General features: G+C 43.2%; 3 protein-coding genes across 3 annotated transcripts; 1 reads left to right on the top strand and 2 right to left on the bottom strand.

The window, feature by feature from the left end:
• Positions 1 to 11,940: 11,940 nt before the first annotated feature.
• Positions 11,941 to 16,978, bottom strand: MRI1 (methylthioribose-1-phosphate isomerase 1). Its single transcript, XM_081006967.1, has 6 exons — positions 16,819 to 16,978; positions 15,429 to 15,670; positions 15,175 to 15,344; positions 14,526 to 14,702; positions 13,407 to 13,631; positions 11,941 to 12,866 (listed from the first exon to the last, which is right to left on the bottom strand). The coding sequence occupies exons 1-6, from the start codon at positions 16,948 to 16,950 to the stop codon at positions 12,733 to 12,735; spliced, it is 1,080 nt and encodes a 359-aa protein (XP_080863093.1). The 5' UTR covers positions 16,951 to 16,978; the 3' UTR covers positions 11,941 to 12,732.
• A 14,476-nt stretch (positions 16,979 to 31,454) lies between these two features.
• On the top strand, positions 31,455 to 51,091 carry COPB2 (COPI coat complex subunit beta 2). The gene is made up of 22 exons (XM_081006885.1): positions 31,455 to 31,578; positions 34,306 to 34,443; positions 34,854 to 34,940; positions 35,714 to 35,840; positions 37,081 to 37,229; positions 37,691 to 37,837; positions 38,173 to 38,272; positions 39,697 to 39,839; positions 40,075 to 40,274; positions 40,459 to 40,569; positions 41,000 to 41,088; positions 41,182 to 41,288; positions 41,482 to 41,625; positions 42,543 to 42,673; positions 43,840 to 44,047; positions 44,316 to 44,426; positions 45,347 to 45,561; positions 47,149 to 47,241; positions 47,328 to 47,508; positions 47,621 to 47,689; positions 48,833 to 48,922; positions 50,764 to 51,091. The coding sequence occupies exons 1-22, from the start codon at positions 31,576 to 31,578 to the stop codon at positions 50,854 to 50,856; spliced, it is 2,736 nt and encodes a 911-aa protein (XP_080863011.1). The 5' UTR covers positions 31,455 to 31,575; the 3' UTR covers positions 50,857 to 51,091.
• Positions 51,092 to 51,227: 136 nt separating this feature from the next.
• Positions 51,228 to 58,710, bottom strand: MRPS22 (mitochondrial ribosomal protein S22). The gene is made up of 8 exons (XM_081006974.1): positions 58,554 to 58,710; positions 56,981 to 57,144; positions 55,981 to 56,145; positions 54,579 to 54,722; positions 53,570 to 53,653; positions 52,973 to 53,118; positions 51,779 to 51,887; positions 51,228 to 51,411 (listed from the first exon to the last, which is right to left on the bottom strand). Exons 1-8 carry the CDS (start codon positions 58,684 to 58,686, stop codon positions 51,319 to 51,321), a joined length of 1,038 nt encoding a protein of 345 aa, XP_080863100.1. The 5' UTR covers positions 58,687 to 58,710; the 3' UTR covers positions 51,228 to 51,318.
• Positions 58,711 to 71,311: the final 12,601 nt, after the last annotated feature.

Here is a 71,311-nt window from a genome sequence, read left to right on the forward strand (position 1 = left end):
TATATTATTTTCCCTGGAGAAGCAATGGGGATAAAGATTATCCGGCAATAAAATGTGACTAGAGGGCCTCTCTGATATAGGATTTCCTCTCCAGGGCTTTCAATGCAGTATTCATTTCGCCTATCTGGATAATACATTAAACATATCTCTCCAGCGCATGGTCACAGGAGGAAAAGTACTTGGTAGCATGCTTTTTTCCCTTGTGTCAGGAAATACAAGTTCCTTGGCTGGACTTAAGAAAGACTATGGTGCCTAGAAACCTGAGAAACTTTAGTTGCATCCAGTTGATCCATTAGTATGACAACAACATGCCAGGATCAGTGGTTCCCACTGCCACCCCCCCCCCCAAAAAAACCCATGCCATTTCTTGGTTGCTTGCACAAAACCCAATGTCAATCTTTAACAGCTATAATCAGCTTTTGTTTGCATAGCCAGCCCTTTGCTTATAGTAATTGGAAACACTGTAAGATTTAGGACAGCCTTTGCCAACTTCATGGACTAGATGGAAGGATGAACATAAAAGGAGTCTGTTGGCTGATCCTTCCAGCTGTTCATCCTTCCAGCTATTTTGGCCTACATCTCCCATCAGCCCCAGCAAGCATGGCTATGCTGATGGGAGTTGATGAGAATTGTAATCAAAATCAGTTACAGCCCTGGGGTTGATGGAGGTTGTAGCCCTAACCATCTGGGGGGCATCAGATTGGTGACTACTGGTTTTGCATATATATTTGGTGTCTTCTACTTACACTGCTGTCTTGTGGACTTTGGTCCTCATCTTACACTGGCCTTGTTTCAATTCACCTCTCATTTTTTCCTTCATTGACCAAAGGTCTATATAATTAATTTGGTCCACTGTTCATTCATTTGTTCATTTATGTAACCCTGTCCTTAAACTGAGATCCGAACTCATGATCACCTGCTATTGAAGTAAGTTAGGTTGGCATAAATGCTAAGAGAATAAAGTTGCTCATTTTGGAAGTGAAAACATTCGCCTTCATGAGTTTGCTGCTCCTGTTGTGGGTCAACAATATCACCTTTGCTTCTCAAACCTCAGGGTCATCTTTGATCTCTTCAAGGATATTCCTGACAGGTGGCTTTCACTGGGTGACAGACACTCTGCTTGATAAGCATGTAAGAGTAGTTTGCTTGATCAGGCTTAAAGCCAATCTAGTTCAGCATCCTATTCTCACAACCAGATGTCTAGGTAAAGTCCACAAGCAGGAGTACAGCAGCACTCTTCCCACTTGTAATTCCTAGCAAGTTGTGTTCAGAGGCATAGCCACTGGGGCTAGTAACCACTAATGAGTCACAGCAAAATATTTCTTTCATTACTAGTCCAAGATATCCAGGCATTTAACTTACATGTGTTGGTTTTTTTAATATACAATAAAATAAATGGCAAGCCATTTTACTCCTGTAAGTTCCCTGACCTCTTTGAGAAGCAAATGCTGGTAAAATATTCAGCAAACACACCTGGAAAATGAATTTCTGCTGTTAGAGGATAAAAATGGCACAGACAGCCTCCGCTCTCTAAAATAACAGCTTCCCTTCCTTTAAAACACAGATTGCTGTTTGTCACTAATGGGTTCCCTAAAAGCATTAGCAATTTGCTTTTCCTGATGGCTGAACTGAATCTATGGAAAACATGAATATTTAGTTAAAATGTGAGCAAATCAGAAGTCGCTAAACAACATAACAGTTTTCTGCAGAAGAGCCTTGTGGGGTATAGGTCTCTCCACTGCTTTGCATACAGATAATATACACTATTATAAATCCCCAAATGTGAGTACCAAGGAAGACTATGATGTGCATAAAACCTGATGGGCCAGTCACACAGGCATTTTTCCTTCCTTCCTTCCCCTTCCCAAGTGTACTGTTATTCCATACTTTTCCTCATTTTGCCCCTCTGGCCATGCATTTAATGCTTATTGATCTTCCCCTCCAGAGTTCCATCTTCCTTTCTTCAGACTCTCCTGTTCTTTGTTTCAGGGACCTCTGAAGTCAACGTGCCCATTGCCTTTCAGCTTTGCTCCACATCCACCACCCATGTAGGTCTCTATTTTGTCTTCTCAAATATGGCTGTCACCCAACTTCACCAGTGAAATTGCCGCTACCAAGATCTTGTCACTCACTGTGCCTTTTCTCCAGCACTGTTGTGTTTGTTTGTTTTTAACTGATCTGAGTACAGCTGATTGTTTTGTCTTTATTCCCTTCTGTTCCTGGCTTCTGTAATGCTCCTGCTCCTCCTCCTGTTGCTGCTGCTCCAACATCTCCTGCTTCTTGTAACCCCTATGTAGGTGTTACAAATGCTGGGAAATAAACATGGGAAGGGAAGCAGTGGGGGCAAGTATGCTCACTGTACTCTCTAGGCATGCTTTTATCACCTTTCAGCTTGTGGAAGGTGACTCTCTGCAGTGGGGAGCCTCTTGCGCCCATGGAGCTCAGGGGAAGAGCATCCGTCTTGCATGCAAAAGGTCCCCAGTTTCAACCCCTGGTATCTCCAGATTGGGCTGGGACAGACTCCTGCCTGAAAACCTGGAGAAAACCAGTCAGTGTAGGTAACACTGAACTAGATGAGCTGTTGGGTTAAGGCAGTTGTGATAAGGTCTTGGGATAAAGCAGTTTTCGATGCTGCTTTGTACCTGTGCATTTTGGAACCCTAATTTTTCCAGTGCTCAAAAATGTGTCAGGAGCTTCCATGGATTGGGGGAAAAAGCTCTCTGGTTCAGACAGTCACATTCCACAAGTTGGAAGCTCAAAGGGTATAGAAACACACACACACACACACACACACACACACACACACACGTGTTCACCTCCCAGGGTTTGTAATGGCTGCAATTTCTTCCTGATTTTGTCTTTCCCCCATAAATCTGCCTGCATCTCTTGTCCCCCTCAAGTAACACACACACACACACACACACAAAATCAGGTTTCTGCCTATGACAAGGACTTCTGTTTATTCTGTTCTGTTTGGAACTTGATGTATAAAAGATAGAAATTTTTGCCATTCAAACTGGAAGAAGAACAATTTTATGAACTCTGGCTCCTTCCATTTTTGATTGCAGTATAGACTGTAGTTAACCTCTAAGCACTGATTGCAGGTACATCTAATGTGCAGAGAATGTTTTTTTCTTAATTATTTGAAATTCGCCCCTCTTATTAATCAGGTTCTATTTAGAACAAATGAAGACAAGATAATTCAGCATGCTCCTATGCTGCCCAGGAGATGAGGGTGACAAAGAAAAGAAAAGAAAGACTAGTTGCACTTTTATTATTGTTAATATAATATAATATAATATAATAGCTGCACTTTTATTATTATTATTATTATTATTGAAGAAATGCTAAATTCTAAAGGGTGTGCGAAATAGTCACTGGCTAAAAATCCCTGCTAAAACGAGCACACAGGGAAGTTGTCATCTGCACAATAAATGCCAGTAAATGCAAAGGTCAGCTAATTCAAGGGTGCTATAACAGACAAGAGTCTGGAAGTTGTACAGGAAATTATTGAACCAAGCTAATACCCAAATGTCTCAAAGTAGTTTGGGTTAACAAGCCTTACTTTGGGGGAATATTATATGTCAAATGTAGCTTACATAAAAGAACATTCAGCTAGGAATTATTGCTTCAGACTCAAACTGACTTTTCACCCTTTTCAGAGGCTCCCATTTAAGGGTGTTCAGTTGGGGGGGGGGGAGAGATTAATCTGGCTGGCAGGTAGGCCAAATCCGTATGTCCCCAACTCTCCTGTAGACCAACTTTGACAAGTAGATGGGACCATCCAGATGTCAATCACAATATGCCGTGTATGGGGTCTTGCTAAGGTCCCGAGATTCTCAGGGAATTTTTTTTTAAAATGAAGACAGTATCTTTATAAATATATAAAAGACTTAAGGCTTTGTCCAACCTCCCACCTCCACTAATGCAACAGACATGTGTGCAATGGAACCACCTCTTCCTTACCTTTTCCCTCTATGCTTTAAAATCAGCTCCAGATAGATTGGGGGGGGGGGCGTAGGGGAAGGAGGAGAGATGTGGGTGGCGCTGTGGTCTGTGTCTGATCAGAAGGTCGGTGGTTCAAATCCCCACAACTGGGTGAGCTCCCGTTGCTCGGTTTCAGCTCCTGCCAACCTAGCAGTTTGAAAGCACACCAGTGCAAGTAGATAAATAGGTACCGCTCTGGTGGGAAGGTAAACGGCTGCTCTGGTTTCGGTGTTCTGTTGTGCCAGAAGCGGCTTAGTCATGCTGGCCACATGACCTGGAAAAACTGTGGATCAACGCCGGCTCCCTTGGCCTGTAAAGCGAGATGAGCGCTGCAACCCCAGAGTCGTCTGTGACTGGACTTAATTGTCAGGGTTCCTTTACCCTTACCTTTTTTAGGGGAAGGAGAGGAAATGGACATCATGTTGTGTGGGCAGAGTTATGCTGAATACAAGCTTTATGGTGGCAGAAGCTTGGGGTGCAGTTTGCAGAGCTTCATCTCTCCTTCTGGTTAAGGTGCTGAAAGTGGAGTTATGTGCCTAGTTCTTATTCTCATTAGGAATGTGACATACATTTTTCCAACTTTGTATTTTGATTGTGGAATGCAATTGCCATACATGGATTCATCTCTCAACTTTGTTGAAGAGTCGTTTCTACATAGACATCTGGGCACTGGGTAACCAAAGGATGCAATGTTGTTTGGTATCACACATATGAGGAAGGGTGTGCGAAAGTTTCTGAAAGATGAGGCTTAGGAAGTATTAATTCTACTTTAACTACCGGTATATCAAAATACATCTATTAACAGTGTATGTAGCCACTGATGAAGTTTCTTTTAAAAAGAAAAGAACTGTATTGAATTCTGTCCATACAGTATTAAAACTCCATTTTTTATGTTTAAAGAAGGCTTTTATAGAGCAAGTAAAATGACAAGAAACATGAATGGTGTAAGTGGACTTACTGAACTAATCTGAATGACTTAAAAGTGAATCCAATAAAAGAAAGTTTCCTGATGAGATCATTTTAGAACAGTTTACAGAGTCTATATGCCACCTAGTGGCAGAATATATGTACTTTTAGTGTGTGGGCAAATCATATGAAACAGGTCCTGTAGCTCTAAAATGCTACCTTGATAAAACAAATGCATATGGCATTTGTGGCCCCAAACTGTATCAGAAATTAAGGAGGCTACATGGAAAAACTGTGGTGCTTAATCACGGTGCAGGGGACAGACATTTAAATTTACTCTGTTTGTGTGCGCAGAAACACACCACTCACTGAGACTTTAAATGTTTTCAGAAATGCTCGACAAATCTACGGTAGATAAATGCAAAAGTATTTGGACCAATACAAGTGACGACCGGGGTTAAGGTTTGGGTGTACAAATTATGTCCACCATTCAATTGATCCACAGTGGTTATATATCAAAGCAAGAAGAACATTACAAATAAAAGACTGAAGACCAAGGCTATAATAAGAGGACATTGAATCCTTAATTCAAGGATGGGGAACCCATAGCTGTGGCTCTGCAGAGGTTGTTGTACTACAGCCCCATCAACTCTGATCATTGACCATAATGGCTGGGGCTGATAATAATTATTATTATTTATACCCCGCCCATCTGGCAGGATTTCCCCAGCCCATCTGGGTGTCTCCCAATCAAATATTAAAAACACAATACAGCATTAAACATTAAAAACTTCCCTAAACAGGGCTGCCTCCAGATGTCTTTTAAAAGTAGGATAGTTGTTTATTTCCTTGACATCTAATGGGAAGGCGTTCCACAGGGCGGGCACTTCTACTGAGAAGCCGCTCTGCCTGGTTCCCTGTAACCTCATTACTCACAGTGAGGGAACCGCCAGAGGATTCTCAACACTGGATCTCAGTGTCCGGGCAGAAGAATGGGGGTGGAGACACTCCTTCAGGTATACAGGATCAAGGCCGTTTAGGGCTTTAAAGGTCAGCACCAGCACTGTGAACTGTGCTCAGAAATGTACTGGGAGCCAATGTAGGTCTTTCAGGACTGGTGTTATGTGGTCTCGGCAGCCAATCCCAGTCGCCAGTCTAGCTGCCACATTCTGGATTAGTTGTAGTTTTTGGGTCCCCTTCAAAGGTACTCCCACGTTCAGCACATTGCAGTAGTCCAAGCGGGAGATAACTAGAGCATGCACCACTCTGGCGAGACAGTCCACGGGCAGGTGGGGCCTCAGCCTGCATACCAGATGGGGCTGGTAGACAGCTGCCCTGGACACAGAATTGACTTGCGCCTCCACGGACAGCTGTGAGTCCAAAATGACTCCCAGGCTGTGCACCTGCTCCTTCAGGGGCACTATTACCCCATTCAGGACCAGGGAGTCCCCCACCGCCCCCTGTCCCCCCAAAACAGTACTTCTGTCTTGTCAGGATTCAGCCTCAATCTGTTAGCCGCCATCCATCCTCCAACCGCCTCCAGACACTCACACAGGACCTTCACTGCCTTCACTGGTTCTGAAAGAGAGCTAGTGCTGGGTATCATCTGCATACTGATGAACACCCAGCCCAAACCCTGTGATGATAAGTGCACTTACACCCTAATAAGTGTAATATTTGTACTTATGATGGCAGCTAAATCTACCCACACAAAAAAGACTGCCAAGAGCTTAGGATATTCATTGTCCATGCCCCCAGTTCCCATTCTGTCTCCAGGTTACATGTGAACACAGTACCGTTTGTCGGAGTCCACCTGCTCCTATAATCATTTTCATGACCACCAACAAGCAGTAAATTCTGGAGATGAGACTTTCATTATTTTTATTTATTTATTAGTATTGATAACCTGATCTTCATTGAGTATTTTATTTAGTCATTCATTTCATAAAATTCACATACTGCATGATTGCAGAAAAAACCCTCAAAGCGGTTTACAGAAAAGATAAAACAAAAAATGCTCACTAAAAAATTAGTCATAATTTAAAACACACAGAAAGCTAAAACTGCAATAGAATTGAAACAAATGGAAACTCCTCATACAAACTTTCCAAACGTTTAATCCTAAAGCAGGGAATAGTGAAATAAAATAAAAATCCATAAAAACAAGGAGAATAAATAACATTTTTTTAAAAAAATAAATCACAATTCCAATGTAAAACAAGCCTATACTGCAGCAGGGACAAAAAGTAGAATTTCCAATTCATCATCATCATCATCATTTTATTTGTATGCCGCCTTTCCATAGCTGAAACTATGCTCAAGGCGGTTTACAACATGACAAGATTTACATAATTACAAACATTAACAAAAGTCATAAACAATAAATAAAACACATCAAAAAGTACACAACCAAATGGAAACAATTTCCACATAAATCATAAGATCTAAAACTAAAGATACAACAATAATATCAGTAACAGCAACAGTTCTCTCAACCCCTCGTAAACAGTACCCCAGCCCAAGAATCTGTTCAACAATTTAACCAAATGCATAGGGAGGGGGGAAAGGGGGACTTTAACCAACTGAAACAAATGGCCTTAGCAAGAGCTCCCACACTCCCTCTCTCACCTGGGGCAGCCCACAACCTCCCTCGGGCTCTACTCTGTGCTGTCAGACTCTTGATCTTCGGCTTTTGAGCAACTTAACACCTTCCACCCTCATTCTCCAACTCACCAAAGCTCTCACCCCAATCATTGCCCACAAGCAAAACCCCGACTCACCAGGGGGTTTCTTGGTCACTTCTGCAGTCTCCTTGTTTGAAATCGCTCCATGGTAAAGCCTAACCCCTCCCACTAATTTTGCATGTGGATCAGCAGTCAAAACAACCCATGTGGTGTTTTTCTGTTGAAAAGAAAAAAATTGAGATCTGCAAGCAACAGTGGGAATAAAATACTATTATTTCTTTTTAAAGTATTTGTTTGTGAACTGGAAGCTGTACATATGGCACCTTGCATGCAACAAAACAAGAGCAATAGCCTGTACATAGGCTGTGCCATCACTCATTGTAGTGAGTAAATTATTGGTTAACCTGGTCTTGGCAAAGTCTCAGGTGGTTATACCAACATCTGCACTGTGTAATGAATATATTCTGCGATTGCTGGGTGATTGCTAATTGTTTGACCCACAATACAGTTGAAATGCCAGGTGTTTTTTGATTTATTTTTTTTAAGGAACAATCACTGGTTTTACCCTTTCCAACAAGACCATTAAATAGGCATTACAACTTCTGGAGAAAGAAATTATTTTTAAAACACCTACTATTACCCCACACTGCTGACAGAGCTGTTTTCCCCTTGAAGGAACGGTGCCAAAATCAATGCTTAATATAAGGCATGCCTTATGAGAAATCTTGTGGATTATAGTCACACACTGGGTTTTCTAAAAGCTTCTCTTGACAGACTATTTAAATTACCCTGACCTTAAAGCAAATTTTCACATTAGGACTTTTCATGAACACAGTGCATCAAGAGCCCATCTGTGAGTTGGTGAAACAAAAATCATTAGACTCAGTCGAATGCAACTTAGCTGTGCAGATCAGGCTGCTATTGCAAATTTGATCACTAGCTGTGTAACAGTCATAACACACTGGTAAAGCTTCAAATCCAGTTCATTTAACTGATGAAACAAATTTTAAAGCGTAAGGTCAGATCTGCAGCTGCTGCAAATGATGGTCAATCAAGCCAACTTAACCTACCGGAGGCAATTTCCCCCTGTACGATAAACGGAGATTCCTTTGACCTCTATTTTCCTCCTTCGTTTTGTTATGAATTTGAAATCCCTTATGTATCATAAAGCCCTGCCTGGCCAAGTTAAACATTTTAAATGAATGGTTTATGCCCAGATGATAGGAAAAGACTCGGGGCCAAACTAGATGCGATGACATTCTCAGAAATTAACAATTATACGAATGGCTTTTTGAAACATTAATTGCTTGGGTCCTTATAAAGATCATGGTGCTGGCATGAAGAGTTGGGGGAATTAACCCCTTGCTCCCTCCAAGCTCCTGATTTGGATTGGGGTCCGATCCCTGCTATTTGCATTGAGAGCTCCAGTGGAAACTTTTTTTCTCAGTGCAGATAGTAGGCACCCACTTCAACAGGACTGCAGAAGGGGTTGAAATAATTAAATCCCCACCCCCAATGATGTCAGGGTCTCTACCCAAACTGAGCCCCATCGTGTCTGCAATTTTAAAAATTCGTTGCCAATTGCATAAGATGCATCATGTCTAATTTGGCCCTAAAATGGGGCTGACATCCGTGCAGAAATCCTTCTTTTCTATCTGAAGTTTGCATATCTTTTTCTGGCATAGCTTCTGTGGTTTTAACAGCTGCAAGATTGCTGAGTTTCTGCTAAGACGACTCAGCATTTTCATAGCATATGTTAAATGTTAGTAGCATTTCCTATACACTATCACAGTGGTTTCTACAATTGCCTTTCAAAAGTTTTATTATGCCCACGTTGGAATGGGTGCTAAAGCTGAGAGATGGCAGCTTGAATAAAGCAATACGGCATGGCAGAGGTGAGATCTGGACCACTCTTAGGAGGCAACGCTATGGCAAGATGAGCTTAGGATGCACCAGATCTCTGGCTCAGCTGGTGGTAAATCCCCAATCCCAACTCAGCCAGAGTATAATATAGTGGTACCTCGGGTTAAGAACTTAATTCATTCTGGAGGTCCGTTCTTAACCTGAAACTGTTCTTAACCTGAAGCACCACTTTAGCTAATGGGGCCTCCTGCTGCCACCGCGTGATTTCTGTCCTCATCCTGAAGCAAAGTTCTTAACCCGAGGTACGATTTCTGGGTTAGCGGAGTCTGTAACCTGAAGCATCTGTAACCCGAGGTACCACTGTATGCTGGAGTAGCTAAGGGTGGTGTAAATCTCCCAAAACAGGCATGGAAGGTGCAACCATTGAGCTAGCTTACATGACCTAACACAGAACACTGTTTTAAAGATGTGTTTTTCCTTTGCCAGGCTTCAGACAGAGCAGCCTCACTTCTGCACAGGATTTGGACCTGGTGTGACTTTACAATGGCTTAACTCATACTGGTGCGCTTTATTCCAGCTTCTCATGCCGAGGGTTATTTCCTTAGATGGCTCCCAGTACGTTTCTGAGCACAATTCAAAGTGTTGGTGCGGACCTTTACAGCCTTAAATGGCCTTGGCCCAGTATACCTGAAGGAGCATCTCCACCCCCATCGTTCTGCCTGGACACTGAGGTCCAGCGCCGAGGGGCTTCTGGCGGTTCCCTCACTGCGAGACGTGAGGTTATAGGGAACCAGGCAAAGCGCCTTCTCAGTAGTGGTGCCTGCCCTGTGAAATGGCCTCCCATCAGATATCAAAGAAATAAACAACTATCTGATGTTTAGAAGACATCTGAAGGCAGCCCTGTTTAGGGAAGCTTTTAAGGACTGTTTTAATGTATTTTTAATCTTTTGTTGGAAGCCGCCCAGAGTTGCTGGGGAAACCCAGCCAGACGGGTGGGGTATAAATAATAAATTATTATTATTATTATTATTATTATTATTTACTGCACTATCCTAGCAAAGAACTTCATAAATTTATTTATGCTGTTCATATCTCCATATTCATCAATATTGAGGTTTACTGAAGAGCCTTCTCTAAAATTCATGGAAAATCTTTTGAGTAAGAAGAGCTAGCAGCTGGAACAGCTATTAGATAGCTTTTTAGGAACTCAGTAGAAATGTTACAAAACTCTCCATTTTATGGCATTTCCCAGCTCTCCTGCATCATGTGTATTGATCATACATGAAAGTAAGTCCTGCTGAAAGTAGCTCAAGAAAATCCTACAGCCAAATCTGAACTTGGCAATGAAACCACCAGAGGACTTGAGTCAAGCCACTTTCTTTCAAGCTTGCCATCTCCTCTGCAATAAACAGCTAATCAATGTGACTTTTCAGCCATGCAAATGTACTCAAGATGGGAGTACAGGAAACAGGGGTATTGTACAGATTTCCTGAGTCAAAACCAGTAGGGTACAGAACAGTTGTGCAGAGAATCACAGCTTCTTGGCTAACTAAATAGTGAGACTTTAGGGAAACAATTGTTAAATTAAGATGATGAAGAAACGATTAAACAAGGCCATCTGAAGTCTTAGCAAACCTATTCATATTAGTGAAACTTTGAAGGGGAGAATGATGTTTTGACATTGCATAGTATTACTTAAAAAAATTCAAAAAACAAAACCGTGTGCCCTACAAGGGAAACAAAACATAGAACCATAGAACCATAGAGTTGGAAGAGACCACAAGGGCCATCGAGTCCAACCCCCTGCCAAGCAGGAAACACCATCTGAGCACATACATAAATATGGTTGTCAAGCCTCTGCATAAAGACCTCCAAAGAAGGAGACTCCACCACACTCCTTGGCAGCAAATTCCACTGTCGAACAGCTCTTACTGTCAGGAACTTCTTCCTAATGTTTAGGTGGAATCTTCTTTCTTGTAGTTTGGATCCATTGCTCCGTGTCCGCTTCTCTGGAGCAGCAGAAAACAACCTTTCTCCCTCCTCTAGGTGACATCCTGTTATATATTTGAACATGGCTATCATATCACCCCTTAACCTCCTCTTCTCCAGGCTAGAAAAGCTCCAGAAAAGCTCTTTTAAACAAATAATTCATGTTCCCTATACGAACTCCGCAACAATTTCACTCTAATTAGCAGACAACCAAACAAGGGTAGATTGCTACTCTCCTGTTGCCCTGCTTGCAAGCCTCCCAGGAGCAGCTGGTGGGCTAAGCTTGAAGACAAGAGTGCTGGATTTGATGTAAATTTAGTCTGGTCCAGAAAACCAAGTCTTACATACTACAGAAGGTATAGTCAGAAAATGGATTTTCACCCCTCTTTTACCTCTTCCTACACCAGGCTCCCCACCCCCCAATTTATTTTGTTTCACTCCTGGCATTTATATGCTGCCTTCCAGGACAAAGCCTTCAACGATGCTTCTTACATGTGTTTAAAACATAAAATTCAGCTTAAATATTTTTATTCTTTTTATTAGAAAAACGAATGAGTCTGTTTAAAAGCACCACACAGTCCAGTACAGAAAAGCAGATCAGCAATGCCCCCCCCCCAAATACCCTAGTGCCCACCAATCTAGCCAAATAATAGTAGAATGCAGAATTCATACAATTTCACATTGTGTCAAAGGAAGTCTATTTTAGCATGGTACACTGCAAAGCGAAAAAGGGAATATGCAAAATACAGAGTGCAAAACCAAAGCAGCTAGCTACAATTCGGCAGATAAGCTCGCACATGAATTAATTTTGCCTTTGTGCAAAGAGGAACCTCACAGCTTTCTTTCGAAGGAGCTAAAGAATATGCAAGGATTTAAGTTGTGCCCTAAGGGTGTAGTGAGAAAGAAGTCTCAAACTCTTCTTTGTTGCTCCAGTAAAAGAGGAACATCTCTCTTGGCTGAGGCAGAAGCAAAGGATCTAAAGAACCACAAATGGCGTAGGAGCCAGATCACCATCCTCTGTATTATTTAATACAGATGCTATAACTGGATGGAAACACGAACAACCCTTCTGATCTGGATTTCCAATCTGCAACGTAAGACACAAGGAAAGTATATGTCCTTTGCATAGACCCCACTGGTTTGGCGGAATGGTAACGAGTATTTATCGACAACTGTATAAATACAAAGCCAGAGAGCTGAATCAGGAATATATCCCACCAAGCTCAAATACTGATCTCTCCAGCTGATTCATCCTCGTCACACTCTTCTCCAGAAATCCACAAAACAGCCCAGCTCAACATGTTCAGACTTTCTTCGCTGCCTGTGTCAGTCCTGCTTTAAGTTCAGCGGGAGCAAAGACACCAAATTCAGTGATAATGCCACCAGTTATCAGCTCATGAGGGGTGACATCAAAGGCTGGGTTCCAAACATCAATGCCTAGGAAGCAGAAAGAATACAGTCGATCCAACAGCATGCTAAAGGTTGTCCTAGCTCAATACCCCCAATCTCTGCTTCTATGTTTCATGATCCCAGTGTTGCAGACAGGAGGCAGACACCTCAAAACAAAAGGCACAAGAACTCAGAGATGTTTAGTCCCTAAATACATAAATCAAAACATTATGGGGATGGAGTAGAAATGGAAAGGCTTGCTTATTTTGATTTATTCAGTTGTTATGTTTGCATTCCACTCTTCCAAAGGAGCCCATGCATTTTTGCCTCTGGAAAGAGAAGGGATGATGGGAGTTGTAGTCTAACATTGGGAAGGTCACAGGATGGCCATGCCTGGCCAAAGACAAGTAGCTGTCTGCTGGATTCTGAGATACTTGAGCCACTTTTCCTTGACTTTCTTTTAGGCTTACTGTAAAAACCAGAGTACAGAGCCTGGTGTGTCTACCTGTTAAAGCACTGCAACTGAAGATGGAAATGTCCCACTGAATGACCCATTTCTTTGCACATGTCCTTCCCACACTTCGGTACCTGGTGCTGCAACCCGCACACCATTGATGTGCGTCACTTCTTCACTTGGCCTCTCCTCAATAACGATCTTCCCGCCATGTTCCAAGGTCAGGTCACATGAGGTGCTGGGTGCTGCCACATAGAAGGGGATCCCATGGTACTTTGCAGCAATAGCCAGCTGATAGGTGCCGATTTTGTTTGCAGTGTCTCCATTGGCAACAACCCTGTCTGCTCCCACGATGACAGCTGGGGTAAAAAGAGAGGATGACAAGCCCCTTACACATAAAAAAAAATCCCAGCTGCATGCTGCACTTGATTCCTTTTGAAATTCCCCATTACAGGATGGGTGAAGCAGTGCTCATACTAATAATTTGTGGCATGTTTAGCCTTGGAAGACAGGTGACAGAGAAAGCAATCCACATGGAATTCAGTGTGACATGAGCCCACACTAGACACTGACAGCAGGTAGCCCTTCTGAACCAAGGAAGGACACTTTAAGTGCCAAGAATTAATAAAACTGTAATGTTTAAGTGTCCGCTGTATCTTTGCAAAGGAAGATGATAAAAAAATAGAATCGGAATGGGTGGAGGCCACATAACTTTTCTCTCAGCAGAGGAGCAACTGTGACAGCAGGCACCACTTCTAAACCACAGTAAGACACTTCTCAATTTAGTTGAGTGCTAAGTAATTGTAAAATCGCAGTGCTTAAGTGTCCATGGAATGTTTACAAGGAAGGAGAACGGGGGAGAAATCCAGAACAACTTGGCCACACCCCTGTGACCTCACTGGCCACACCCCTGTGACCTTGTAGCAGCCCTGCCAGGTCTGCTAGGTGCCACTGACTTAAGGGCCTCAAAAGCTGGAAAGGTCCTGGGTCTCTGAGAGGGCCTGTGTACTCAGACTTGGATTCCCCACTCAAACCAGTGTACCACATTGGCTAAATTGTCCCAATTCTTCCTCCATGTTCAAGAGATGCTCAAGCCACCAACAGTTGTTCCAATAGCAAAACTACCTCCAGAAGGCAGCCTGATTGCTACATATCAAGCTTCCTTGCTAAACCAAAATGCAACACTAAGGGTCAAACTAGGACAGAGAGAGAGAGAGAGAGAGAGAGAGAGAGAGAAGCACACCGGCGCTCACCTGCACCAATGAGCTGCTTCATGAGAGCAGCCACCATGCTGTCCGTAATGAGGCATGCAGGGATCTCCTCATACTTTAGCTCGTAAGCAGTCAGCCGGGCTCCCTGATTGTACGGCCTCGTCTCTGTGCAGTAGACCTTCTCCAGGTGACCCATGGCATGCAGAGAGCGAATGACACCTACCAAGCAACATCATACAATATTGACACTAGGGAGAATGTGTCAGCTGTCACTCCATATACAACCTTGTTTTTTCAGAAGGATCCCTAGCTCCTTCCTTTATCTGCCAAGGGAGGGACAGTGGGGAGCCAGAGAACAATATGAGAGGGTTGGGAGAGGGAACCACCACTCATGAGAAAGGTGCCCCATGCTTTGAGAGGTTTTGTACTTGAGCTTAGGTGATGCTTTCGGACTACAGTGGTACCTCGGATTAAGAACTTAATTTGTTCCGGAGGTCTGTTCTTAACCTGAAACTGTTCTTAACCTGAGGTCCCACTTTAGCTAATGGGGCCTCCCGCTGCCGCTGCACCACCGGAGCACGATTTCTGTTCTCATCCTGAAGTAAAGTTCTTAACCTGAGGTACTATTTCTGGGTTAGCAGAGTCTGTAACTTGAAGCGTCTGTAACCCGAGGTATCAATTTATAACTTACCAAGTGCAGTGCCATACCCAGCAGTGGCCAGTGAGCCCGTGTTGCAGTGGGTGATGACAGTCACCTTGTCCTTCCCTATGTGCTGCAGGAGGTGGCATGCCCCATGCTCCCCGATGCTTCTGTTGTCTTTCAGGTCTTTATCCAACATGGCTTCCGCCCAGCTGATCACGCTATGACAAGAGGTTACATTAACCTGCGTGTTCTCGCCTAAAAAAAAAAGGTGTGGGGAGACTGGGAAGCTGTTGAGCCCTCACCTTTCTCGCAAACTCTCGGCAGTGCTCCCTTCACGCTTGGCCTCCTGGCGAACAAAGTGGCCCAGCTCCTGAGCTGCCCGGGCCATGTTGACAGCAGTAGGACGGGCACTCTCTAGGTAGTGCAGCGAGTCTGCCACAAATTTTTCAAGGCTGCCCACAGTCTGCTCTGCATTTCCTTTGGTGTGCAGCTCCACTGCCAGACTCAGGCAACCGACAATGGCGATGGCTGGAGCACCTCGCACCTAAGGGAAAGGAAACTGGAGTGTAAGCACCATACTACACAGGAAATGAGTTGTGATTCACTTTAATTTGTTCCTCAGCGCTACTTACAGCCTGCCCCAGAACAGGCAGCTGAAAAGCATTTTTGTTTGGGAGGTGGATCCTTCTAGCATGTGCGAAGTGCAATGGCTTTGCACTTAAACACATGTGACTTCTCCACAACGCTGCACACAGTTCAACTGGCATGTAGATTATGTGTGATAATTTTTTTATGTCACTCCTAACACAGAATGTGCCGTAGGGAACTGATTTTTAATGGCCTCTTATGGGAACTTTAGGAGAAAACGATTTAAAGAACATGGATAGCAATTAGCAAGTTGAACAGCAGAATCTTATGTGGTCAGTTCTTGTTGGCCTGCATTACTTCAGACCTTCAGTGGGGGGAGAAGAGATCACATGTTCTAAACCAGGTATGGATAACTTTAAGCCCTCCAGATGTAGCTGAACTACAGTTCCCATCCACCCCAAGACTCCATTTTGTAGTTCTCATCGGCCCCACCAAGAAATTGTAGTTCGGCAACATCTGGAAGGTCAAAGGCTCCTCAAGCCTGTCTTTATAAATAGAAACAAACCCTGCCTGTCACTCTAGTTTCCTGGGAATGACTTTCTGAACAGGAGCTGCATCACCTCAACTCTGAATGCGCGACTGCTAAACAGATGGAACTCTTCACGTGAGCAGCAATTACAAACTTTAGTTTTGGCCACGAAGGAGAAAACCAAGTGTCCTCCCTTTTTAAAAGAAAATTCACCTCTGCACAAGATGAACCCCATTCTTTTCGGCCAGTAATGTTTTGCCTCCCCCCACAATACGGAAAAAAAATATCCTGCTCATATGCCTTCACTTCTGAATCCTCTGCCTGCCACTCTTTGTCGCGGTTCCTTTATCTGAATGATAAACAGTCCCGCAGCTCTACCGCCCAAACTGCGGGCTGGCACTCAAACGGGAGTTGTTTTCTCCTATCACTGCCCCTCCACGTGGCACGAGCTTCTCCTGTTGAACCGCTGCCTGCTGCGCAGCTGATAAAGGTGCGAGACCACAGCCGGGGAGCAGCACGCGGAGCCCCAAGATCGCTCGGGTCCCTTAGGCGTTTCCCCTTCCCCGTCGTAGCACCTTCATGGCGCGGATGGCTCTCCAGCCGTCCTCGACGCTGCCGATTTCCTCGTAGAGGCTCTGTTGGGGCAGCAGGAGCTGGTTGAGGATCTGCAGGGATCCCCTGCGGTAGCGGATCGCTTCCAAACTCATGGCTGCTTCCGAGGCTGGGCTGCGGGAGGCGGAGCGAGAAGGCGGAGTGGAAGCAGCCCGCGTGGGTGCGTCTGCCCGCGGCCGAGAAGCTGCGCTGGGTCCTAGGAAGAACCATTTTCAAGTCCCTGCGAATATGCCCCACTGCTGACCCCAAAAGCTCCACTAGGGCAAAGGATCCTTGCTGCTGCTTCTTCTTCTTTTCTATTCGTCTACCGCTGAGTTATTTGTTATTTATTTGTAAGAATATTTATATAACGCTGCATCATAAAAATATATCGCCGAAGTTTATGTCGATATAAAATCAAACAATCACATCATAAAAAGTTAAGAACAAGTTAAAAGCAAAAAAGAAATTAAAAACATCAATAGATCATTTTGCGGGATAGATGTACTCTTACTTGCCTGCATAGGCCTGGCTGAACAAAATGTTTTCAGCAGGCATTTAAAAGTTGGTGCAGAAGGTGCTCACTCAATCTAGTGGCAAGGTGTTCCACAGGACTGGGCCAATGACACTAAAGGCTTGGTTTCTTGTTCAAACGAGCTTCCAGTCGGGATTCAAGCCTCATCATGGGACTGAAACTGCCTTGGTCGCACTGGTCAATGATCTCCGGCGGGCCAGGGACAAAAGTGAGGGCTGTTTCCTAGTTCTGCTTGATGTCTCAGTGGCTTTTGATACCATCGACCATAACATCCTTCTGGACCGTCTAGAGGGGCTGGGAGCTGGGGGCACTGCTATACAGTGGTTCTGCTCCTCCTCCTGGGCCGTGTTCAGAAAGTGGGGGGGGGGGTGAGTGTTCAGACCCCTGGGTCCTCACTTGTTGGGTGCCTCAGGGTCCGTCCTCTCCCCCATGCTTTTCAACATCTACATGCAGCCACTGGGAGAGATCATCAGGGGGTTTGGGCAGGGTGTTCATCAGTATGCGGATGATACCCAGCTCTGCCTCTCTTTCAAATCAGAACCAGTGAAGGCGGTGAAGGTCCTGTGTGAGTGTTTGGAGGCGGTTGGAGGATGGATGGCGGCTAACAGATTGAGGCTGAATCCTGACAAGAGAAAAGTACTGGTTTTGGGGGACAGGAGGCGGGCAGGTGTGGGGGACTCCCTGGTCCTGAATGGGGTAATAGTGCCCCTGAAGGAGCAGGTGCATAGCCTGGGAGTCATTTTGGACTCACAGCTGTCCATGGAGGCACAGGTCAATTCTGTGTCCAGGGCAGCTGTTTACCAGATCCATCTGGTACGCAGGCTGAGACCCTACCTTCCCACAGACGGTCTCTCCAGAGTGCTGCATGCTCTAGTTATCTCCCGCTTGGACTACTGCAATGCACTCAATGTGGGGGTACCTTTGAAGGTGACCCAAAAACTATAATCCAGAATGTGGCAGCTAGACTGGTGACTGGGAGTGGCTGCCGAGACTATATAACACCAGTCCTGAAAGACCTACATTGGCTCCCAGTACATTTCTGAGCACAATTCAAAGTGATGGTGCTGACCTTTAAAGCCCTAAACGGCCTTGGTCCAGTATACCTGAAGGAGCGTCTCCACCCCCATCGTTCTGCCCAGACACTGAGGTCCAGCTCCGAGGGCCTTCTCCCTTGCTGAGAGAAGCCAAGTTACAGGGAACCAGGCAGAGGGCCTTCTCGGTAGTGGCACATGCCCTGTGGAATGCCCTCCCACCAGATGTCAAAGAGAAAAACAACTACCAGACTTTTAGAAGACATCTGAAGGCAGCCCTGTTTAGGGAAGCTTTTAATATTTGACGGACTATTGTATTTTAATATTTTGTTGGAAGCCACCCAGAGTGGCTGGGGAAACCCAGCCAGATGGGCAGGGTATAAATAAATTATTATTATTATTATTATTATTATTCAACAACTCAGGGTATGACCAAAGATGTTCCTGCAAATGATTTCAGTGATCGAGCTGGGATATAAGGGTTCAGGTGATCCCTGAGGTATCCTGGATCTGAGTTGTTGAGGGCTTTGTAAATCAATGCAAGAAGCTTGAACTTGGCTCAGAAGCAGGTGGGCAGGTACTGCTACCTGTTTTAACAATAGTGTCACATGGTGTCTCAGCCAGAATCTCCCATCAGCAATCTGGCTGCAGCATGTGGCACCATCTGAAGCTTCCAAACCAGACCCAAGGGTAGCCCTACATAGAGCGCCTTACAGTAATCCAGCCTCAAGGTTACCAGTGCATGGACTACCGTGGTCTGGCTATCCCTGGCCATGAACGGCTGCAGATGGCGAACCAGACAAAACTGGTAAAAGGTACTCCTAGCCACAGGACACTTGGGCCTCTGGTGACAAAGATGGGATTAAAATGTAATAGATTAAAACAAACTGAGCACTCCTGTTTATTAGCCTGTGATTTATTGAGGCGTTGCGAATGGACTGCGTTAAGAGATGCATCGTTTGCGCATTTGCTGAATGAAAGCTGTTTAATTACTTTCCACCAAAGAGAATGCAGACATTAGGAATCCTGCTGACCATCTTATCTATCCCAAAATAGCAGGCGCACGTGTCTTACAATGCAATCCTATGCACGTTTACTCAGAAATGCATCTCCACTGTGTTCAGTGGAACTTACTCCCTAATCAGTGTGTTTACGATTGCAGTTTAAACAGAAGATATTATTAGGTTAAAAGGGTTTCTCAGCAAGTGCATGTATGTGTCCCACAAACCTGCATCCAGTCAAGCTGGATACATATAATGGTACCTCATGTGAATGTAATCACAGTAATGCCGAGCGGATCTAGGCACTGAGCCTCGGCATACTAATAGAAGCCTTACAGTGTGTACCTGTTTTCATCTCCCTGCCTACCTGCTCGTTGCAGAGTTTTGATAACATCCCTAAACATTGCCAAAGGCTATCTTCCTACGTAAATATGCTGCCTTGTAAATAATGCATGGTAAAATATGCGTCTTAGCATGCGATGTTTTTGCTAGTTTCAAGCATTGGAAGCAGAACTGAAATCTGAGCCGGGAGCAATCCCTAAAGCAGAAGGATACAACTTTCGTTCAAATAGAAGCGTGGGATGATAACCATGCAATCTGAAAGCTGTAGCACAGGTTCTCTCATTTCTGGTAAAAGATGCCTGCTATCTGACTGTACTTACTTGTTAGCAGGGTTCTGAAGGCGTGGAGGGTGGGGGAGTACAGGCAGAAGAGATTAGCATTGTTGGGCAGCAGCTGCAGCCCGCAGGGCTATCACTAGGCCAACGAGGCAGCTGCCTAGGGCACAGACCTCAGAGGGGCACAGTACTGACTTTGAAGGGGCACACTTTTATACAGATTAGTTTTTGCTATATCTTATGCATTACTGATAGTATTTTACCTTTATTTTATATTTTGAAGAATTTTATTATTTTGGAAGTAATTAATAAACGAGATAGAATTGTTGTTCAAGTATATACAAAATAGACACACTGTAGAGTTCATCTGTAAATAATAATACAGTGGTACCTCGAGTTAAGAACTTAATTCGTTCTGGAGGTCCGTTCTTAACCTAAAACTGTTCTTACCCTGAAGCACCACTTTAGCTAATGGGGCCTCCCACTGCCGCTACACAATTTCTGTTCTCATCCTGAAGCAAAGTTCTTAACCCAAGGTACTATTTCTGGGTTAGTGGAGTCTGTAACCTGAAGCATCTGTAACCCACGGTACCACTGTACATTTTAAGCAGTATCCTAACACTTTGAACCGTAATGGCTTCCCACAAAGAATCCAGGGACTGTGGTTTGTTGAGGATGCTGAGAGTTGCTAGGGGTTCTCTATTCCGCCCACACAGCCACAATTCCTAGAGTTCCCTGGGAAGAGGGGTTGATTGTTAAGCCACCGTGCAAATTGCAGCTCCTATTCTCCACCTCCAAACACCCAATTTCAGGGCCTTCTGCTAGCTATCACTGGCCAGCACCCATGGGAGAGCTTTGCAGAAGGATACCTCTGTTTAATCCAAACCAACCTTCGCCCTGGCATAAGAGCCAGCTGCCCTGCTGAGCAAGTAAGAAACTTTCAAAACCACTACCCTATAGGATCACAAGGGCTTAACATTACAGGAACTTATCTGGAATGTGTCACACATCTTGATCCCACTAGTCCTCATTTTTCCATATGAACTATGGACAGAGGGTTTGGCAGCAGTCCCTGCATGTGCATCAAACATGCTGAGTCAATATGTGGTAGGGAATAATTCTAGCTTCATTGAAATGAAAAGGCATTGTCCTGTACAGTGTCTCCTTATTAGGGTCAAGGTGTTAGTATATTATTCTATCCAGATGGCCATTGTTGTTTTCTGATCTATTCCAAATTCTCTTTCTAAATAGCAGCAATTTTGGAACTACTGTTACTTATATGCAAGTGAAGAAACTTGGGCAAGCCCTGCAGGAAGTGGTACACGGGCTGTCACTATAGCGCAGTTGCTATTGCCTTCTAGCTTTTTTAAAGCCTGCTCTTCCAAGCTGTTTCCAATTTGCTTGTTGCTTCATTGCACCTCCTAAATCACAGTAAGTTGGTTAATAATAGAATATGCAAAGCCCTACCATTACAGAGCGGTTTCATAGCATTTTTCATTTTTATACTTTCTAAAACTCAATTCAAGTGTCAAAATCTAATTACTGCAACTTGAAGCATATAGTGCTTGATTACAGATAAAATAAAGTGCTCTTTTATTTTTTAATAACCAAAACTCATATTGATGCAGCGGCTCAGTTGGTTGGCAGTGATTTTGACGGAAGTGTATGTTACAGTCCCCAAGCAAGTTATTGAAGTATTTCTAGGATAGCGTTGCTGTGTTCAGTGTGATTTCATCTAGTGTATTCAAAAGAAAACTGTTTATTTTGTAATGGTCCCATAGACTTCTGGGCTGCCTGTTTTGGTAGTGATTTTAGAAGTCTGTAGCAATCTCATTTGACAAGTCCTTTCATAACAGCCCTTAGAAACATGATCAGAGGCTACTGAATGTGTGTGTACGTGTGGAATTGTTGGACCAAGATTGCAGAGTCCCTGATCACACAAAGAGCACTTACATGCATCTCTAGAGTATGTACATAGACTCTGCAAAAGTGACCAAAAGTGACTCCACATATCCCCTTGTTTGGTTGTAGGGAACAAGGCTAGTATCTGAGCTGGCAGGAAGATCACATGTGCAATAAAGTCTGCAAGGAAAGGGGTCATGTGTCATTGGTAAAGCACTATTTTACATGCAGAAGGTCAAGTTTCAGTTGCTGCCAGCTCTGGAGCGGGGAAAATTTGAAAACTTGGTGTTTGACTGACGGTACAGGTCTAAGTAGACTAACAGCTTCACTCAATATAAGGCAGCTTGCTATGTAAAAATGTGTGGGTTGACATAGCAGCCGGCACAGCGATTTCTTCAAGTAGCTCTTTATTATGGTAAGCTGGAATAGAACTAACTGCGAACAGCTCAGCCGGCCTGTATTTATAGGCAGCCGGCTGTCAACATTGTAACCACAACAGCCCAGAGTTCCCGCCTAAAATAACTGCCGCGGACCTGAGTGAAAACTATCTACAGACCTGAGTGAAAACTATATACAGTATCCCCCTGTTGGCCCAGGGTGAAACTACACTACATAACACCCCTCCCCACCGAGATAAGGCGTTAGTTACAATCGTAATGGTTTCCTTATATACAGCACTACGCGTAATGGTTCAATTAAGCACAAAAGCATATCGGTTACATTTCCCATACTTAGACCAACAGTGATACCTGTCCAACAACATAGTCCTTTAAATAAGTTGGGCGCTTGGAAACTCTGCCAGACCGCCGGGGACTGGTAGCCAAGTCCGGAGGGCCACACAGTTCTCGCTGAGGCTGTGGTGCGACCCTAGGTGGCGTTGGAACCAACTCCCCTGGATCCGCTGCTGTGGGTGGAGCCTCCGCAAGTGGAGTGGTCTGAGTCTGTTCTGAAACGGCTTGGTTCGGCTCCACGCTGGCAGTTTGTGAGAGAGGTGTAGGTGGGGCCTCGCCATCTGTACGTGTCTCTTCTGGAGCCGCAAGCGCAGTTGGGGGCACCTCGGTAGTGTCCAAGTCCCCAACCCTGCGCCTAAGCTGGTCTATGTGCCGTCGCCACAAGCGTCCGTCTTCGAGTGCCACCTGGTACGAGCGAGGTCCAGTGACTCCCACTACTGTGGCTGGCACCCAAGGGATGTCCCCCACATAGTTCCGGGCAAAGACCTGGTTTCCTGGGACAAATGACCGTGGTGCGTTGGCACAGCCTGGGGGTTCAGCCACAGCAAAGTCTGGGTGTAGCCGGTCGAGCGGTGACCTGAGGCGGCGGCCCATAAGCAGTTCAGCAGGACTCCTCCCTGTGGCCGCATGAGGGGTGATGTGTTGCACAAACAAGTATTCGGCGACCCGCTCATGCCAGTCTCCCCGGTCCAGGCGCGCCAGTGCCTCTTTTGTCGAGCGCACCATTCTTTCCGCTTGCCCGTTGCTGGACGGATGAAAAGGTGCCGTTAGGGCATGGCGGATGCCCAGTCCCAAAAGATACCGCTCAAACGTGCCTGACGTGAACTGCGGTCCGTTGTCAGAGACAAGGACATCAGGACACCCATGCGTTGCAAACAGGCCTCGCAGCACCCGGATGACAGCTTCGGTAGTGGTGGAGGGCATCAGGGCGACCTCCAGCCATTTGGAATAGGCGTCCACCACTACCATAAAGGTCCGGCCGTGAAAGGGGCCAGCCAGATCGATGTGCACCCTCGACCAGGGTGTCTTTGGCGTCTCCCAGGTGTGTCCCTTAGCTGCCGGTGGTGCAGGCCTCGACTCCTGGCACGCTTGACAGGCGGACACCCAGGCAGTGATGGCATCGTCCATATTAGGCCACCAGACGTAACACCGAGCCAACGCCTTCATTTTGACAATTCCCGGGTGGCCAACGTGCAGAGCCTCCAGGACGCGCTGACGGAGTCCCTGGGGAATCACGACGCGGTCTCCCCACAGCAGGCAGCCACGATGAGCTGAGAGTTCATGTTGTCTGGTTGCGAAGGGCTGGAACTCCGATGCAAAAGGCCCTTGTGGCCACCCCCTCCACACCCAGTTGAGCACCCGGCTGATGGTGCGATCCTGGGCAGATGCGGAGGCCACAGTGGCAGCCGATACAGGCGCTGCCGGAAGATCCTCAATCAGAAGGAGCGATGAAGCTGGAGCCGGGTCTTCCACAAATGCTGGAAGAGGGCAACGGCTGAGGGCGTCGGCATGGCCCATCGATTTCCCCGGGCGATGGATGAGCCGGTAGTGGTAGGCAGCCAGGAAAACAGTCCATCGCAGCATGCGTGGTGAGAGGACCGGTGGAGTTGGACGATCACCGGCGAGGAGGCCCAGGAGTGGCTTGTGGTCAGTGATGAGGTCAAAAGTCCTGCCATAGAGGTATTCATGGAACCTCTTCACTCCAGCCACAAGTGCCAATGCCTCCTTGTCGAGCTGGCTGTAATTCCGTTCCGTTGGAGATAGTGTCCTGGAAAAGTAGGCGAGCGGTGCTTCTCTTCCATCTGGAAAACGGTGACTAAGGACAGCACCGATGCCAAAAGGTGAGGCGTCGCAGGCAAGGACCAGCGGCCTGGATTCACTGTACTGTACCAGCACACTGTCTGAAGAAAGGAGAGCCTTGACCGCGTTGAAGGCCGCCGTCTCCCGATGACCCCAGGCCCAAGGCGTCTTAGTGCTAAGGAGTCGGTGAAGAGGCTCAGCCACTGTGGCTTTGTGGGGCAGGAACATGTTATAAAAGTTCAGCAGCCCCAGGAATGCCTGCAACTCCGTTTTGTTCTTTGGGGTGGGGGCCTGCTGGATAGCGCGGATCTTGGATGTGGTTGGATGAAGACCGGAGGCATCGATAAGATAGCCCAGGAACTCTACCTGTGGAACGGCGATCTGGCACTTCTCCCTCTTTACCTTGAGCCCGGCCTCCTGGAACCTGGTCAGCACGGCACGGAGGCGCTCGAACAGCTGCTGGTGTGAGTCTGCAGACACCAAGACGTCATCAAAATATGGTACCACGCCCGGAAGCCCTTGCAGGAGACGCTCCATAAGGCTTTGGAAGATGCCAGGAGCCACACTCACCCCGAACTGCAACCGGCGGCAACGGAAAGCCCCCCGGTGGGTGACGATCGTCTGGGCTTCAGCAGTGGCATCATCGACTGGCAGTTGTTGATAGGCTTGGGCAAGGTCCAGCTTAGCGAAGACCTTACCCTCACCCAGGGAATGCAGCAGGTGTTGGACAACAGGAACCGGATAAGCGTGCTGCTGAAGTGCCTTGTTGATCGTGCACTTGTAGTCAGCGCAGATTCTCACCGACCCATCTGGCTTGACAGGCGTGACGATGGGGGTTTCCCACTTTGCGTGGTCAACCGGCTCCAAAACTCCTTGGGCGATCAGTTTGTCCAGTTGTTCATCCACCTTAGCCTTGAGAGCAAAGGGAACCCGGCGTGGCTTTAGCTTGATGGGGGCGACTTGTGGATCAAGGCTAAAGGAGATGGGCGTACCTGTATATTGGCCCAAGGTGCCGTCAAAAACCTCGGCAAAGTCTTTGACCAGACCCTCAGTCTCTGCGTTAGAGATGCAGTTGATGCCGGTGACTTCCAGGCCGAGGGCATCAAACCAGTCTAGCCCTAGGAGGCTTGGCCGCTGACCTTCGACCACCACCAACCGGAGCAGGCCCGAAAAATCCTTGAAGGCGATCCGGAACCGGCCAACGCCTACCACGGGAATGTCGTTTCCCTGGTAGTCTCTCAGGTGTACGCGGTGAGAGTCGAGTTGCCTTTTGGACACTCTGGGTACCAGTCTTTTGATGGTGCTCCATGACACGATGGACAGGGCAGACCCGGTGTCGATCTCCATGTCACATGGAGCTCCTTCAATGAGCACCGTGACGTTCAGCTTGCGTCGCGTAGGCGAGTCGGTTTGGCCAATCGTGGTTCCAGACGGGCAGCGGCAGTTGGTGAGAGCGAAACAACTTTCCTTGGCAGACTGGAGTGAAGACTTGGACTTGCGAATCGATGAAGGGGGGGTGTCAGACGGAGCCGATCGGCAGACCTTAGCGATGTGGCCCCTTCTGGAACACTTCCTACAGATGGCGTCTCTGAATCGACACTTGGCACGGGAATGGTTGCCTCCGCAGCCAGCACATTCCGGTTGGCCCTTGGACTTCTGTTGGAACTTCCTGCGCTCCCGCTTTGTCTGGTGCACGTCATCGTCTTCACTGGAGGATGCCTCCTCACTGCTGGCCTTTTCATGATGCACCGGAACTGGCTCCCTAGCAAGACGCGGGCTGCTGGACTTGCGGATCTCCTGGGCGGAGCGTTCAGCAGCTTCTGAGGCCACAGCCTCCTCAATGGCTTTCTGTAGCGTGAGGTCTGGCTTGGCTAGGAGGCGCCGTTGCAGATGGATGTCCCGGACCCCGCAGACGATTCGATCCATCAGGGCATCGTCTAAGTCTCGGAACTCACAGTGCATTGCAGCCTGTCGCAGGGCGGTGGTGTAGTTGTTGATTGACTCCCCCTCTGCCTGGTTCCGGTGGTAGAACGCATGGCGGGCAGCAATCTTGGACGGCTTTGGTGCGTAGTGGTTGCGGAGCTTCTCTTGGATCGTGTCCCATGGTGTTGCCTGGACTGCTTCAGGCGCAACCAACGCTCGGGCCGTCTCAAACACCTCAGGCCCACAGAGGCTGAGGAATAGGCCCCGCTTCCGCTCCTGTGATACTTCTGTCAGCTCGTTGGCTTGGAGGTAGCAGTCGAACCGAGCGAGGTAGGAGTCCCATGATTCAGAGGCTGGCGCAAACGGCGGTAGAGGCACAAGTGAAGCCATGATTCCGATGCCGGCGTGAAGGGCGATGGATGGAACACAGTGCTCTAGCCAGAACAGTCAGCTCTGAATTGGTTCTGCCCAGTGATTTCGCTCAGTGATTTCGCTCTGTGATTCAGCTCAGTGATTCAGCTCAGTTCAGAGGCTGGCCGCATCTGGCTGTGCTCTGATGTCCATCAATCCCATCCTCGTCGCCAGAGTTAGGTGGTGGGTTGACATAGCAGCCGGCACAGCGATTTCTTCAAGTAGCTCTTTATTATGGTAAGCTGGAATAGAACTAACTGCGAACAGCTCAGCCGGCCTGTATTTATAGGCAGCCGGCTGTCAACATTGTAACCACAACAGCCCAGAGTTCCCGCCTAAAATAACTGCCGCGGACCTGAGTGAAAACTATCTACAGACCTGAGTGAAAACTATATACAGTATCCCCCTGTTGGCCCAGGGTGAAACTACACTACATAACATTTTGGTAGTGATTTTAGAAGTCTGTAGCAATCTCATTTGACAAGTCCTTTCATAACAGCCCTTAGAAACATGATCAGAGGCTACTGAATGTGTGTGTACGTGTGGAATTGTTGGACCAAGATTGCAGAGTCCCTGATCACACAAAGAGCACTTACATGCATCTCTAGAGTATGTACATAGACTCTGCAAAAGTGACCAAAAGTGACTCCACATATCCCCTTGTTTGGTTGTAGGGAACAAGGCTAGTATCTGAGCTGGCAGGAAGATCACATGTGCAATAAAGTCTGCAAGGAAAGGGGTCATGTGTCATTGGTAAAGCACTATTTTACATGCAGAAGGTCAAGTTTCAGTTGCTGCCAGCTCTGGAGCGGGGAAAATTTGAAAACTTGGTGTTTGACTGACGGTACAGGTCTAAGTAGACTAACAGCTTCACTCAATATAAGGCAGCTTGCTATGTAAAAATGTGTTTTCAGGAGTAAATCTAAAACTTTAAGCAGATACAAAGCAACCTGTTAGAAACACTGATTGTTTTTCTGTGGTGTTTGCTTTCTTTAATTCCCTGCTGTTCCACAAGCTGCCATGTTGCCCTTTGGCAAATGATAATGGCTATCTTGCTGTAACACATTCTCCACGCTATATTCCACCACCTTCCATGTTCAAAGTCCAAATGCTAATCATCGGATGTCGTTAAGGACAGACAGCAGGAACTGACTCAGGAAAGTACATCAGTGATAAACTAATTATTCTTTCGTGCAGAAATAATACAATGCATCTAGCAATTCTAGATTTTATTGTTTCCTGGGTGCTTGGTTCGTAGGTTCAGCCAAGCAGTGGGATAGCCTAGCAGATGGGTAATGCAATACACAACCTGTCACATCTAGATCACTAGCTTAAATTCAGCACGGATTTCGGATGATCTGAGAGTGGTTACCATCTGTTCAATAAGGGTTAATGAAGTGGATTAATATCCTTTCAGCTCAGGCCTCTTGAAGGACATATGCCATTGAACTAAACATCCCAATTAGCCAACTAGTTGTAAGTCACGACATGGAGACCAATAACTAAATAGCCCTGCAAAATGAAGAAGGCATTTGCATCAGATAGTTAAAACGTGTGCAAGTGAAGTTGGCATGGCAAATACATGTGATGTACCTGAAAATGATTAATTATTGTGCCGGTGGCAGAAAGGACAAATAAAAGAGATCTGTTTATGTGTACATCCTGAATATTCTAAGAGCCCACACCACACACCTTTACCACAAGCCACTTCAAAAGCTTCCAGCATGGACCTACTTAAAATCTGCTAAATTGGGAATAGGGAACCTGTAGTCCTTTAGATGTTGTTAAACTCCAACTTTAAAGCAGTTAGGCTTTAAAAACAAACAAACATATAAATAAGTTGTTCTTCTAGTTAAAAAAACTTATATGTGTCTCTGTACCTGGGCCATGTCATGTGTATGCAGAAACTACTAAATTAATTTTTGAGGTAGCCCCGTTTTGCTTCTAAACCGATAGAAGCATGGATGTTGGGATCATCAGAGGGAATAATGATTAGAATCTTGGCTGCTGTTCTTAGATTCCATATTAAGGTGTGACAAGAGGGCCCTGCAAAAAATGTTACTTTATATTGCTGCACGCCTCCCCAATCTCCTAGCGGTGTGAGACTCCAGACGGTTACCCAGGGTTTGGTTTTCTCAGAATGATATATGGTTATATTGAATGATATATACAACCTGGGGTTCACAGCATTAACAGCCCAAGAGGGTCTTGCTTCCCCCATAGCCACAGCCTTGGATTCCAGCAGAAATCAGGCATGGTTCTGTCTCCCAGCTGCCAGCCTGCAGCCTTGCTTCTACCTTCTAGCTCACATACGCCTCAACTCTCTATGTCTTTTATTTTTCTAATTACCAGCGAGTTGAGAGAGTGGGGCCCACCCACTTTTGTCTAGCACAGAGCCAGTTCCTTTGTTACCTTAATGGACCTTACTCAGAGGGCCGTTACCTCACCAGGATGCTAGCCTGGATGTTTCAAGAATTGAATCCAGGAATTAGAAGGGGGCTCAGGCATACAGCCTACCCCCTCAGCTCATAACAATATTATTCTCAATGGAATATTTTATAGTTTTAACTGGTTTTTATTTTCATTGTGTTGCTCATACACTGCTTAGAGGCTATTGTAATCAAGTGGAACAACAACAAAACCAAAAACAGTGCTTTTGTTCAGAGCTCCGATCAGTTTGCTATGCCTTCCTCCAACAGGCCATTCTCCCTCCTACCTGCAGTTTTCTGGTTTCATTTTCCAACGGACATTCACCATTCTGTAGTGACTGAGTATGCTCAGTCTTTATCAGGCTGTGTGTGTGTGTTGGTGGCTCATTTTGTGTTGGCAGTTGGCACTCACTGCCTGAGTTCATTATTATTCATTCATTTAGTCATTTATTTCCATTTATGAATTGCTTCCTGTAGAAGACCTCAAAGCAAATTAACAAAATAAAAACATCCACAATGGAAACAAATATAAAACAATTAGATTTACAAAAACAAAACAATCTGATATTTTTAAAATTGTTTCAAATCCAATACAGATTCAGCATGGAATAAGAAACCTCACCTAAAAGACTTGTTAAAAAAGGAAGGACTTCAGTAGGTTCTGAAAAGACATTTGGAGGAAGGGATGATTTTTTTCTGCTGCTATCTAGCATGCAGGGTTTGAGTGTTCCTTATCTGTTCACAGCTCTTATGGATGACTGTGGAGCAGTGATATCTAAATGAAGAGCTGAGTCTTTTCTAAGTGGGATCAATGGTGTACAATTTACAGATGGATCCCTGCCATGTGGCTGCAGACTTCTGTGTTCCAACATTTGGGTCCAAAAAGCCTGTTGTCTAGATGGGTTTCGATAATGTCTGCTAAATTGATGGTTACATAGGACTGGGTTATGTGTGTGTGACCTTAACAGTTTCATGCCCCTGTTCCAGATCCCTTTATTACCCGAGTATACATCATTGTTTCCACCTGAGTGAAACATGTATTGCTTATTTTGCGTTTCGTAGTGGTATTGAGGTCAGCTGGAGTATTCTGAGGCAAGTAGGTAGAGGGAGGGAAACGAAGCAACACTTGCAGATAGAATCGCAGAATTCTAGAGTTGGTAGGTGTTATGTACTGAGTTGAACAAGATCCAAAATGCAGCAGTCTGATTGGTTCTAGAACAATAGGATTCAGAATGCAGCAGTCTGATTGGTCCTAGAACAATGGAACAGTATGATTGGTCCACAGGAGCCACCCAATCCAGCTCCAGGTGGAAGTGAATCCGCAACCTGTTTGGCCTACAGGAGAATCCCGGAATTAGCCAATCACGTGCGGCCCATTGTGTAAATAGTGTATAGAAAGCAGATATTTTGGGGGAACTATGAGCTAAATGTGGGATGCGGGTGGCGCTGTGGGTTAAACCAGAGCCTAGGACTTGATGATCAGACGGTCGGCAGTTCGAATCTCCACGACGGGGTGAGCTCCTGTTGCTCGGTCCCTGCTCCTACCCACCAAACAGTTCAAAGGCACGTCAAATTGCAAGTAGATAAATAGGTACCGCTCCAGCAGGAAGGTAAACGGTGTTTCTGTGCACTGCTCTGGTTCTCCAGAAGCGGCTTAGTCATGCTGGCCATATGACCCTGAAGCTGTACGCCGGCTCTCTCGGCCAATAAAGCGAGATGAGGGCCGCAACTCTAGAGTCGGTCACAACTGGACCTAATGGTCAGGGGTCCCTTTACCTTTACCTATGAGCTGAATAAAGAGCATGAAATCCACACTCGACTCCGAGTATATTTCTGTAGGGACCACGAGGATCATCTAGTCCAACCCCTGCAATGCAGGACTCTTTCACTTAAAGTTGGACTCAAACCCACAACCCTGAGAAAAAGAGCCTCATGCTCTACCAACTGAGCTATCCCACTTGCTACTTCGTTAAATTCAGCGAGGCTCCCCTTAACAGAGCAATCATAGCTAGTGGGAAGTCGAATTGTCCACTTAATATTCACGGGAGGTAGAAACGCGCGTGCTTTCCCCCCATTCGAACAGCGCCGAATCGAAAGCGGATAAGTCTCTCTCTATCTGTATGTGTGTGTGTCTAGACATATGCGGTCACTCTACACTTTTTGGCTACCTCTACGAACATTCCCTTCCGCTCCACCCATTGGCCGAGATAGAGGCGACTAGGCGGAAGGGCTCGTGCTCTCGCGATGTTTCCCCGTTTCTCGCGGGAACCGCCGCAGCCGGAAGCTCCACGTCGGTGAATTGGGCTGTGAGGGAGACGGGGAGCGTTGGTGGCCGCAGCCCGGACTGCGCGACCCAGAGCCATGGTGAGCTGGGCGAGGAGGGGGCTACGGCAGTGGGTCCCGAAGGCAGGAGGCCGCCTGTTTCTGCCAGGGAAGTGGGCTTGGTGGGTGGGGAGGAGCAGGCGCTGCTGGAACCGGGGAGAGAGAGGCCTGCCCGGCGGGGCCAAGGATTCCCCGTCTTTTTAAGCCGCACAGCAGGCAGAAATCCGGCAGGTGAAGTGTTTCCCGGCATGGAGGCGCCTTGACAGGAGAAGGCTCATCTGCTGATTTCTGCCTGCTTTGATTATGGGGTGGGGGATGGGGAAGGCGGTACCTGTGCTATTGCTGCCTCTCCTGAAGCTCTTAGCGGATTTACCTCTATCAAACTGTTTGCAGCTTTGGTGTTGTGCAGCGCAAAGCTCACAGCCAGCTCCTCTTTGGAGCCCATGGTTGTGTGTAGGCTCCCTTTGTTCCAGTGCTGCTGATATTCACAAGTAGCATCTGGACTGGTGGTGATGGAAGAGCTATTGGGGGTGGGGTCCGAGTGATGGTTGATGAAAGCATTTGCTGGCCACCACTTACCAGCTGTCAGCCTGTTCTCATCTGAAGATGTGTGAAAGGCGACAACCAGTGCTGCTGCTGCTGCTGCTGATTCTTCTAAAAAAAATAGTTTAGGGGTACTCTCATTTTCCTACACATATTGAAATACTGCCCCTCAATGAGGCCAAACTTTGATTCACAAAATGTTTAGGGGAATACGTACCCCTGCGTCCCCCCAGAAAAAAGCACTGCCTGCAAGCATTGCTGTACAGTAGTACCTTGGGTTACATACGCTTCAGGTTACAGACTCCGCTAACCCAGAAATAGTACCTCGGGTTAAGAACAGAAATTGCATGGGGGCGGGAGGCCCCATTAGCTAAAGTGGTACCCCAGGTTAAGAAGAGTTTCAGGTTAGGAACGGACCTCCAGAACGAGTTAAGTACAGTGGTACCTCAGGTTAAGGGACGCGGGTGGCGCTGTGGGTAAAACCTCAGCGCCTAGGACTTGCCGATTGCATGGTCGGCGGTTCGAATCCCCATGGCGGGGTGAGCTCCCGTCGTTCGGTCCCAGCTCCTGCCCACCTAGCAGTTCGAAAGCACCCTTAAGTGCAAGTAGATAAATAGGTACCGCTTTATAGCGGGAAGGTAAACAGCGTTCCGTGTGCTGCTCTGGTGCCGGTTCGCCAGAGCAGCTTTGTCACGCTGGCCACGTGACCCGGAAGTGTCTGCGGACAGCACTGGCTCCCGGCCTCTAGAGTGAGATGAACGCACAACCCTAGAGTCTGTCAAGACTGGCCCGTACGGGCAGGGGTACCTTTACCTTTACCTCAGGTTAAGAACTTAATTTGTTCTGGAGGTCTGTTCTTAACCTGAAACTGTTCTTAACCTGAAGCACCACTTTAGCTAATGGGGCCTCCCTCCCACTGTACCGCCGCTGTGCGATTTGTGTTCCCATCCTGAAGCAAAGTTCTTAACCCGAGGTAATATTTCTGGGTTAGAGGAGTCTGTAACCTGAAGTGTATGTAACCTGAAGCGTATGTAACCCAAGGTACCACTGTAATTCACACTCTTATGTATCCTGTGTACATATCTTAAACTGAGGGCTCTGCGGTATGGATAGTAAGCCGATGGCCAGGCATGTGGTTAGGGTTGCTTCCTGTATGTAGTGTCCCGTTTCATGCCTGCTGAAATGGAAGTGCATTGTCTACAACAGTCTTTCCCAATCCGTGGCCCTCCAGATGTTCTGCTGCAACTCCCATCATCCCGTTAGCCTTGCTGGCTGGGGCTCGTGGAAGTTGGAGGTGAAAACAAATGGAGGGTGAAAGTAAGCTTGCACATTTCTGGGTTTTATAAATTGTATAAATAGATTAGCTTAGATGCATCCAAGAGGGTGTGAGATTTGATCGAAGCAGTATAATAAAAATGCCAGTTATAGAGACAGATGTGTGGTCCATTTAGCCCAGTACTGCCAACTTTTACTAGCAGCATCTTCTTAGGATTCTGTTGATTTATATCAGGCAGAGGGAAGCTCGGCTCTCCAGATGTTTTGAGACTACAATTCCCACCATCTCTGACCACTGGTGCTGTTAACTAGGGATGATGGGAGTTGTAGTCCCAAAACATCTGGAGGGCCGAGTTTGCTTACGCCTGATTTATATGCTTTTAACTGGAAGAGCTTGGAGTCAAATTCATGCAGTGTGCTTTATGAGTGACCTGTGAGTTTTCCTGGATGTTTGTATATATACTAATGGGGCATCAGTTGTTTTTTTAAAAAATCCTACCTAGTACTTCTATTACACTTGCCCAAAAAAGGGCTGTGCACAAAGGGCATGAACATGCTCTTTTATCTGTGTCACTTTTTGTGAATATTGTAGCAGTATAATTTCATCCCAAACTGTTCTTTCATATCTGAAATCCTCTCACATTGCCAAAATTAGCCTAGGACTAGATATATGATGAATGTGTGTTATTTTTCACAATAATGTATTAATAAGCTGACAGCTGTTGCTGATTTTAGCATGGCCTGGGTAAATTAAATCTTTGGGCCATTCCAGAGAACAGTCTGTAAGGGAATGAATGAATGAACAGGTTTATTGCAGTCAGGCTAGTGTGAACCACTTATGTAAATATGACTGGCTGTTTAGGTCCTGTCCAAATTTCTTTCAGTATAAATATATTTAACCAGTTATTGTATGTGTTTGTAACAGCCTCATTATATTCTTCTGCTATTTAGCCTCTTCGACTTGACATAAAGCGTAAGCTAACAGCTCGATCTGATCGAGTGAAGAGTGTGGACTTGCATCCCACAGAGCCATGGATGTTGGCTAGCCTTTACAATGGTAGCGTTTGTGTTTGGAACCATGAAACACAGGTAATGTGTGATATAAAATATGTTCAGTGAAAAGTCGTAAAATGATTATTGATATTGGGGCCCAATTAAATGTGATTGGGGAGATTTGTGATCAGGACTGCTTGTGTTTTATGAAGTCACAGGGTCCTCTGGATTTGATTGGGATTGTGGTATCACATTAAGACCCTTCCCCCCACTCAAGGGCATTGAACTGTGTGGTGTATTTATTTTCCTAAGAATATTAAATTTATGAAGTGTTTGAAACATTTAGCAACTTATTTTTGTAACTTTTGTAATTTATTTATGTTTCTAGAATATTGTCCATCGTGTTCCGACAGTTGAAAAACAGCTATCTGAAATAGCTAAAGAGATTTCTAAAAAGCGTTTTTTCATGCATAAAAGTTAACATAAAATGTAAACTTTGTTTTCAGACATTAGTGAAGACTTTTGAAGTATGTGACCTACCAGTGAGAGCATCTAAATTTGTGGCAAGGAAAAACTGGGTTGTTACAGGAGCCGTAAGTTATCTTCTTTCACTAATAATGTTTTGTTGTTTATTTTGGAACCTTGAAGCTACTAATCAATTAGAGGTTTGCTTTTTGAAAAGAAGGATATTTAAGTGGTAAGAAATTCTGAATTGCAAATTTAATTGCAGAGGAACCTTATGGACTAAGGATGGTTAATGATTTTTAAGAGAGATACAGTGTGGTATAAGGTGCTATATTAGCAAAAATATAGGTATACAGTCCACTAAAGCAGAGGTGGTGAACCTGCGGCCTTCCAAATGTTGTTGGGCTTCAGCTCCCATTAGGCCCAGCCAGGATGACCAGTAGTCATGCATGATGAGAACTGTAGTTCAGCAACAACTGGAGGACCAGTTGTTTTCCTATCTCTGCACTAAAATATATGCAAAGTGATGCTAGACGTTACCTTTTATTTTTTTAAATGTATCTTTCTGTATGAGGGAAGCTTAGAAACAAGTTTAATAAAAACAATGCAAGATCAAAACCAGTAAAGTTGTGAGTTGTGTTCCATTCACACAGTGGGACTTCCCTTTCTTCTCCTGTCCCTGCACGTCGCCTAAATCTGCTCTAGAGAGTCCCCCAACTCTTTGGAGCAGGTTTTGAGAGTGCATGGGTGGGACACAGAGGAGAGAAGGGAAAGCTCCATTGCACAAATAGAAGTCTGATGCCCAAGCAGAATGGCAGCATTAGATACAATCCTTTATTTGGAAGTGGAAATTCAGTTTTCATTTATAGAGAAGCTGATTTTTATTGGACTTTTCTCATAGGATGACATGCAAATTCGGGTTTTCAACTACAACACTTTGGAAAGGGTTCACATGTTTGAAGCACACTCAGATTATATCCGCTGCATTGCTGTGCATCCTACACAACCTTTCATTCTAACTAGCAGTGGTAAGAGTTTAATTTTATTACTAAATGTTATTTTAATGAGTTATTCTTTCTTAGCAGCGTCTTTAGAATTTTGTAAGAAAATAAGCTGTGTACCTCCTTGAAGTAGCAAATATTTTAGCGACTGCAGAACTTGTAACAAGATTGCTGCAGAATCCTATCCGAAGCTATAGAACAGGGTTGACAAAACTTTAGCCATCCAGATGTTGCCAAGTTATAATTGCACAACTGTTGTCCATGCTGGTTGTGGCTGGTGGGAGTTCTAGTTCTACAGCATCTGGATGGCCACAAGTTAGTCATCCCTGATTAGAACTACATCCATATTAGCTGGTTTATTGTCTCATAGTCTTCCTATTTATGTTGTTTTATATCTTAAGTGCCCCAGATCTTTGTTTCCATTATATGCTAGTCCCATTTTAACATAAACCCAGTTTCTTCTTACAAAACATAAGTATTTATGGTTCTCAAGCATCTGTATTCAGTTATCCAGTTCACTGTGGTAGGATGTAGTCAAACTTCAAAGAATTTAAATGTATGCTGCTGCTGCTGATAATGATGATGATGCATATCTATGCAACATAAAACTCTCATTATGGGGATACAAAACTAGGGCCCTCTACATTTTGCTTGCCTTCAACTCCCACCAACCCCAGCTAGCATGACCAAAGGTCAGCCATGATAGGAATTGCACCTCAACAACATCTGGTGGGCCACAGATTTCCCATCCATGCTCTAGAAAGAATATGTCATAGAAGTATTTGATTAAGAATAAAACTTGACCAAACAGCAGCAGCTCAGTATCTGAAAGAGAAACAATGCATGCTTTCCTGTGGCACATCTGAATATAACAGTAGTTTGGGGCTGGGGGAGGGGACTTAGCTGTGAACCTTTTTGGGGGGCCAGGTAGGATCAGAGAGAAACACCCTCTGCCAGGTTATGTCTAGGAAAAAGAGGAAGGGAGTGCTGTCAGAGCAATGGCACTTAGGCATGATGCTGTCCCGCTGGCATATTTCATATTAAAGAGGAGAGTGGGACTGCTAAACAGGTTACTGCAAATTTGATATCACTAGAATGAGTAGACTCTTGAAAAGTGATTTTGTAAAGATAAGCTTTTCAGCCATATTGAACTCTTCAGGTAGATGTTCAGGGAAACAAAAGAAAAAAAATAGTCTTAGGTTATCACTATTTTTCTTTCCCTTTGGTGCTTATGAAGTGCATAATGGAAGGTTTTTTTCTCTCCTAGATGACATGCTTATTAAGCTGTGGGACTGGGATAAAAAATGGTCCTGTTCTCAAGTGTTTGAAGGGCATACTCATTATGTGATGCAGATTGTCATAAATCCTAAGGATAATAATCAGTTTGCTAGTGCCTCCTTGGACAGAACAATCAAGGTAGAGTGATTTCTTACTGGAAAATCAGAATTTTAAATTTAAAGTGAAATGCTCTTCTTATATTGTAGGTGCTTAACAGCTGCTTGGAGGATATAGCATAAACTGTATTTTGAGTCATTTTAATACTCTGGGAAGATTATTATTTTTTATTTATCTGCACCAGTATGCATCCAATACAAAGGTTGGTGCACATGATACACTTGTAGTGCAGATTGTGCTCAAAATAGTGTGATCCCTGGGTTTAACTTTTGATCTGCTTATCGTAGGGGTTATTGTCATCACACAGAATTTGGATGGGACAGAATCTGCCCCAGGATTTAACAAAGGCTTCTAATCATATTGCTCCCTTTGTCTTCTGTTCTAAACACATGAAATTAGCCAATAGTGATATGTGAAGGTTTGACAAAGGCTTCCTGGGTTTCATTAGACCCGGTCACCAATCATTTTCATATTCTTGCAAGGTGTGGCAGCTTGGTTCTTCATCACCCAACTTCACTTTGGAAGGCCATGAGAAAGGCGTAAATTGCATTGATTACTACAGTGGAGGTGACAAGCCGTACCTAATTTCTGGAGCAGATGACCGCCTTGTAAAGATCTGGGACTATCAGGTATGTTGTGTCCTACTACTCCTATACCATTTATTTGCATAATATTGAAAAAGCAAAAATGTTATGGTTTTTTGTTTTTTAAATCAAGTATATGAATATTTTTTTTCATTGGCCGTATTCCGTTGAAGATTATTATATTTTGCTGGAAGCCACTCAGAGTGGCTGGGGCAACCCAGTTAGATGGGTGGCAAATAAGTAATAAAGTTGTCATCAGAAAGGTCTAGTTAGGTACTTTGTAACTGTCATTCAATTTTTGGTTTATAACATTTATCATATGTTAAAGAGTGCTATCAAGTCTTTGTATCCACAGCTTCATTTCTTTTCTCCCTTTGCAGAATAAAACATGTGTGCAAACTCTTGAGGGTCACGCACAAAATGTGTCCTGTGTTAGTTTCCACCCTGAGCTTCCCATCATCATCACTGGCTCTGAAGATGGTAAATTCAATCATTTCTCAATTCTTTTTAGAGTGCCAGTTTATTTCCTTATGGGGGTTTTCTGTAGCAGTGAGAACTTAACATCTCACCAAAGCTTGACATGAGCATTTTTTTCTTTCAGATGCTTACAAATTACTTGAGACAATTAGAAATAGTCCTGTTATAGTTTGTATAGATGCGTTGCAGAGCCAAAGTGTAGGCTTGTTAATGGGTTTCTTTGTGAACTGTTTTCATTTACAGCTCCTTTATTCGAGGAGCATTATAAACAAAAGTGAAATATACCTAGAGACCGTGAGTTTTAATATGCATGGAGGCTTAAAAGGGGTATAATTACAAATAAATATGAAATGCAAGAAGGGTAGAATTGTTCCATGAGAGATATTTCCATTGCACAGATTTAAATTCTTTTCAGTTAGAAATGTCTGAGAAGTGATAAACAAATGCTTAATACTCTGATTGGAAAATACTTATCTTTTATATAAAGACTGGAGAAGGCAGCCTGGCCACAGTCATTCATGCTATGGCAACATCCCTCTGGGACTTCTCTAATGCATTTCTTGTTAGACTGCCTTGAAAAATGTACAGAAGCTACTGATGGTTCAAAATGCAGCAGTTACTTCTAATTGGGACTGCAGTAACTGATGATAATTAGGTTCAGGCATTTGTAAGTCATTTAAACGAAAAAGGGGGTGCTGCTAGAACCATACGCCCCCTCATCATTTTTGATGCCCTCCACAAATTGGAGGACAGTTATCTGAAGCAGGGAACCTCCTGCACACGTGATGGTTATCTACACAGTTGTAAAACGTGCAGGGAGCCTCCACAGGTACAAGGGAGCCTTCCTACTCCAGAATATGCCCCCTCCCAACTCATGGAAGGCAACAGAAAACTGAGGGGCGGTGGATCTATTGTTCTCGTCCTCACAGCTCCTGTGCCCCCCCCCAATGTATTGTACACAGGTTACAAACACCTGGAGAGGGCAGTTGTGCAAGTTTTATTGAGTATCTGTTTGTTTCTGGGTCCAGTTCAAAGTGCTGGTTCTATCCGGCTATGTTCTCCTGCAGGGGAGCACAGGATAGAGAGCTTTTTCAGGTACGGCACCACACATGTGGAATCACCTGGCCCAATAGCTGCTTGCCTTTCTGTGGACAATGGAAACATAAATCTTCAGAAAAGTTTTTGATGATGCTTTTGTTCTTTTATTTCATTATGATTCTGCTCCTTTATGTATTTAGGTGATTTGTGCAGTTTACATATTTGTTGCATTTTATTTTGTAGTTTTATTCTTTGTCCTTTATGTAACCCAGTTTTGCACAGGGTATGAAACAGTGTATTAATAATCATGATTGGGGGTTGGGTTCCTCCCCCCCCCCCCTCTGAAGTATCTAAGTAATGCTGAATGCGATAACTCTGCCACTGCATAGGAACTGTTCGGATTTGGCATTCAAGCACTTACCGTTTGGAAAGTACTCTGAACTATGGCATGGAAAGGGTGTGGTGTGTGGCGAGCCTGAGAGGATCAAATAATGTGGCTCTGGGATATGATGAAGGTAGCATCATTGTTAAGGTATGTGCCTTAGAAAATATTTAACTGTGCTAGATGTCCACTAGTGGAATAATTACTTGGCATATTATTATTAAATAATTGGGGTCATTGCAGAGGACACCAGTCTTATTTGTAGTAAGTGCATTGGAGAATAAACTGTTGGTTGTCAACATCAAAAGGTTTTTAAGCAAATTGGTTTATTAGTTACATTGACTATTGTATACATCTACTCTCCTCATACTTCTTTCCTTGCTAGCTTGGCCGTGAAGAGCCAGCCATGTCAATGGATGCTAATGGCAAGATAATTTGGGCTAAGCATTCAGAAATTCAGCAAGCTAATCTGAAAGCAATGGGGGATGCTGAAATCAAAGACGGAGAGAGACTGCCACTTGCTGTGAAAGATATGGGCAGCTGTGAAATATATCCTCAGACTATTCAGCACAATCCCAATGGGCGGTAAGGGATTTCTTTTTCCGAAGATAAAAACTTAAACCTGTTCATTAATTTTAAATTCTGTTTAGGACCAGAGACACTGTATGTGCGTATCTTTCTGATCAGGCTTTTCTGAGTTTTACAAGTCTTACACAAACCTTCCTTGCATACTGTAATTTACATTTCTTTTGTGTTTACTACCTTACAGGTTTGTAGTAGTGTGTGGGGATGGTGAATACATCATTTACACAGCTATGGCACTGAGAAACAAAAGCTTTGGTTCCGCTCAGGAGTTTGCATGGGCACATGATTCTTCAGAGTAAGTCCTTTGTGCTTTGTTTAATCTTAACTTTTTGTTAATATTATGACGCTTTGTTTTGGACTATGAACAGCAATTGTCTTTGCATAGCTCTTTGGTCTGCTGTTGTTGTTTTTTTAAAAAATTCAGTATGAAATATAAAAAGTGAAACCAACAGTTTTTGTAGTGGCTGCATCCCAATTCAGTTTATGGCGTAGTTGGAGGCAAAGACACATGGCCTGTGGACTGCATCCAGTCAATTTAAGCCTTATTCCAGCCGTCCTTTCACACCTGATTTGGCAAAAGGGGAATAACCTGTCTATACAAGTCTGCAAGAGAACATTGGCAGAATCTATATGGCCAGTGTGCCAGGATTGACTGCTTCTGGCCTTGTTTGTTAATCTTGCTGAATAAGAGCTTGGTTCTACTGAAATCTTTTGTTTGTGTGCAGGTATGCAATCAGGGAAAGCAACAGCAGTGTCAAGATATTTAAAAACTTCAAAGAGAAGAAGTCTTTTAAACCTGACTTTGGAGCAGAAGGCACGTTATGCATTTTATCTTCTGTACTCATCTTAGCTAGTTTTAAACACTGTCCAGAAAGCTTCTAATTTCTTCTGCTTGTGTCCCCTGAAGGTATCTACGGCGGTTTCTTGCTGGGTGTCCGATCTGTCAATGGCCTGGCATTTTACGACTGGGAAAATACAGAATTGATACGCAGAATTGAAATCCAGCCCAAACATGTGAGTTTTGTTCCAATTGAAACTTGCTGATTAATTAAAGCTCACCTTGCTAGGTCAGCTGCTGTTAATTATGAAACTTTTGGAGTCTTAAAACAAAACTAGTGTGCTCTATCTCTTTTGGTGCCACAATAGGCTTAATTTGTCTTCTAATCTGAGCCCAAACCTTAAAGGTTATTGCATTGTTTTGATATAGATTTTCTGGTCTGACTCTGGTGAGCTTGTCTGCATAGCCACTGAAGAATCTTTCTTCATTCTGAAGTATCTTTCTGAAAAAGTTGCAACAGCCCAAGAGACACATGAGGGAGTCACTGAAGATGGCATTGAAGATGCCTTTGAGGTAACTACACTTAATGATTAATAGGCATTTTGGATCTGATTCTGTCTTTTAAACCATTTATACTGCTGTCAACTAACAGACTAGCCATGTGATATAAGGAGAATGTGGAAATTGACAAGATAGATTGACTTGGAAGATTAGCTTTGGGACACACATGGTCATTTTAAATCATTTAGATCCTGTTTTCTCTAAAGAAATCAAAGTGGTATACAATAAAAATAAAAACAGTGTAAAATGATATACAATTGACAATATAATACAATATAACATGATAGCAGCATAAATACTTATGAGGTCTCTAAAGCCTAATTGAAAAAGAAACAATTTAATTGTTCTCCTAAACATCAGCAGCAAGGGAACCATATTAAGATGTTAATAAGGCTTCATGTAAATAAGAATCTTACAGCTGTCTTGATCTGTATAGAGCAGGGCTGGGGATCCTGTGGCCCTCCAGATGTTGTTGGACTCCATCCCCTATCATTCTGACCATTGGCCATGCTGGCTAAACTTAATGGGAGTTTGGAGTCCAAAAATAGCTGGAAGGTCACATTCCTGGTTCAGAATATTTTGTTGACAACAAAGTTAGTGAATGAACTTTGTTCTGTTGGATTTTAAAAGATCGTTAGGCTACTTTGTACATATATGGCACATGGAACTTCTTGTACCATATCCCACTACTAAGGGAACTGTGGTAAGTAGGGAATTTGAACTTTTGTTAATCTTATCTGTGTTGTAGTAGAAGAGGTTTTTTTGGTGGATCAGTATTTTAAGCTGAGCTTCTATTAATATGGGACTCTTCATCACTAAGCCTATGGAGTTGACCCATTTATATAATTAAACTCTTTTATTGGACCCAGTGACTATGGAGAGTTTAGTAAACAAGATTGTCCTAAGCCTAAACACCTTTGTTTCTCCAGGTCCTTGGTGAAATTCAAGAGATTGTGAAAACGGGGCTGTGGGTAGGCGACTGTTTTATTTATACCAGTTCTGTGAACAGACTGAACTACTACGTTGGAGGAGAAATCGTCACCATTGCACATTTGGACCGGTGAGTGTTCAGCTATTCATCAGATATAGTTCTAATTGATATGAAATTTGCATATATTTTAAAATTTTCTATATGGAGGTTTTATGATGGCCTATATTTGTAATGCCTAATAAGGGTTTGTAATGCCTAATAAAGGTTTGGCAAAGTAAGATATGAAATTATTGCTATTAAGTGTAGCATGTTCTACTTCTTTGATAGTTCAATGCACATTGAGCAGAGTTCTGTGGCAAGAAGTAATTATTGTGCCAGTGATGGGCAGAAATTTGGTCCTTAAGTAAGAAGCTATTTAGAGTGTAAATCTGACTGCGTAGCTTTTGTGTTGCCCATGTAACCTGCTTCTTGAAGATTCTTTTGTCTTTCAGATATGGCACTAAGACAAGTGTGGGCTAAACTTTAAGATCACATACTAAGCTAGGTGTGGCCCTCTAGATATTGTTGAACTACAACTCCTAGCAGCCCTGGCAATCACGGTCAATGGCCAGCGATGATAGGAGTTGTAGTTCAGCAACGTCTGGAGGGCCAAAGTTTCTCTATACTGGTGCTAAGCCATAAATTCTTCCTATCCGTCACTGCTGTTATCTCCAGTGTGTTACTACTTAAGGAAATGGAAGAGTTTCAGAAATTCCTTTGAGGTGGGGTGGGTCTCCTCAGTGATCTGGAGTTTCTGTACCTCAGCATACTCACAGTTTGATAGAGACTCACTATCCTTAGCATATCAGTCCAATTCAAGTGAATTACATAATTTCCTGATAATTCAGCGTGCAATCTTAAGGACTGTGATGTTGATGGCTAGGGGAGTGCAGGTTAGGATGGTGTGTTAATGGCTCTCTTCTGGCCAACAGGAGTGCTGGTGGTTGTAAGACCATTGCTATTGCCCATGCTAGTAGAATGCTGCTGCCAGCCGTTGTTCTACCAGCAGTGGAAAGCAAAGCATCCCAGTTGGGTCCTTGTGCCTCTCTGCTACCCCAGCCAGGATCTGATGCACTAAATATACTGAAGAACCAGCCCATCACCATCTTCCCCAGCCGGTGGAGCTTGGGATGTGGTGGTTCAACTGCCACTTTGCTGTTTGTTGCTCCACATTAGGATCACTCTGCCAGATGATTTCTCGGACTGAAGTTATTCTAATGAATGCAATCTCTCTCTCCCACCCCCTTTCCTTAAAGGACAATGTATTTACTTGGATATATCCCCAAAGACAACAGACTTTACCTTGGTGACAAAGAACTGAACATAGTGAGTTACTCCTTGCTAGTCTCGGTGCTAGAGTATCAAACTGCCGTGATGAGGAGAGACTTCAGTATGGCTGACAAAGTTCTTCCCACAATTCCAAAGGAACAGAGGACCAGAGTTGCACACTTCCTTGAGAAGCAGGTGAAAACATTTGGCACATTCTATCAAATTAATCTTTGGTCAACAAATATAGATTAAAATACTGGAATTGGAAATGGCTGCAAGTTTAATTTGGCAGGGGTGGACATATCTATTAGGCCCTTAAATGCTCTTAAATACAAGGTAAATAATCATGGTGTGTTGTTTTTTGGCTTGTGTAAAAAGGGAGATGTATTTGTGTATCAATTTTTGCTGTGGTTTGCTAAGAAGATTCCTTCACTAATGTCTTTTTTATTATTATAATATTCAGGGCTTCAAACAGCAAGCACTCGCAGTATCTACAGACCCAGAACACCGCTTTGAGCTTGCTCTTCAGCTTGGTGAACTTAAGATTGCATATCAGCTTGCAGTGGAAGCAGAGGTATGCTGACACCATTTTAGAAACACAAAATGAATTACCAACGTCCATGTTAAGATGCAGAAGAATAGTCTCTTATGAAAGAAATGTTTTGGCTATAAAGGTCCAGCTGTAGCAGCAAAACGGAATACCTACACCTGCCCCACCTGCAATAAAACATGTCTCTCCTGTATTAGTCTCTGCAGCCACAGCAGGTGCTGTAACTCTCCAGGGTTTGACTTTACCCTCAAAGGTGCATTCTTCCATTGTCTCTCGAGACAAATGGATGCCAGCAATAAAGGTGCAAAGTTAACCTGGTTGTTTAGTGTCAAGGCTGAACTGAATTTAATGGAATCTGTGTAAAATATTGATTGCCCACTGAAGTTCTAGAATTCCTGATTTTTATATTATTGTAAAGCATTAAACAAGATTATTTGATATGATTTCTGTCTGTAATGCTGAAGTGAGAGCAAGATAGCTTTCCCCAGATTTTGACAGCAGCAAGCAGCTTAATTCAAGTGTTTTTTAAAATATATTTTCTGTTTTGCTGCTAATCTGGAGTATCTGACTAGATTGCTTGAATGATGTTTCAGTGGTATAAGATAGTCCACATGTCTAGGATAGTCTCAAGGTTCATAGTTTTTGGTTCACAGAGCATAGTTTGAAAATACTGAGGGTGATCTGGGCAGTGAGAAGTTTTCTGTGGGCTAACCAAGAGTTAATTTTTAGAAGAGGCATACCCGTAGTTCTTGGATGTCCAAATAGTGCAATAAGTATCTTCTCTTAAGGCATGACCATGTGCTTTGAATGAAACATTCAGTGCAAGTGGGGAACTATAGATGAGAAAGCTGAGATAAAAAACCTAACTGGGCTAAATTTAGTCTAAATAGGCTTCAGAACAATGTCAAACATGGCTGATGTGGAATTGCTCTCTGTTTACGCAGTCTGAGCAGAAGTGGAAGCAGCTGGCTGAGCTTGCTATCAGTAAATGCCAGTTTGGCCTTGCCCAAGAGTGCCTGCACCATGCGCAAGACTACGGTGGCTTACTGCTGTTGGCCACAGCTTCAGGAAATACCAGCATGGTGAACAAGCTGGCCGAAGGGGCAGAAAAAGATGGGAAGAACAATGTCGCCTTTATGAGCTACTTCCTGCAAGGAAAGTAAGTAGCAAATAATCTCTCATCTATACTAGGGGTGGCTAATCCCCAAACTTTTATGTGGGCCCTGAATGCACACACACCCTTGGCAAATTTTTGATGGTGATATCATCATCATCATCATTTTATTTTGCTGATGTGGTTTCCTACTGTTGCACTTGACTTGTTTCTGCAGAGAACTGCCCCCAAATTGCGTTGGCATTAGTTCTTCTTTCCCAGATTTACAGTGCTTTCTGAATCACTCAGCAGTAGTAATCTTTTTCTGCTGCTGCTGGTTCAGACAGCTGAGTTGTGTTGACTGACAAAAGATCTGACCTCTGGTCATTCTGCAGAGCAGCCAAAAGCTTTTGCAACTGTCTGAGTTAGCAGCTGATTAGAAGAAACCAGGAACAAATGGCAGTAGTAGTGGGCAGTTTAAAAATTATTATTATTACTTATAAAGTTATTAATAAGTACCTGAAACAGAGGGGGGAGGAGGATGGAAACCAACAAGGAAAGGTGGTCAATGAGATCCTTTAATTCTGAGAGAGCCAGCATTGGAAAGACAATAAAATGGATTATGACTTAAATGGACATGGGAAAGGCTGTGGGTGCAAGGGAATGGATTCACTTATGAGGGAAGATGGAGATGGAAAGTAAAGAAGTGCATGTGTGCAGGATCCAACATTGAAGGCTGTTTAAAAAGAAAATCCAGAGTTTATCCATTGTCTGTGCAATAGAACCTCTCTATGCAAAAGTCCTGTGTACTCTCAATTTATTAGTTTTGGCTTTCTTAGATTTGAGGGAAATCTAAGAATGGTCTACAGGATGTAACAGTGGTGTTAATTATGTTTCCTGCGATGTTTATTGCAAAACTATATACCATGAAGAGGCCCGGGGAGTATGTCTGGCACAATAGCATCAAAAGCTGCTTGCCAGTGCCAGTATAAGACCTACATACATCATTTTATTTGTATGCCACTTTTCCATAGTTAAAACTATGCTCAAGGCAGCTTACAACATGAAAAAATACATAATTACAAATGTAACAAAAGTAATCATAAAAAAATAAATAAAACATCAAAAGGTACACAAGCAAATCAAACTGTTTCCCAACATAAATTGTAATCTAAAGCAAAGATAAAATTAATATAAATAACAGCAACACCCCAAGCCCCTAAACAGTACCCCAGTCCAAGAATCTATTCAAAAGCCTCAGCTTTTGTACTTGGAGTCAGTCAGGGTCTTGCCCTCCCAGTCCAGGTGGAAAAAGGCCTGCAAGGTCTTTCAGCACTCACAGCCAAGATGGTATAAGAGAACAACCTGTTTCCTCTAAGAAACCTTAGCAGCTTTATGCCTGATCCTATGTAGTTGCTTCATAGGATCAGGGCATTAGACATTCATTAGCCTTTAAAACCACATTGCCAGTAACGTTGAACACAATGGTTTGATATTAGTATAATCCTCTGATTATTACTATTGTCACATTTGTGTTATACTCCAGTAATGGGTACATTTTAAAAACTAGATTTTACTTTTATTTTTGCTTTGTTTTATTTAGCCAAACCCAAACAAATGAAAATGTGACTTTCTTTAAATGTACCATTGTAGGCTTGACAGTTGTCTTGAGCTGTTGATTAAAACCGGACGGTTACCAGAAGCTGCTTTCCTAGCACGAACATATTTGCCGAGCCAAGTTTCAAGGTAACTTTGAAGTGTTAGTGTGTGTTTTGTAAAAATATTTTGCTTATAATGGAGGTGCTTGCAATGACCATCTGTTCCATCAATAGGGTTGTAAAACTGTGGAGAGAAAATCTCTCTAAAGTCAACCAGAAAGCTGCAGAATCACTTGCTGATCCCACAGAATATGAAAACTTGTTCCCTGGATTAAAGGAAGCTTTTGTTGCTGAAGAATACATCAAGGCAACACAAACTGATTTGCGGCCAGCCAATAAATATCCCCTAGTCACTGTAAGTAAATACAAGTTATGAACAATTTCATATAAAATCTGGCATGACCTTGAGAATTATTTAGTGTCAGCAAAAGTCTCTACTCACATGATATATTCTCTGTCTTTGGTAGCCAAATGAAGAGAGAAACATACTGGAAGAAGCTAAAAGTTTCACACCAAAAATAGGGGAAGCATTGCAGGTCAGTGTTAATGAAATTCTGGAGTAAGAGTTATCTCCACTAAATGTTCAAAATCCTGTGGCTTTTTATGGACTGTTTAAAAAAACAAAACTGAGCCATTTAGATTGTCCGTCCTCTTTATAGTTTACATTTACTTTGGTGACAAGCAATTGCTCTGTAATTGTGTTCTTTTCATACCATGTTACCTTAATATAGAAACTGTTATGGATAGCATTGGCACTTAGATGCATGCAGATAATTCTGTTGCTGTCAGTTTTCCTGATTTCTGTGTCTGAATAAATCGGTTGTCTTCCTGAACATTGCTGCATTTCTTCCCATCACAGTTGCTTTCAGCACTTTGAAATAGCCCTGAGCAACAGCTCTAAAATTCTTAGTTTTCTTTTTATTATTTATCGCTTTATGAGGCCATCCACATATACTTCACAACATCTAAGAAGATTGTCCTTCTAGGCTAAATTTTGAGAGCAAGGGAGAAGGAAGGGTAGCAAGAAAGGAATGGCGAGCAAATGTTGCACATTCCAGGAATGAGAGACCTGGTTCACGTCACAATAAACTATAGTTTCTTGTAATGAGAATGCTCAGGCTTGAATGTTCTGCTCCAACAACCTGATAGAAGTTTAGATCAGTTTTGAACATTTTGCAGTTTTCCATTACATCTAATTATGTGCAGCTGTGGTTAGTTCCAACCAAAGTTAATTCAAATAAACCAGGATCTGAAACTAGCTTTGAGATCCTGGTATGTTAACTGTGGTTAGGGCAAAGCTGTACCTATTTAAATATAACCAGACATTTTAAGCTTCCTTCCCTATTGAGTGTGTGTTAGAAAAATGGGTAGCTCACTAGAGTTTATTTTTGTCACAAGCAGGCCATTATTTGGTATGTCATCTGAACAGGGCGAGTGTCAATTAGATCAGGAGTTCTAAGGGCAATAGGTAAGATTGTAGAAACAATGTCTTAATGGAACAAAATGGTACATAGTCTTTCCATATGCTGCCTTCTCTTGAATTTGCTTTTGTGTAGGGCTAATACTACATGCTTTCTTGCTGAATCCATTTCTTTGGGTTACGCAACCTAAGAATGGGATCCAGTTTTTCCTTATATGAGCCTTATCAAATATTTAAATATTTCCTTTTTCGTCATAAGGATTCAGAAGAGGAAGAACTAGTTCCTAAGCCTGTGATAGTGCCTCCGGTTGCAGGGAAGGACCCAATTGAAACAATAAAAGATGAAAAGGTAAAAGCTCAAGTGCACCATGAAAAATCCTAAAACTGGGAAGGTTCTAATCCCAGTAGCAATTCTTATTTCTCTTGTTCCAAACTGTCATTGGAAGTTTCAAAATTAGAGGTTTTTCTACAAGCTATACAGAATAAGAGTAAGTCAGCAGAGCTTTAGATTCAAGATTGGCGATAGCAAATCTCCCTCTGTGTAATAAACTGGCACATGAGGCGAAGCTTGGTTTAGTTACTTTTGCAATGTACGAACATTAAAGGCAGATCATTTGGGGAGTGAGACAATCTAGAATTCTACCATTACATTTCCATTCTGCATAAAACAATTCAGTGACAAGCTAACTCCATTCTGCAATTTCCCCCACTTTGCTCACTTTCCTATGTTACCTTTTTCTTGTGAAGTATAGCCTTTGAGATCAGATTTGTACTTGAGAGCTCTTGAGAGAATAACACTTTCGCCAGTGTGGCTAAATGTTAATCTGACCTCTTTAGGGAAGTTTGCCATTGGATTGATTTCCTCTTAATTTAATATAGAAACTTGTGCTTAGTAGTTGTTTACATTTCTGATCAGTACATCACAGTACATTCTTACTGCATGCTCTTGGCTGCAATCAGATTTTGTTTAGGATGGGTGTTCTTAACTTGGGCACATGAAGCTTGTTTGCAGAGTGTGTGCTAAAAAGAATGCTTCCTTCAACTTTCTCCCACATATCCCTAATGTGTTTATACACCATGATCAAATTGGACTGCAAAACTGAACGTTCTCTAACTCTTTCCAGCAAGATAGGTATTTGTGATATCCAAGATTAGTCATATTCACAGTAGATCCATTGAAGTCAGTGGACTTAAGTCATGCCCAGAGTATGACTAGTGTTGGATATTGCCCCTTATCTTGTCAGCTAAAGCCATAGGTTTCAGGCTTGAACCTAGCTGCATAAAAACTTGAATTCTTCCATTCAGCTTGTTAGGTTTTGGTTCTTTAGGACAGAATCCTGTGTTGCACAAGTAGGTTTCCAGTTGTGCCACAGGACTTGCCTTCCTCTCCTCCCCCATTTCTGCTCCAGAATCCCAAAGCAGATTGAAAGTGTGTAGGAGGCAGTGAAGTCCCATTGTGTGAGCAGAAGTCCATTCCCATATGTGTGACAGCAGTAGATACAACCTTAAAGTAGTTATATCAGCATGCAAACCTACTTCTCAAGGAAGTCCTTATACAGATGCAGCTCATTGTCAATGCTTTGTATCAAAGCCAGTCACTGATATTTGTGTTACAGAGATAGTGACTATCCTAACAGAACACAGGATATCTTTGATAAAACCAATCTTGCAAATAACCTTGTTTTAATCTTGCTGCTGACTTGCTGTACTGTACCAAACCCTGCCCCATCCTCATCTCTACTGCCTAGGTAAATTTACTTCTGCTTGTGGAATGTGTAATATTTTAGATATTAATGTAAATACTGCCCCATTATACAGCCTCTAAAACTTCCTTAATCACCATTGCTCAGAGTGTTTGGAGATGTGTTCTAGGTTTCACAATTCTTTATGAAGTCAGAAGCAAGTTACTCATCCTCTTCCTTCAACATACAGATCGTACATTGGTTTAAATCAGAGTTGCCTATTATACCCCAATTTGGGGGCTGTGTTTTATAATAAGCAAATATATCTAGCAGGCCCATAGTTGTTTAGGATGGTGGTAGCAGGATAGTCCAATATCACTAAAAAGCAGTAGTTGCAGCATTTCAACTTGCAGAAATGAAATAAGTAGTTCCCAGTAAGTAGTTCTTTAGCAATGATAGATGCATGGTATTTAGTAAGCCATTTTCTTCTATGTACTTCCTGCCACAGGCATTACTGGAGCTGGATGAAGACTTGGATAACTTAGACCTGGAGGATATTGATACTACCGATATTAATTTGGATGAAGAGATGTCTGACTGATTTTTTTTTTAAATGACCAAATTTCTTACAAATTTCTTTCCCTAAACTTCATTTACTGCAGTCTTCATGGTGGAAAGAAGCTTGGTTTTTATATGCAAGCTGGATCAAGTAAGTAGGGTTAGACCTGTGAAATGCATTGCAGTATCTATTTCTGTTGTGTAGAACTCCTTAGATACTATTCCAAGCTCTTGTCACATGAAGACCATGCCTTGTAATAAATGTCTTTTAAAATGTAGTTTCCCTTTTAATGTTTTGATTACTAAGTATTGTACCCACAAAACTATTCGATATGACAAGTTCTCTGTATTTCTGTTAATCAAAACAGGCCAACTGTGCTTTAAAAGCTAACTAAAGCTACTTCCCATATGCTATACAGCAAAAAGTATTTTATTCAGAATTCTATATACATTTTACACCACCCTTCCACTCACAAACATCATATTAAGTGGATTGATAAGTTCTTTATGAAGCTGCAGACCTAGGCGTAGTCGCTTGATACGACTGGAGTGCAAGTTCAATGTATCCAGCTCTCTGTGTTTCTGTCTTCACAAAAACCTGTACAAAAATGTAAATAATAATTAGGTAGCCAGCAAGCTTTTGACTGTGTTACTAGGGTTGGGCTCTAGCATGTAACCTCAAAATGACGAAACTAGCCTAATGTTCTAAATTACATTTTGTGAAATGGAGGATACAGGTTATGAAGTTAAAAGCTGCGCAGTCTCTAGTCCATATAGGGATTATTTAACACTGAATAAAGATAACTTCAGCTCTATGAAATGTTGGCCTTTTAACAAACTGTTCCATGGATGAATTGCTTCCACAAATGTGTACAATATTTCTTGTCCCAAAGCTCCAAAAAAGGTAAATTGCTGTGATAGGTACCTATTACATGAAAAGAGGTCCATATAAAAGATTTGTATACCTTAATTAAATCTAGTCCTTGGATGTCATATTCTTGTGCTTCTTTTGCTGACTGGCAATCAGGATGGAGCATGTGATACAAAGTAACTAAGCTTACTGCGTCCTCGATTCTGAAATACAGAAGTTATTCAAGACTTAATTGCTTTTCTAGGAACCGTCACAGTTAGTACTCCACACAAACACATTAAACTGGAACTAGCTTGTTGTTTTATTAAATTCACTAGCTAAAAGAACTAAGTTTTGAGGCATTACTAACAGATGTAAGCCACCACTATGAGCAAATATCTTCAAAGAGGTGGGGTTTCACCCAGCTGAATTCATTTCCGATCTCAGCTTCACCCTTGCCACCTGTGCAGGTAGTGTCTCCATTTGGGTTCAGACCCATATAGGAGCCATTCCAGTAGTAGGGATTATACCCATAGAAAGACCTCTCCAACACACCTCCTGCTCTGGGCGTTCTGTAGTCACATGCGTACCTTTACAATATAAATCACCCCCTTTCAATATTGGCTTACCTCCCAACACTACAGTTTAATGCCTTTGTAAAACTATCCAGCATCACTGATGAACATGTATTGGAGAAGTCTTACTTCCCACCAAGTTTAAAGGGATTATTCCAAAGGACTGCAGCTGCACAGGAAAATCCAATCTGATACCTTACCCTGACACTCCAATCACGTTCTGCAGCCTTACTCAAACTGAATTGATTCCTGAATGACACCAAAATATGTTTCGGATGAGTAAATAATAATAAAATGGGGGGGATTATTCTTGTTTTTATTATGTATTTTCTCTTTTTTATCTTGTATGTTTATGTTGTGAACCACTCTGAGATGTATGGAGTGGTATATAAAGGGTGGTATACAAGTTTAATAAATGGAACTGAATTATCCTACACATACAGGTGGAAATGAAAATAAGCAATAGCTGCAGGAATTGCTAGCTAGGCATAGTCAACGATTGACAGAAAACACTATTAACTAGTGTCTCATGGCAAACTTTTTCAAAGTATGTTAATGATCGTTAAGAACCCAGCCTACAGTTCCTGAATAAAAGTCAACCAGTGCTTTGATCCTGAACATATATGCTTACAAGTGCAACTAAATTCAGCAGAGAGGCTGCTTAAATATGAACTTTTAAATTCTATATTGCCATGGAGAACCTAGATAACTCTAGCTCAATAAACAGCACTTACAAATCTCTTTGGAGCATGTCTATCAGCAATCCATCAATCCTCTTTCTATTTGTAAAGTACCACAACATTCCTCCAAAGTGTCTTGTTGAACGCAGCAGATCATATTTTCCATGTTTCTCAATATCATCATACGTCCGCTGATGAACCTGTGCAGAAGTTGAAACATAATAATGCTTAAACGTTGTAATAGCTTCCCGAGTAAGTTTCCGGAATAAGTGTATGTAGCAAAAACAACAAAGACTTGGGGCACCTTAAAGACTAAACAAATGTATTATATAGCATTACCTTTCATGGACAAGTCCACTTCATCTGCATGTAATGTTATCCTGAATTGCAGGTATACACACAACCATCTTACAGGGTCAAGTAAGAAGGGGATTGTAAACAGTGGTGTCAAAGGGATAGCAACTTTGAGGAATGATACCATCTGGCATATAGGATAACACTTTGGTCAGCTGCAGCCCATGAAAGTTTATGCCATAATAAATTTATTTGTTGTGCAAAAAGTTAAGACTGTTACAACAAAAACATGACTACCCCTTTGGAAACAGCAGCTGTCTCAGCCCCACACTCCCTGCCCAAATGTTGGCAACTCACTCTGATATAGTCAGGTGAATCTGGCTCAAACTGTACAAGGCAACGATCAAGGAGTTCTTCATGGCGGTCTTGAAGAAACATCGTCTGGAACAATTGTAACAAGAATGAAATATAAATGAAGCATCCTGCATCAAAAAAACAGACTCAATAACAGTAATAGTCCAGGTCTAAACAATGGCAGTAATTTAGGGTTCCCATCCGACAGCAGTTGCGAAAATGTTTGGGTCCGTTCTTTAATAGAGTCTATCAAGATTACCAGCACTGTCAAAGATCTGGTAAAGTAGTTTTAGATCTCAAAGTAGTTTTATCAGCTTCATTTTCATTGGATTTTTATACTACACCACTTACATGAGGACTCTGTTCTGGGGGGTCCATGGGCAAAAACAAAATAGTGCATAGTGCCCTCACTAAAAGATGGAGGGCTGCTTACTGGGGTCTGTGAAGGTTGCAGGTCTCAGGGCCCTCCTGTGACCTTCCCAGTAAGTGATGAGGCACCTTCCTTACCAGCCGAGTCCTCCCACCTTCCCATAGGCTGCAAAGGATGGGATGCGTTTCCTCATCCCATCCTGGTGTAATTAAACTGCAGTTTGCGCTAATAACCAAAATTGAGAAATGGTAGTCTATTACTGTATTCTTAAATGCAACTTCAAAATGTGGTTTAAGATTCTGGGAAGTAAAACTCTCATTAAACGAGTTTTGGACATAATGGCAAGCTGCAGGCTAATTATACCAGGAAATAAGTGCCCAGACAGGAAGGAAACCAGAAGACAAGTGAGAATGGAGTGTGTATTTTCACTGCTCATTCCCAGCTTTTAAACTATAGTTTAGCAAACAGAGAACTGAGTTTCCAAATGGGTCATATAGTCTAAGGATAATTTAGAAAATCATGAAGAAGGATATTGGTAAGGAAGCTGAGACAATGGCAAAGGTGCAGTAGGCCAAATATATTCGTCTCGTATTGCTCACGTGAGATTAATTGCTTTGCACAAGGCTGAATACTAGCTTTTACCATAAGGTTTTCTTCTTTGAATAGAACTGGAGGAATAATTTTGCGCCCTTCTTTTGGGAAGTATATTTGTATCATTCTGTCCCGTTCCTCCCAAGTGGCCTTGCGTAATGTTCCATTTGTTTCTCGAACTACAATAAAGCGTTCCTGAAATTGAAAAGAGAAGTAAGCTGCACTTGTAGTCATCTGTTCCATCATGTCTCTTTACTTTAAGATATGGAACAGTACAAACTTAAAAGGCCAACTGTTTTTCAGTAATTTCCTATCAAGATATTTGAAAAAGTAAATTGTATCATGTCTTCTGCGCAGCAAAAATAGAACATGCTTGTTCAGCTTACCTGAAGCTGATGTTACTGCTGCTTGGAAGGGATTTAAAGACCAAAAAGCTAGGAGTATGGGAGTTACCTTAATAGTTCAGTTCTGCTAATCCATCTGTTCTCTCAACAACAGTCAGCCAATAGTCTCTAGAAAGCTCACAGGCTAGTCAGAACACACCTAGAAAATCATTCTCTTTAGTTTCATTTAGCTATTATACCCAGTATCCCTTTATTGGCATATCCTGCGTAAATTTATCTAATCCATTTTAAATCTACCTGTACTAAAAGGCACAGCATCTTGTAGCAATGAATTCTATAGGTTCAAGTGTAAACTTAATTCCAATAGAAAGATTATAGTAAAGGAGACAGAGCCCTGTTCAAAAGAAAATGATTCAGGCCTCTGTTGACCCCATGGGACATATCTTGAGGGACAAGTGGGATCAGATAGGGCACAAGTTCTTAAACTTGTGGTCTGCAATCTCCACCATGATAGCCTGTGAAAAGGCTAACATCACCGTACTTCAAAATGAAGCAGCAGGATGGATGCTGCACCTGATCTGATAATAAAGCTGACAAACATTACAACTTCACAGATCTTTGCTCACAAAAACAGGCCCATCCTATTAAAAAAGCAAGACTGCAGTTCTTAAAATGTGAGCTTTGTTTGGATTTGTAGAACAAACAAATTAATTTGTGATGTGGTCTGTCAAGACTCAGCCAATATTCAAGTGGTCCATGGGGGAAAAGTGTTTTTTGAGAAGCATCAAGTACCACTTTACAAGAGGGTATAGGTCAGCCCAAGAATATAGTGTCACAACATGCCATGAGCAAAAAGCCTCTGTGCTGGAGGATGGTAAAGATTCTTCCTTTCTTCAAATCCATCAATGGTATTAAAAAACAAAGCAAAAAAGCAGACCCAGCTATCTATCCTAAAACTGCATATCCTGATTCCAGAAGCAGCTGCTGCTGTTGTGATCCTGTGTGTACAATAAAACGGTGCATTTCCTTGTAGATTACAGTGTCTATTAGTGGAACTGCAAAGTGGGAAAAATTCATTGATATTTTTACAAGGTAGCTAACAGACTCACACGGTGGGGGGTGCTGTATGCTAGGTCAGTAAATACATATTTATAAGGTTCTATTCCATCCAGAATCTTGTCTTCTGCTAATACATCATTAATTGGCTCCCGCTCACTTAATACAGGAGGCATTTTGAGCCTCTCTTTGGCCTTCTCAACAGCAGCTTTTGTGGCCTAAAAGGAAGAAGTGAGTAATTAATTGCACAGAAAATGTCATATTGGAAAATCATCTAACATAAAAAATGTGTGAATATTTGCTAGATATAGGTTTTTGAAGGACAGGGAGAGAAACGGTTTAGCCATGCAAAAATATGCAAATTGGCATAGTGACAATTAAACCCAAAGGTTTCAGATGTTTTTCATGTCTTACTACAATTTTTTACACAAAAATTATTTGCTGTCATTTCACTGGCAAAACATGTTAGTATTTGACAACTGCTCAAAAATACTAATAAAAACACGAGTGACAAATGGAAGAGCAGATACATTTTTTTTACAAGCTGCACCTACTATTATTGATCTGAGTTCATAGAAATACTTATTTACATGCCCCATAACTAAGTGCCTGGGATATTAAAGAGTTGTGACCACATCTGCATACTGCAGGTTAGATTTCATCAATTTTCATGTACTTGATTGCCATCTGGATCAAAATGAAACACAGAGATTTTTTTTCTGCTGTACAAGGCTACTCTGAATCAGTTACTGTTTGCAACATTTCAACATTCATGCTCGTTATTACCACTGCATAAGCAATACATTTATCAAGGTATATTATATGGTCATTGTATTGCTCTGAATAATTTAAATTATTTTAAATGTTTTTTTGCAACTACCTTGGTATGTTAGAACCACAACATATACATCTTAACAAATATATAAATGTTTTGAGTGCCTATATTTCCTAACTCTTCTTACAGCCAAAGCAAATAAATAAAAAACAACCAGAAGTGTCTTCTATTCATATCTTAAACCCATATATATTATTTATTGAACACAGGCAATATACCTCCTCCAGCTGCGCTTCTGTCATAAGCTTGTATGTCGGGGGGCTGAGTTCTTGTTTTATTGGCTTAAAGACTTTCTGCAAATTCAGTCCTGTCATCTGGAAGAGTAAGTTCTGAACTTTTTCATCCATAAAAGAAGGTTTTGGACCATCAGATTTCTTCTCCCCTGAAAAACAAGTGGTTCGCCTAGCACAGAGCTTTCCAAACTGTGTTAGTGCGTCAGCTGCAGTGTGTTGTATGATATCTCTTATAAGGGGTTAGCTTAATCTCTGGTTTGCTAGTAAAACTAAATTACTGTGTGGCGGAGTAATGCATGTCCAAAAAGTGCATCCCCAGCGTGAAAAGTTCGGAAAGCTCTGGTCTTGCAGGAAAGCAACAGCACAAAGACCGCTTTTAAAATGCAGTTTTGAAAAGTGAGACTTGAACGATGCTACTAAGGTGCCAGCTGTAACTTAGGCATGACCTATGCATGTTTTACCTTAGAGTAAGTCCCATTAAAAGGAACGCGCGTGGCGCTGTGGGTTAAACCACAGAGCCTAGGACCTGCCGATCGAAAGGTCGGCGGTTCGAATCCCCGCGGCGGGGTGAGCTCCCGTCGTTCGGTCCCAGCTCCTGCCTACCTAGCAGTTCAAAAGCACCCCTAAGTGCAAGTAGATACCATATTTTTTGCTCTATAAGACTCACTTTTTCCCTCCTAAAAAGTAAGGGGAAATGTGTGTGCGTCTTATGGAGCAAATGCAGGCTGCGCAGCTATCCCAGAAGCCAGAACAGCAAGACGGATTGCTGCTTTCACTGCACAGCGATCCCTCTTGCTGTTCTGGCTTCTGAGATTCAGAATATTTTTTTTTCTTGTTTTCCTCCTCCAAAAACTAGGTGCGTCTTGTGGTCTGGTGCGTCTTATAGAGCGAAAAATACGGTAAACAGGGACCGCTTTCTAGCGGGAAGGTAAATGGCGTTTCCGTGTGCGGCGCTGGTGCTGGCTCGCCAGATGCAGCTTAGTCACGCTGGCCACGTGACCCGGAAGTGTCTTTGGAAGGCGCCGGCTCCCGGCCTCTTGAGCGAGATGAGCGCGCAACCCTAGAGTCGGTCACGACTGGCCCTGATGGGCAGAGGTACCTTTAAGTCCCATTAAACACATGGGGACTAACTTTTGGTTGCAATATTGGATGTTTTACAAAAAAGACTTAGGCTGCAACCCTAACGTCCTTGCCAGAGCCCTGCCACTTGTGTGGGCCAGTGTAGGGAGGGTGGGAGAGGCGCACGGGGTGGGGTGAGGGAAGAGATGCTTCTTTCACTGCACAACGAAGATGCCTGGATCAGGCCCAGCAGATCGGTGCCAGCCCAGCCCCTTCCTCTAAGCGTCCCATTTATTGGGGTGGGGTCGTTAACCGGCAAAAGTCAGCAGCAGCAGCAGCAGCAGCAGCAGCAGCAAGTTCCGCCTGCCCGCCTGCCTCCTTGGTTAGCCCTTGAGCCCCAACCAGGTGAGCCATTTCCACAGGAGGCGCTTTCAAACGCGGCGTCGCCTCCCGCGCCCAATGTGGGCGCCTGCATCCGGCCCCCGAGGGAAAGACTCACCCGCCTCCGGGCCTTGGCAGAGGCCCCGCCATCCCCACGCGGCGCGGCGTCCCTGCGCCCGCTGCCTCAGGAGCAGCGAAGCCACGGCGACCCTGCCGCCCCGCAAGCACCCCGACGCTCCTAGCGAAGCCATGGCGCGGCGACCCGGAACTGGTCCCGCAAGCGCTTCCGGGTCGCAGCGCCGCGGGTTTCTAAGGTAACGCAATCCGGAAGCGGCGTTTGACCAATCCGCTCTAGGCTCCGATGGGGCAGCGGCCTCTAGCCTTGCGCCATAGAGAGAGCGCTGGTTTGAAGCGCTGGTGATGGTTTGTTGGCTAGGCTTTTGAGTCCGCCCGCACCCAGCGCTGCGGAGCTTGGTTTGCGCGCAAAAGCAGCCGCGCCGAAGGAGAGGCGAAGGTGGGAGGGAGAGAAAGTCACACGAGAGAGGAGGCGCTCGAGATAGGAACCTCGTCCTGGTTTAGCGCGATTTATTGCAATGGCAGCTCAAGGCAGCACAAACGCTGCGAGTGGGGCTCAGTTTTAAGAGTTAGTGCAGGCATAGGCAAACTTAGCCCTCCAGATGTTTTGGGACTACAATTCCCATCACTGGCCCTGTTAGCTAGGCATGATGGGAGTTGTAGTCCCAAAACTTCTGGAGGGCCGAGTTTGCCTATGTCTGAGTTAGTGGCTGGGCAAAGCCCCTCCAGCTGCTGCTGTTTTTTTTTAAAAATAATTATTATTGAATTATTTTATGTTATAAAAAAACAATACAACCATACTACCACTAAATATAATTAAGAAATAAAAATTCCATACATCACTATTTAGTTTGTTATTTGTTACTTACCGTCTTTTTTCCTCCCAAACATTCCATACAGAAACACACATATGTGCAGACACCCACACACAAAATGATAATAATGAAAGTAATGAAAGTGTGCCTCCAGGCAGGGTGAAGTCAAACTGCTGGGTTAGCAGAACCAAGGGGGCCTCCCCAAGGTGCAAGCCTGGGCAGGGTGTATGGAGATCCTGGGCTGCCCAGATGACAAGACCCTCCCTCTCGGCCTCACTGATGTGGTCCAAAGGGAAGCAGAGCAAGACGTTCGGCACCAGCTTGGCTGCAGGAGTTGCTGAAAGGAGGCATACAAGACACCATCCAAATGTCATAGGGACTCTACTCTGGATTTGTGCAGGGTTTACTCATTCACCCCTCTTCTCCCGAAGATACAGTGGTGCCTCGCAAGACGAAATTAATCCGTTCCGCGAGTGTCTTCGTCTAGCGGTTTTTTCGTCTTGCGAAGCAACCCTATTAGCGGTTTAGCGGTTATTAAAGGCTTATCGGCTTATCGGCTTAGCTGCTAAAAGGCTATTAGCGGCTTAGCGGCTTAGAAAAAGGGGGGGGGGAGCGAAAAAAAATCTCAAGACTCGCAAGACATTTTCGTCTTGCGGAGCAAGCCCATAGGGAAATTCATCCTGCGAAGCAACTCAAAAACGGAAAACCCTTTCGTCTAGCGGGTTTTCCGTCTTGCGAGGCATTCGTCTTGCGGGGCACCACTATATATATCCCCAAAGGCAGTGAAGGTTTAAGATCAGAGTTTTCCTTCTCCCGAGATGGGCTACCTTCCTAGGTTGACATGCCCTCTCTGCCCCTCACTTCCCTCTACAGAACTGCCTTCTTGAATGTTAGCCCCACTATTGGTCTTGTCCACTCAAGTCTGCTGGAGCCTGTCTTCACATGCAGGGGAAGTCCCTAACTCACCAAAGGTTTGAGAGCCATTGGCTACCCTCACCTGGTTTAGCCAGCCAGTGAAGCTCTTCCCAGCGTGTGGCCATGTTGACAGCTTCTAGGAGCCACAGGTGAGAGCTGAGTGCAAGGTGGACAAACTGCCCCAGAAGGAGCATGACATGTCCCCCACCTGAGGTACCATCCCTCCCCATGCCCTCTTGGGGATTTTCTGCCTCTTATGTGATGACATATCTGGGTGTGCCACAAAGAATCAATCAATCACAAATTTACACCAACTGTAAAAATACAGAAGAGCAATGGTGATCAAGCCTCGCTTGGACTAGGAGAGAAATGGGGAGCTAACCCACCAAACGTTGTTTACCTCCCATCAGACCTAGGCAGCATAGGCAGTGGTCAGGGGCTGGTCCTGCACAATAACCTCTAGAGTACCACCGTTTCCACAGCCCTTGACTAGGAACACCTTACAACAGACTTGCATGAAAGGTTCTGCCCAGGAATTGTAACTCTAGAAGTTTTTAGTGGTTGATGTTTTATTCTATTTTTAATATTTTGTTGGGAGCTACCCAGAGTGGCTGGAGCAACCCAGTCAGATGGACGGCATATAAAATCATCATCATCAAAACATTTACATTTCCAACACCTTTGTGGACCCTAAATCCGAAATCAAAGTTCAACAAGCAAAACAGTTTAAGCTATCATAAGTTTGGGAAACATTGCATTAGTCTTTCAAAAGTTCCTTTCCTCTTAAAATTTAAACCTGGCCAACATAGGGATGGGGTATTCAGTTTTTATTTAAAGGCAAACCTACCTAATTTGCACTTCCCAAAACAACGTGTGAACCAAAACACAACCATCCTTTGAAATGTGCTTTTCTCATAATTTTGTGCTGCAGTTCTCCAGGCAAGTAATGTATACATAAGTGCACATGCTAGAGTGAACTGAAAATAACATATAAAATGCATTATATTCAGTAGAATTGCATACAAAAGTTTGTTAAGTTTGGACTAAAGTGCGGCTGAATTCTCATGTGGACTTAAAAAAAATGAGCTGATGTGGAAATTGGAAAATGAGAAAGTGAAATAGATAGATTTGTCCACCCCTAACTATGCACTGGATAAGGGGGCAGCCAGCTGCTGATGGAGCGGCTGACAGGCCTGCAGGGTGGGAGACTTGGAGGCTGCACACTTCTTTGCCACAGGGTCACACAGTTAAATCCTGCCGAGGCACTTTGGCAATGCTAGGAAACTCTAAAAAAAACTTAAAGGAAATGGAAAGGAGCTTGTTTTTCCACGTTTGATGCACGTATTTTCTAGAGGGAGAGTTCTATATACCCTATTAGGGAATTGGGAAGCTATTTGGCTACATGCCTAAAAGCCACTTCAGCCCAATATATGTGTCTGGATGGCAACCCAGAGTTCACTTTAATTTGCAGAAGTGCTTAGGAAAACAATAGAATTTATTAGGTTAGATCCAGGCGTAGTTAAAATCATATTCATTTTGTACTTGAGTGGGAACAGCTGCTGGGAGGATTAGCTTTGCTGGCATGTGTGATAAAGTTAATTCCATATATATTTATAATCATAAATCAAGGTATAGTCAGTTTGTGGTGCTTACAAAAGGACATGCATTTGAATCATGTAAGTAGAGTCAACATTCTGTAAACACGTTTGGAGATGTGAAATTAGTCTATAACAGTCATGGGCACTGGTGAGCACAAAGGTATGTTGTGAGTATATGTTGGTGGTAAATGCCATACATGCCTTCAGCACTTTGTATATTTGGGCAGCTGGCAGGACCCTTTACAGATGCCGGCTCTAAACCCACCCATATCCCCCCACCCCCAAGCCTGGCACTCTGAGCAGTTCCAGGCAGTTTTAGCCACCATGCAAATTTCCCACAATGCTCCCAAATCTGGAGCCTCACTGGAGGACGTCCAGCTCAAGCTGTGAGCCCTTGCTCAATTTCAAATGGCACATGAGCATTTCCAGGGACTCTTTGCCACGTAGGAGGTGAGTAAAGTGGATGATCAGAGCTGAAGTCAGTGTAAAGGAAAGAGGAAATGAGCAGGAGGAAATGAAATGGTAGCTAGCAGAGGAAGGTGAATCTGGTCCAGGGCTGATTTTCGAACAGGGAGCAAAATGGGGAAAGAGCAGGCACGATACTTTAATGAATAATTTTAATGTATAAAATTAAAATTATGTATATTTTATGTAAGCCTCTTATAAGTTTTTACAATTAAGTGGTATACAAATTCCATACACACACACACACACACACACACACACAAAATGGTACCTCAGGTTAAGTACTTAATTCGTTCCAGAGGTCCGTACTTAACCTGAAACTGTTTTTAACCTGAAGCACCACTTTAGCTAACGGGGCCTCCTGCTGCTGCTGCGCCGCCGGAGCACGATTTCTGTTCTCATCCTGAAGCAAAGTTCTTAACCTGAAGCACTATTTCTGGGTTAGCGGAGTCTGTAACCTGAAGCGTATGTAACCCGAGGTACCACTGTATCAGACTCTCTCTCTCTCTCTCTATATATATATATATTGACCAGGTCTGATTGACCAAACGATAGATAGATAGATGATAGATAGATAGATAGATAGATAGATAGATAGATAGATAGATAAATAGATGATAGATAGATAGATAGATAGATAGATAGATAGATAGATAGTCTGGTCAATCAGTTCAGCATTGGATTCATTCCAGAGCTACTCCAGAACATGACTGACTATGCTTGGAACCATTTGGGATGAGCTTCAGCCCCACTCAAAGGTGACTCAAAAGCCATAGAGAATGGGGTCTTTACTTCTAACCTAGGATTCTAAATGGCACAGATTGGACTTTAGGCTGAAATCCTACGGGTGTTTTCCTCCCAGAAACCCACTGCTCTTGCTTTAAATTTATTTCCAAGTAAACATGCATAGGATTGCGCTGTTAAAGTTAAACATGTGTGTGACTCTGCCATTGAAACTGATGGTATATAAAAGTACTGAACTTTGGCTGGATTGTGCCCAAAAATTCCATCTGGCATTTATGAGGAAAGAGATTGGCCCGTGTAATTTGGCTATAAAGTCACATTTCATGCCGTTGCCGGTTATACAAAAATTAGTGTTTGGCTTTCTGTTTTCCGAAATGGAAGTTGTGTGCTGGCAGTTGTGTGGATTTTTCTTTTTCCCGAGGGATGCTCTAGTATGGGCTAAAAGCCACTTCCACCTGCGTATAATCATGATTCCAATGGGAGTGACCTTTTTTTTTATTATTTAACAAAGGAGATGGTGCTCAGATTGAAAGAGAGCACTTATCAAAATTAGTAAATTGCATTTATTTAGGCTGTAAAGTACTACACTTAATTGCCTGCTATTTCTGTATTCCTTGCAAGGAGTCTCCAAAAGATGGTTTCCATTGACCATGAATGCAGTTACAAAAAATTACTTGCATTTGATTTGACTTGGCAAGTTAAAATGTTACGCTAGCATACTATAGATAGAAGCAGTAACATGCGTTTAAAAATAGTTGGAATTTACCCAGACACTTTCCTATGCAAATCAGGGTATCTGCATAGTGCAGTTTTTCATTTACAGCATGTTCATTGTGCTACATATTTGGGTTGGACTAGATGATCCTCAGCCTCAGGGTCCCTTCCATCTCTATGATTCTATCAATCTGTCAACTCTTTTTGGTAAGCAAAGCTAAGCACTTTCAAAGTGCAAAGCTTGCCTAATATTGTATTTGCAATTGGCACCTATCCAGTGTTACTACTGAACTGATGAATTGGGGGGGGGGGGGAATCAGTTGAAAAGTAAAGTGCTAGATTTTTTAAATAAAAAAATAACCCTCCCATGAGTAGAGAACTGTATTACCACCAAACCAGCACAGAACTAGGCAGTAATATGGTGGTGGAGAATTAGGCTGCATATATCCAATTCTGTCTCCCTTTCCTCTTTCATTTTGATTTTTAGTCTTTTCATCCTCCTGCATCTCCCAACAACAACAACAACAACAGCATCAATTTATTTATACCCCACCCATCTGGTCGGGTTCCCCCAGCCACTCTGGGTTGCTCCCAATAGAATATTTAAAACATGATAAATACATCAAGCATTAAAAACTTCCCTAAACAGGGCTGCCTTCATACCTTCAGATGTTTTCTAAAAGTCTGGTAGTTGCTTATTTCCTTGACATTTGATGGGAGGGTGTTCCACAGGGTGGGCACGACTACCAAGGAGGCAATTGGTACATAACCTTGTTAAACAATAGGGACGCGGGTGGCGCTGTGGGTTAAACCACAGAGCCTAGGGCTTGCCGATCAGAAGGTCGGTGGTTCGAATCCCTGCGACGGGGTGAGCTCCTGTTGCTCGGTCCCTGCTCCTGCCAACCTAGCAGTTCGAAAGCATGAAGTGCAAGTAGATAAATAGGTACCACTCCAGCGGGAAGGTAAACAGTGTTTCCATGTGCTTCTCTGGTTTGCCAGAAGCGGCTTAGTCATGCTGGCCACATGACCCGGAAGCTGTACGTCGGCTCCCTCGGCCAATAAAGTGAGATGAGCGCCACAACCCCAGAGTCATCCGCGACTGGACCTAACGATGGTGTCCAAACTTGAACACCATTCTCCAGGCATCTTCCAGGATGGAGTGGAAGGATAGGAAAGGCATACAGGTATTATTACACAGCCAGCCAGTCACTTCAATAGCTGGATAGGCGAGGGCAACTTTCTTAGTTACTCACCATCAGTCTCAACCAACACAGCTGGGCATAATTTTACTGCGGTTCCCTTTTGATCTCACTTTGACATCATGTGCATTCACCAAGCATGCATCAACATATTAAGATGGCAGTCAAGTGCCATCCATTTACCAGCAATTGCTCTCCCAGTGACTTGGATCAGTTCTGGGTCAGGCTGGTTTCAGAACCCAAGCACTGTGTGGGTAGGAACATCTTTTCTGAAGAACACCAGGGGGCACTGTCTTCCTTCATGTGATACACATGAGCTACAGGAGCAATTCATTTCATATACCGTTTTGCAAAATCTTCTTTTTTTTTAAGTTTCTTTTGAATTATTTTATAGCATATTGTGTTTTTAGTGCAAAAAAAGTCATGGATTTGCTCAGTCTTTTTTCTAAAAAAGAAAAGTAAAAAAGCATTCTAGTGCCTTGTAGACAAGCTTTGCTTCGTTGTGGGAGTTTTATTTAAGGCCACATTTTGTTGGATGGGATAGAGGAGTGTGAGCTCAGCATGTGCCTTTCTTTTGTCTAAGCAAAAACTAGATAATTGCTAGATATTCAGGGTTGGAGGAGAAGAGATAGGAATTTTGCAGACCCTGATATCATCAGAACATTCCTTAGACAACAGGAAGGAATGAAAATACTTCGCTCCCATGTCCCTTTTTATGACATCCTTTACACAATTCTGGAGCTTTAGAGTGAAAACACACTGATATTTTTTTAAAATGATAATAATAATAAATTGCAGTGAAGGTGGAGACATATATGGGCGAGTGTGGTTTATCAATGTCAGAGTAAAAAAAAAAATCCTTCAAGAGAATTTTACGCTTTACTGCCACTAATGGTGCGACCCCAAGCACACTTATCTGGAAGCAAATCCAATTGAAACCAGTAGAAAAGCATTTTTAAGAATTTAACAATTAGACTTTACAATATGAGATTGGCTTCATGGGTCTGAAAATGATGTGAAGTGCAGTTTTATCAGCTAGAGGGCACTCGCCTCTTTTTTTATTTATATGTCCCCTCCTCTCTCACACACATACACTCACAAAATGCCAAGTATGGAAGATTACTTGTTGAGTCAACCAACTTTCAGTTTCAAATATATGCATCTCCTTTTCCTACCAACTGTTGACTGAAGCAGTGTCCCTTTTCAAAGAGAAACACAGGAGCAAATGACATACAGGACAGTGCACACGGTTCATAATGAACACAGATGCCAAAGGTCCAGGGACTTTTACAGGCACACATTTTGCATTTGGCAAATATTTAGAGTAAACCGACAAACAACGTTGCAAGTCAGAGCATTGAAAAATTAGCAGGTATTTTGTTTCATCTGGGAAACCTGAAAAAGAAATGGTTTACAAAGCAGTGAAGAGTCTGATCACACCTTAAGGATCAACAAATATATTGTGATCACAGAATCATAGAATTGTAAAGTTGGAAAGGACCCTGAGGGTCATCTAGTCCAACCCCCTGCAATGCAGGAATCTCAACTAAAGCACCCATGCCGGATGGTCATCCACCCTCTGCTTAAGAACCTCCAAGGAAGGAGAGTCCACAACCTTCTGAGATTGTTCCACTGTCGAACAGCTCTTACTGTCAGAAAGTTCTTCCTGATGTTCCATCAGAATCTCCTTTCTTGTAACCTGAATCCATTGGTTCGAGTCCTGCAAATACGGATTCCTTTGTCAGATCCATATTCCGTTTCAGTTGGAAAGGCTTGAATCCACCAATCCCTTTTAAAATCTGGTGGTAGAAAGTAATTTAGTTGGTATACTTTCAGCCAGCAGTGATGGCTGGAACCGAATCTTAGTTATCAGATTTCTCCCTGATACATAGTTATTAAAATCACAAGATCTCTCTCGAGTCAGGACTCAGCCTCAGAAATAGTATTTGCACTTTTTGTGTGTATTATGTATAATTGAAAAGCGTGAACACAACAAACACCTGCATCAATACAGGTCAAGGACAAACCTGAGTTTCCTATCACATACTGTGTGAAATGGGCCATAGTTTTAAGTGTCTGGATAGTAGGAATGAGGGATAAATTCAATTCAGTTCCTGTTTAAAAAGCAAACCCACGTAATATACTTTAAGGAGCAATATATGATCTGAAATACAGGCATCCTTCAAAATGTGCACTTCCCTGAATATTGGAATGCAATTTCCCAGCCAAATAACATGTACAAAAATGTAGTTAAGTGGCATAAAACGTGTCAAACAAAAATAAATAAAATGTACATATTATTGAAAAAAACATACAAAAATGTATCCTTTTTGAGGAAACTTCTGTGCAAGAATGTCTACGTTAGAAGAAATGCAGAGGCTTTTGACTGACCCATTTCTGTGTGAATACAGCTTTTGGGTTCGCTTTGCCCTAGTTAGCAACAAATATGGAGATTCTGGTTTATAAGGAACCGAAGCAGGGAGGGTCTTTCACCTGTTATGAAAGAGCTTATGAAAAGTGCAAGATAGACTGGCATTCTCTTGAGCACTGAGTTTCACTGAAAAATGCATCACACCACCATTCCAGATCACTGTATTCTAGGGTGAAAAGCCACAGGACCAGCAAGGACCAGCTCCACAATGAGACAGAGTGAGGCGTCTCCATCACATTTGTGCCTCTTCTTTCACTGTGACAAGTGTTCCACAAGTGACTACATAATGCACTCATTTTCTGTTGTATTCTCTGGTTTGGGGTCTCATGTAGCAAATTGCTAAAGCTATTTTAACATATTATTCTTGTGTTTTCACTGCTAGGGAGAGGGAGCAATGCTTGCAGGATTTTGTCTTGGGCTGGCCCTGGCTTCTATTTCCATTGCGAGTGAACACTGCAGAATAATCAAGTTACAGACTCCCCAAGCTTTTTGTAAAAAACAAAAAACAACAACCTTGCAGCAGCTTACTGAGGAATGTATGGATGAAGTGGGAAGCCTTTCCCCCTATGGTTCAGATATGGATGCTGATTAGCTAGTTACACAAGTAAAAAAATGTATTGATTTATCACCATAATCAAGTTTTATGTCAGCCTTTGCTGACTTGGTGCCTTCCAGAGGTTTTAGATCACAGCTGCCACCAGCCCCAGCCTTCTTTGTACTTAGTTGTTCCATAGGTGGCTCCCTACAAAACTCTTCATTTTCTGTTGTCTCACACAATATGCATAACATGAACATTCAGCAGCATTTTAGTGTGAATTTATCTGAAACAGACACATGTTGCATGCACTTTTGCCTAATATACACACACCACTGCAGAACAATTTCCCCTAATAACATGCATTCTTGTATGTTATTTTCTCAAATATATACACACTTTGCCCTAACATAGACATTTTTGTACACATTACATGGCTGGAGAAACACTGCAAATTTTAAAAAATGTACTCCTGTACAGAAATTGCTTTCTTTCTAACCACAGAAATGCAACAGATAGTTGTTGTTTTTCTTGTAAAGGGATGAGCAAAGGAGCCAACCTCCTTCAGAGAAACAGGAAATCCTCAGAAGTGGCAGCTGGATTTCCTATTCATGATCTAAAATCCAAACTCAGTTCAGTGTGGCATATATGTGTAGAGTGAGCAATGAACATACAGGTAAATGGGCATTCAGAGATGTGCAGCCAGTCCTATGGACATCACATGTATGTCCCATTGTTTTTGATGAGGTTTTCCAACTGTAACAGGCCATAAGGACTGCAGCAGCAGCATCTTCTATTTGTGGCTTAGTTCCCTATTTCGGATTTCTAGCTTCTCCTCTCCTTCTTACTCCCACCTCCTTTGGTCAAATATGTTGAAAGCACTCTGTTCATTTATTCCATCTCAACACAGCGATGAGCTCTAGCTGATGTGGGAAGTGAATTTAGGATGTGTGTGGTCATAGCTGAAGGTCTTAGCAGTGAGCATGCAGTAAAATATCCTTGGAATGGAAAATAAAATAAAATGAATGCTAAACCAAAGCAATGTAAACAGCGGCTGATCTAGAAAAGGATCTCTGATGACAAATGAATCACTCTGGAAAGATAACGAATGAATCTCATAAGGAAGTTAAAGTGCAGTCAGCTGAACAAATGGGGGGGGGGGGAATTATCTTCAGCTGCACAGCCTGAGCCTATGAGTGTTTACTTGGAAGTAATTCTATTTAGTTAATTCTTATTCTCAAGTTAGCATAAGGTTGCAGTCATGCATAAAGTTTATTTTTATTTTTCTATTACATAGCTACCTTTGTACTGTTCTTCCAAGATCCTCAGGGTGGGATAACTATGTGAAGTAGGCTAGTTGCCTCTAAGAAGCCTGGGAAATCAGAAATGGCACATATAGGATAATAATGGATAAATGATGGGTTATACAATATAAAACAATCATCTCATGAGTGGGCAAATATAGGAGCCTTGAACAAACATAAAGTGCAGGTGGAGGAGAGAGAGACTTTTCTGTGGTGGCTCCTCACCTTTGGAAAGCTGTCTCCAAGGAGGCCCACCTGGAAACCTCATTGCTATAATTTAGGCACCAGGCAAAATCTCTTCTGTTCTCCTAGGCTTTAAAAAAGTGCTAATGGAAACATTTTTAACTTAGTTTGATTTAAACAACTTTGCTACTTTCATTTGTTGCTTTAATTTTGATGCATTAGCTTGCATGTTTTATATTATTCTCTTGCATACTTTTTTACTACATTGTCAGCCATCCTGAGAACATAATATGTACATTTCTGGAATATGCATTTTGTAAATAAATATATCACCTAAGGATCTAATTTGGGCTTCTAGCACTTTTTAATCCCAGGGTCCACTTGGGAAGACTAAAAATTCCTGAGTCCAACCAGTCACAAAATGCTAGTGCATGGGCAGAGTCAACATCAAAATGGTGGCAGATGGATATTGGCCTAATCAGTTGACAAATACGGACATAATTTTTTATTGCTATCTAACACCTCTTTGGGAATCGCCAATATCCTTGTGGCAGCGAGTTCCATAGTTCAGTTTTTTCTCAAACTGAGTATGGAGGAAAGAATTCATTCTTGTTTCTTGCACAAGAGAATAGACTATGTCCAGTCTTTACTGAGCTTTCCTTCTGATTTCGTTGTGGAATGATTATAAGGCAATGAACATTCATCCTGATTTGCTTGAGTGGTATTTATATGTTGTTCCCATCACTTATTTGTTCATTTGGCATTTTTAAATGTATTTTCGCATTACTTTGCTAACTACAAGAAGTCCATTTATTTTAAAATGGGTTTATTTCCCTAGTGCGACAGAGTGCTTGAATCCACTTCAATTGTGCAAACCTAAATTTGTGGTATGCACTCAAAGCCCTAATGCAAAATAATGACAGTCTGGAGGCAGCCATAGATATCTGTGCACAGTGCTTTCCGCCCCTAAAAAATCTGTTTAGGGGGGACTCACATTTTCCTACTTGTATTGAAATACTGTCCCTCAATGAGGCCAAAGTTAGATTCACAAAATGTTTAGGGATATGCATACCCCTGCGTCTCCCCAGAAAAAAGCACTGTCTGTGCACATATATTAGATATAGCATTGCTTCTTTCACATTGATCCAACAGGGCTGTAGAGGCATCCTGTGTTGCAAAACCTGCTCTGAGCAACAGGTTAGACTAGATGGCATCTAATAGAACCTTCCGTGAGTTATTCAAGAAGGATTATTGTAGAAAAAAGGTCCTGACACAGTTATGGCCCCCCCAAAAATACAAATTTTATTGTATGGGTTCAAATGAAATCTTATGGCGCTGAATAAAAAAATGACCATGAGAATGATGTGTTTTTGAAGTTTTAATGTGCAAGAGTTTTATGGTCTTCTTGCCCCAGTCCAATTCTGCACCTCATGCTCCTTCAGTGTGTGTTCCAATATGTACCTTCATTCATTTAAAGATGAGCACATCTTCATGCACAAACAAACATGTGCATGGGGTACTTGTTCCATCCAAAATGAATGGAATAAAAAGAGGGTAAATGAATTGTTGAGTTGTAACATCTATTTTGTTTCTTCTCGCAGAAATGCAGCGAGGGAGGCTACCCTTAAGTTTGCTCCACGTGCGACAGAATTGCCACATCCAAAGAACTCATATGTAGCAAATAGCGCACAAACCTGAGAGACGGGGTGAAGACGAAAACAATAACGACCCTCGTGGCACCTTAAAGGCTAACCAGTTTTATTATGGCATCAGCTTTCGTAGACTAGAGTCTATCAGATGCACGAAGTGTAATCCTCAGTTGACAGGTATGTATACACATGGGTGCAAAGGGGAGGGGATCTAGAAGTTGGCATTACATGGCAATGGAATCTGAAACA

This window comes from Podarcis pityusensis, assembly GCF_964106645.2.
Source record: "Podarcis pityusensis genome assembly, chromosome: 5".
NCBI lineage: Eukaryota > Metazoa > Chordata > Lepidosauria > Squamata > Lacertidae > Podarcis > Podarcis pityusensis.

Excerpts from the sequence above, each read along its gene's own strand:
- MRI1 (XM_081006967.1), bottom strand. The coding sequence starts at position 16,950 with ATGAGTTTGGAAGCGATCCGCTACCGCAGGGGATCCCTGCAGATCCTC. Across the intron at positions 15,671-16,818 it reads GAGCCATCCGCGCCATGAAG|GTGCGAGGTGCTCCAGCCAT; the intron begins GTGCTACGACGG and ends CCTTTCCCTTAG. Across the intron at positions 14,703-15,174 it reads TGGGTATGGCACTGCACTTG|GTGTCATTCGCTCTCTGCAT; the intron begins GTAAGTTATAAA and ends GTTGCTTGGTAG.
- COPB2 (XM_081006885.1), top strand. Across the intron at positions 41,289-41,481 it reads TTGAAATCCAGCCCAAACAT|ATTTTCTGGTCTGACTCTGG; the intron begins GTGAGTTTTGTT and ends GTTTTGATATAG. Across the intron at positions 47,690-48,832 it reads AAATAGGGGAAGCATTGCAG|GATTCAGAAGAGGAAGAACT; the intron begins GTCAGTGTTAAT and ends TTTCGTCATAAG.
- MRPS22 (XM_081006974.1), bottom strand. The coding sequence starts at position 58,686 with ATGGCTTCGCTAGGAGCGTCGGGGTGCTTGCGGGGCGGCAGGGTCGCC. Across the intron at positions 57,145-58,553 it reads CTGCCAAGGCCCGGAGGCGG|GGGAGAAGAAATCTGATGGT; the intron begins GTGAGTCTTTCC and ends CTTGTTTTTCAG. Across the intron at positions 51,888-52,972 it reads GACATGCTCCAAAGAGATTT|AATCGAGGACGCAGTAAGCT; the intron begins GTAAGTGCTGTT and ends TCTGTATTTCAG.